We start from the raw sequence: 72089 nt of genomic DNA, 5'->3' as shown, positions 1-72089 counted from the left end.
TTAACTTCATTTCAGAAAGACTCCTTGGTGTCTTCATCGTAGAGGTGAATTTCAGGAAGCAGCTTCTTCCATTTTCTCTCCCTCCCCCTTTTTTTTAAAAAAAAAAACATCTTTGGTTTCCCTTACTCCCAAGGACTGAAGACTGGGAAATGCTGGATGGATGCTGATGTGAGGATACGCCTCTATCCATGCATGCATTTGTTGTTATGACATTAGTTCCATGATCAAGAAATTCTTTGCCTTCCGTAATTAATTTCTTAGATAAAGTGAAGCAGCATTTTCTACTCTCTTGTAATATCAGTAAATTAATTTTCTAAGAAATGCAAATTTCTTAAACACTCTAGAGGTCCTTTTGTTCAATGGAAACTCTTGATGTGGTGCCAGCTTTGCTGTCTTCTGACACTACTTCCCTTACACCAATGGCTTCTTGCAGATATGCAGCTGACATCTTAGAAACTGAGGAACTCTTTTGCACAGTTCTGTGGAATAAGGCTTATATGTGGGCAATGCAATTTAAAATGTGGTTATTTCATGGCTTTGGCCATTGTTCAAGCATTCCTCTTCTTGGGCACTAGAAGGGCTTTATCAATTTTTTCTTCTGTTTGAAGCTTAATAGAACTTAGGCAGATATGATCACTCAGTGCCTGAAGCTGATAGGAAATGTACTCTCTCTTAAAACAGCTTTGATTCTTGCCAAGGAGACAACTATGGCCATTCTTGAGACATGAGATTAGGAACTGGGATGATTAAGAATATAGAGTATTTTCCTCATAGGTACTTTGAGTTTTGTCTTGGTGGCTCCATAAATACATGTCTCTGTGTATTTATTTATGTCTCTATGTATATATATGTACGTTTATATACTTGTGGAACTATATGTGTATATATATTCTATGTACAGTTTCCATTTAGGCAAATGTAATTTATTAATTTCTGTATGAGTGACTAACTTTTGAATGGGGAGAAAGTGTCAGAGATACAGACCCGTTAATTAGGACATAATAGTACTGGATTCTGTTTTAAATTATGCCGAAGAATCATTTTTGTGATCTTGGACAATATAATGATAGGTGCTTACAGTCATAGGTGATTACGTAAAACAGTATAATCTCTGTATTACATGACTATGGGCACTAATCATATACCCCAACTGGGCTTTTACAAGTAGGAAAAATGAGTATGGAACAGGAATCTTGTGAAACGGTGGTTGCCACTACCAAGAGGAGTTTCATCACAAGGAGTACAGAAGTTCATCCAGAGGTGTCAGTCTGTGTGTAACAAGCATCTGATGAGGTGGGAAGAAACAAGCAAAAATTGCTTGTGAATGGGAGCTTTTCCCAGCTTTAACAGGCTTCAGCTGGATCTCGGCTCCACTAAATTTGGCAATTATTTGTAGGTGGACCTACATGCCTTTATTAGATACCTTGCATTTAGAAATGTGGATATTGATCTCAGCACCACAGTGATTGGCACAAGAATCAAAGGAATTAATCAAATATCAAAGTGATGATAGCTGAAAATGTGAGAAGTCCACATTTACAACCAAATCCGTGGCACCTCCCCCAAATCTTGTGCAAAAGTACTCCTGTAAGACTATTTATTCTTCACTGTTGCTTGTGTATTGGAGAAGCCCTGGGCACAGTCAGAGTCCACATAAGAAAGGGACAAGGATGCAATATGGGATATTCATTTTGGTGCTGCATGTATGCACGTATCTGTGTACACTTCTACATGGACACCTGGAATTTCCCAGAGGCATGACAGCAGAATCAAATTTTCTTCGCAAAGTAACTCAGTGCAATGAGTGAAAAGCCACTTGTGAAAAAAGGTGTGTCTTACAAAAGTATATTCTGGAGTGGGTTTTTTTTTGTAAAAAGAAGTATTCAGATAGACTCCAGCAGAATTGTACTGAGTCTTTTATTCTTGTTTGTTTGTTTGTTTTTAAACTGAGATAAGTGTATTTTGGTTAAGATAACAGAAATGTCTACTGTTATTGTACATACATTGTTACCTTATCTGACAGGAAAATAAATATTAAAATCCCATCTCTTACATAGAATCATAGAATGGTTTGGGTTGGAAGGGACCTTAAAGACTATCTAAGTTCCAATCCCCCTGCCATGGGCAGGGACACCCTCCACTAGACCACGTTGCCCAAAGCCCCATCCAACCTGGCCTTGAACACTTCCAGGGATGGGGCATCCACAACCTCTCTGGGCAACCTGTTCCAGTGCCTCACCACCCTCACAGTCAAGAATTTCTTTCTAACATCTAATCTAAATCGACCCTCCTTCAGCTTAAACCCATTACCCCTTGTCCTGTCACTACAATCCCTGATAAACAGTCCCTCACCAGCTTTCCTGTAGGCCCCTTCAGGTACTGGAAGGCCGCAATTAGATCTCCCTGAATCCGCCTTTTCTCCAGGCTGAACAACCCCAACTCCCTCAGCCTGTCCTCATAGGAGAGGTGCTCCAGCCCTCCAAGCAGCTTCATGGCCCTCCTCTGGACTCTCTCCAACAGCTCCATGTCTCTCCTGTACTGGGGACCCCAGAGCTGGATGCAGTACTCCAGGTGGGGTCTCACCAGAGCAGAGTAGAGGGGCAGGATCACCTCCCTCGACCTGCTGGTCACGCTGCTTTTGATGCAGCCCAGGACACGGTTGGCTTTCTGGGCTGCAGGTGCACACTGCCAGCTCATGTTGAGCTTCTCATCAATCAATACCCCCAAGTCCTTCTCTGTAGGGCTGCTTTCAATCCATTCCTCCCGCAGCCTATAGTTGTGCTTGGGATTGCACCGACCCATGTACAGGACCTCGCACTTGGCCTTGTTGAACTTCATGTGGTTCACACGGGCCCACCTCTCAAGCTTGTCAAGGTCCCTCTGGATGGCATCCTTTCCCTCCAGCGTGTCGACTGCACCACACAGCTTGGTGTCGTTGGCAAACTTGCTGAGGGTGCACTCGATCCCACTGTCCATGTCACTGACAAAGATGTTGAGCAGTGCCGGTCCCAGTACCGACCCCTGAGGAACGCCACTCATCCCTGTTCTCCACTTGGACGTTGAGCCGTTGATCACAACACTTTGATTGCGGCCATCCAGCCAATTCCTTATCCACCGCGTGGTCCATCCATCAAATCCATGTCTCTCCAATTTAGACACAAGGATGTCATGTGGAACAGTGTCAAATGCCTTGCACAAGTCCAGGTGGATGATGTCAGTTGCCCTTCCCTTATCCACCAGCGCTGTAACCCCATTGCAGAAGGCCACCAAATTTGTCAGGCACGATTTGCCCTTAGTGAAGCCATGTTGGCTGTCACCAATCACCTCCTTATTTTCCATGTGCCTAAGCATAGTCTCCAGGAGGGTCTGCTCCATAATCTTGCCAGGCACAGAGGTGAGACTGACCGGCCTGTAGTTCCCTGGGTCTTCCTTTTTATTCTTCTTAAAAATGGGGGTTATGTTTCCCCTCTTCCAGTCAGTAGGAACTTCGCCAGATTGCCAGGACTTCTCCAATATGATGGCGAGTGGCCTGGCCACTTCATCCTCCAGTTCCCTCAAGACCCACAGATGCAACTCATCAGGTCCCATGGACTTGTGCACCTTCAGGTTATGTCAACCTGTTGTAGGTAATTGTTGCTAGATTGAGGAGCTATGTAATATCATCAATTATTATAGAATAAACGTGCTATAAATAATTCTCTTGGAGTATACCAGAGCGGCAGATGCTGCTTGTGTTTAGTCACACTGTTTGCAGTGGAGCTCTTGCATGTGTCCCCTTCTCTGAAGGCTTGTTTCATGCTCCTGCATCAAAAAAACCCTGCGTTAACTTCACAGAAGTTGGCCTTAAGGTTACTGGTCTTCATTCATAGCGCAGAAAGTCTCCCCTGGGAACAGGTAGAAATTTCAGATAGCAACACAGCTCACATATTCTCAAACACTAGAAGTGGGACTTTGATGTTCAGCTTTTTTAAAGCTCTCAGAAGTATTTTTTCCTCATTATCACCTCAGTTGGGTGAACTTTATACTTGCCTTTCAGAAAAATGTTCAAGCACATGAAGACTCTATCTTCCCTATTGCTGTTATTTAATAATAACAGATTATTTTCTGTGACTGTTTTTATTTACTATATTTCATTGGTTAGGTATTCCTGGCAAATAAGACTCAAGAGAGAGTGAACCAAATTTCAAGCTAACTTCTGCAATTCTACCATACATTCTTGCCCTTGCTGGATATATGTCTATGTTCCAGCACGGTGGCAGGAAATAGTGTGTTTCATGCAAGTGTCTGGTGTTATTAGTTTTGATTAATTTATTAATTTGATTAATTAATTTGATTCATTTTGATCACCTCATGATGCAGGAAGTCTCCTCCGGGAAGAGGTAGAAATTTCAAACAGCGATGAGGGCCCACATATTCTCAGCCACAATCTGATCAGCTGGAGGTGAGAACAGCCAGTTTCTCACTGAGAAAGAACAACTTCCAGATTATCTCATACGTGATTTCATTCGGGGAAATGAAGGGTCAGGGAAGAGTTGAGATGGTACGAGAGTGTCTTTGTTTTACAACTTTTGTGAAACTTTATCTCAAATGCTCTGCCATCAGTCTTAGACAAGAAACAATTTCTAAAGAAACAGTACTTCTGGAGGAAGTTGCAAACTGATATTTTCTTTAGGCTATACCAGAACAACATGTCTCAAACAGCAAACAAGTTTTCAAGAGCCAAGAAAACAGGGAACTGTGTACTATGTAAGACCTGGTAGTTTAAGGGATTAAACTGTTCACAGGCTAAAAGTGTTGAGAATAACATGAAAGGAGAAATTCTACTTTTTCTTTGCTGTGTTCAGTTTCTGTTTCTAGACTCATCCACCCATTCACTCACCATTTTTGTGTTTGTCCTCTGTCGACAGAGTTTTTTTAACATGTTCTTCACTGTGAGGGTGGTGAGGCACTGGAACAGGTTTCCCAGAGAAGTTATGGATGCCCCCTCCCTGGAAGTGTTCAAGGCCAGGTTGGATGGGGCTTTGGGCAACCTGGTCTAGCGGAGGGTGTCCCTGCCCATGGTAGGGGGCTGGGACTAGATAATCTTTAAGGTCCCTTCCAACCCAACCCATTCTATCATTCTGTATAATTCTGTGATTCTATGTTGCATATGCAAGGAAGTGCAGTTTGTCACACCTGGCCATAAAAAGGACGGCCGCAATGGAGGGTTCCAGCTGTGTATAGGGAAGGCTTTAAAGGGATCATCAATTCATGACAGCTAACCAACTAGAAAAAAAGACTGGGTTTTAATACTCAGAAACTCTTTTTGGTACAAAATCTCCTCATATGCTTCAGTGCTTTATGAATAATTAGACAAAACCTTCATCTAGAAACACCACTACATATCGAATCAGGGACAGATTGTGAAAAGGAAAAGGTAGCTTAGTGAATAGAGTGCATGCCTGCAGCTTAGAGGAACAGGGCTTGCCACTGGTGAAATAACTACTGACTTCCATACTTGGCACAGATTGTGGTGCCTAAGGAAGTCAGGATAACTGAGGAATGTCAGCCTGTCCCTAAGGGCAAGCAGTACTGTAGATGTTAGCAAGCTACCCCACCTATTGTGCCTCACCAACAAACCAAGACAAGGACATTTTATTTCTTTCTCAAATGTTGGGACACCTAATGAGTTACACAAAAAAATTGTAAAATATCGGTAGAGCTGCTAGTATTTTTTTGTGTTTATTTATTTACTTCTTAGATCTTTCAGTGAGGACAGTGGTAGGGGAAAGATTGTAGAAAGCACTGTAAGCTATTTAATATGTGATCTTGTTAAAAGACATAATCATGAATGCTTTCACATCCCTGTAGTGAGTAGAGCTCTTTGGGAGTGTGAAGTTTTAGAAAGATAGGTGATCTTCAGCTTTTACCTGCTCATCTAGCCAAATTTCTGCTAGATGTCCACTTTAAAGCCCTCCTCTCACTTCCTTTCTTCTCAGAATTCTGTTGCTCTCCCAAGGATGCAGCTTGATGGCATTTTCCCCCACTCCAAAAGTGCTGAAGAGGAAAGCATTTTTATTGCCTTAGGAATTCCCTCTCTTTATGTCTGTCTTCAGTACTGGGGACAGAGTATTTGTGCAGCATTCAAAATAGCATATATCTCTCATTGTACTTGATCTAAGTCCCCAATAAGAAGAGACAGCTTCTTTGCGTTGGGCAGAGTGGGATGTGGGATGCCTAGTGTTGTGATCTGCATCAGGAAAATAGGAGAAGATATGGTCCTTCCTCTAAGAGGTGCTAAGATGGTTACCAAGGTCAGATGCTGCTTTCTTCAGGACTCACAAGTAGCCTTTTCTGGAAATATAAAAGCAAACTTTTCTGTGAGTTCACACAGATGATGAAGAATCTGTCCCTAGTTAATTTAAATCCTCTTCCCACATGACAGAACACTGTTCTGTATTTTTGACTTTCACACTTGGTGTGCTTTGAAACGCAGTATCTGTGATCCCAAAGGATCTCAAAGTGCTCTGTAGTCATGGGCAGAGAAGTCTATTTGCCTTTGAAGAACTGCACTGATGCAGTCTGCAGACTAAAGGCCTATTATTCTTTGATCCTCCACCTGCTAGAAAACTTTGCTTACTTTGATAAGGGATCATAGATTTGCCTGATGGGCTTCATGGAGATATAGTTTAAAATGACAACAAAGTGCATTGATAATTAAAGTGCATTGATCTCTTTTGGACTCAGGTGCTGTTTCCTTAATTGAATACTTTTGCTTAATTTTTAATGGACATATTTGGTATATTTAAAATTGCGAAGTCCCAGGTCTATCTCAACTTTCAAGTGCCCCTTCAAGCCAAAATGGCAATAAAAATAGTAGAGGTGTTTACCTGGAAAATTTGTATTTGTGGTTGAGGTTTTTTGCAGGCAATTTGGAAATAAAATGACAATTTTTCATGTGAATTAAGATTTTTGTTTCTCCTTTACAATTTTAGTTTGTTTTGTTAAATGCTTTACTATTTCCCTTTGACTTTTTTTTCTTTTGTAATGGCCCTAATAAGGAAAACATTTTGAAAAGTAGAAAAAATCCTTGGGTGAAATTAAAGCAAAAAAAACAGTAAAAAGAGAAACAAACAATGTTTCCTCCCCCCTCAGCTGTGAGGCTATTTAAAACTAACATGTTATTTGGCAGAGTTGTCTGGCTACTGCCATACAATGACCATCATTTTAAATTTGCTTTCCTTCTTTTTTTTTTTTTAATTCTGAGGGAGCCAACATATATATCTCATAGAATCATAGAATGGTTTGGCACAGAAGGGACCTTTAAAGATCATCTAGTCCAACCCCCCTGCCATGGGCAGGGACATCTTTCACTAGATCAGGTTGCTCAAAGCCCTATCCAACCTGACCTTGAACACTTCTAATGACGGGGCATACACAACTCCTCTGGGCAACTTGTTCCAGTGTCTCACCATCCTAATCATAAAAAATTTCTTCCTTATCTATAACCTAAATCTACCCTCTTGATTTAAAACTCTTTCCCCTTGTCCTGTCACTACAGGCCCTGGTAAAAAAGCACTCTCCATCTTTCTTATAAGTCTCTTTTAAGTATGCAAAGGCTGCAATAAGTTCTCCCCGGAGCCTTCTCTTCTCCAGGCTCAACAATCCCAACGCTCTCAGCCTTTCTTCATAGGAGAGGTGTTCTAGCCCTCTGACCATTTTCATGGCCCTGTTCTGGACCTGCTCTAACCCTAGCACTGGATACAGTACACCAGGTGGCTTCTCATGAGAGAAGAGTAGAAGGAGAGAATCACCTGCCTTGACCTCTTGGCGACGCTTCTTTTCATGCAGCCCAGGATGCGGTTAGCTTTCTGGGCTGCGAACACACATTGCCAGCTCATATCCAATTTTTCATCCACTAGTATCCCCAAGTCTTTCTCTGCAGAGCTGGTCTCAATCAATTCATCCCCCAGTCTGTATTGATATTGGAGATTGCACCATTCCAGGTGCAGGACCTCGCACTTGGCCTTGTTGAACTTCATGAGGTTCACGTGGTCCCACTCTTCAAGCCCATCAAGGTGCCCCTGAAAGGCATGCCTTCCCTCAAGCGAATCATCTATACCACTCGATTTGATGTCATCCACAAACTTGGTGAGGGTTAACTCAGTCCCACTATCTATGTAATTAATGAAGATATTAAATAGTATTTATCTCAGTACAGACCCTTGAGGGACACTGTTTATTACTGGTTTCCACTTGGATGTTGAGCTGTTGACTGTAACTCTTTGGATGTGGCCATCCAGCCAATTCTTTATCCTTCTAACAGTCCATCCATCAAATCCTTATCTCTCCAATTTAAAGGCAAGAATGTTGTGGGAGACTGTATCAAATGCCTTACAGAAGTCCAGGTAGATGTCATCAGTAGCTATTCCCTTGTCCACTGATGCAGTCACTCCATCACAGAAGGCCTGTAGCTTATTATTCCAATATGACTTACATATTTACTGTGGTGTTCATGATCAATGCCTTTTACAAGTGGCATCTAGTGAGTCATTACAACAAATCTGTTTTAGAGAATGTATTATTTTACGTGTTTCACAGAACCAAAACAGGTCAAAAGACAGAACCAAGACCTATTATTGGCAGAATTTGGTCATCTGTAGAATGAATCATTTCGTCCTCAGTATTTCTTATTCATCTCCCATTCTGACAGCCTCAGACCCATGCATCTGGTCTGCAATATGAATATGTGCCTTTTTCATTCTTTACAAAATTGATCTTTCACAATCATCATCTGTGGGCAATTGCTGGAGCCAGGCCTCCTTTACATGTGTTCACACTCCCCTTTTCATTTCACACATCCTCTGAACCACCAGTTTAGTTTATCAGGTTTAGTGCCTTTGCCCTTGCTTTCACAATCTTGAAAGCTGAAGGCCTCACCCGCATCTCAGGTCCACTTTCCTTTTGCTTTCTTCATTATACACTCATATAACTTGCCACTGACTCTTCTGGATAGCAGCTGGATAAAGTGGCAAAATCACAGTGTATAGAAGCGCAGCAGGTTGTATTGATCTGTTACTTCATAATGAGCTGCATGGTCATTTTGCAGTAGTTCAGACTCATGTAAATACTTCTAGAAGGAACCATATCTTATATGGTAAGAGAATTACGGGAGACAGCTGTATTTAGGCTCAGTGCCCAGCACTGTTGTTCTCAGAGTAAACATTTTACTTTTCTCTGCTTCCAGTCCACAACCAAAATAGGAGAGCCTTGTCTAAAATTAACTAAAGAGTCCCTTTCATCTTAAGGACATTTAGATTTGGTATTTCAAGTAAATGCTTCAAAAAGAGTAATTTTGTTTTACAGCAGCAGTCTCTTGGAATGTCTGGGCTGGATGCCCTTGGCCAGATCCACATGAGGTCTTCATAAGTGGGAAACGATCTTTATCTCCATTTATCCTTTTTTTTTTTCTCTTTTTTTTCCTCTAATTTTAAAATACATTGGCTGGAGAATTGCATTTCAAGCTATGTGACATGTCTTCTTGAGGGTTTGTGTGTCTATTAATAGGTAGGACTTGAACATGCGCTCCCACATCACTCCATGTTTGTGGGGACAGAATTGGATGGATATAAAGTAGCAAAATGAAAATTTCAGCACCAGTTCATTTCAGGTTCTAATGTGTACTTTTCAAAACCTCTTTCCAAATGACAACAAGTTCTGTTTCCTTAGAAAACCACAGAGTTTCTTGCCATAAGGACTTCAGAAAGACAGCCTCTGTAAACTCAACTGTACTTGCTTTACAAAATTCATTTCCTTGAGAAAGGAAAAACTGCAATGCTTATTTAAAATACTTGATGGCCTGACTCTTGTACAAGTGAAGGCAATAGCAAGCACTGTCTTGATTCTTATGGAAGACAGATCAGGTTCCTAGATAGCTACACAAATATTTACCAGGCTGGGAGGAGCCTAGTAACACCCTCCAAAATAAAGGTTGCAATATAGCTTTCATTTATAACTTCCTGTTCTCACATGTTAATAACTTTCTCATGCATTAGTCTTTCTGGCAATTCTCCATGTTTGGTTTCTGCCTGGAGGTGATGTGTGTATTTGGAACAAACTCATACTACACTTTTGACTAGGCAAGCAGCCAAAATGGCTGAGATTTGTTGCTTGGTCTAGAGGTAACTGTCCTTGAGGACTAGCACCTTCTCCTGAATGGGAAAAAAAAATAGAATTTCCAAAGCTATTAAGTTATTCCAAGATCACTTCTGAGTCAGTGTTGGCCTTTTTGGAAGTGATTTAATGATGTCACATCACATTATTATTGCTGTTTTATGTCTGAAGAAAGCAGTCCATTTAGAGTCTCAGTTAAGCCTCCTTAGGGGTCAAGAAGTGAATGGGTAATTCATTCTTAGTTTCCTCATTCTTTCATGTGGGTGGAGGAAGGAGACTGGAAGAAGGTACAGATGGCTTCTAGAATACCATCTTTTCTTTACTTACATAAAAAATGTACATTTCCTTTTGCATTTGAGGGAGTTAAACAAAGAGAAACTCTTCCTTCAAGTATGGAAGAGTGTCTTTGAAACAACACAGATCAACCAATGAAAATCTTTTGAGTACTTTAAAAAGCTAAGAAGCTTTCTGTCCAATCCTGAAATGTTCTGAGCTTCTTCAGCAGAAATAAATGACGTCAAAGGTACTTGTCTCTCCTTTGCTCATTACAGACACTAATCTGAAAGCTGTGAGTACAGAGCTTTAAAGGTGTAAGTAGAATATGTTAATTCCCCATTCCCCATTTCTTTTTTCCCCACAATAGGAATCCTGTCTTCAAAAAATTCCTGTCCTGTAGGGTTTTTTTGACATTTCAGAAGCACACTATCACATCTCTGTATACAATAACAATTCTTAAGTGGAATGTATGGTATTTCCTTGCTCCCATAGAAGAACTGAGACAGGATATTGAATCAGACATTCTGAATCTGCAAAGCTCTCTCTTTTTCCTCATCCATATGATCTGATGTCTCCTATATGTGCAGTGTCCTGAGTATTGGCTGACACAGAGACTGGTTTAGGAGAGTATGAAAAAACTGTGATTATTTTGCTAGTTGTTTCTTTCCAATTTCTAACCCATCAAGTAAATAAAAGGGAAAATGGCACAAATAGAACAATCTTATTCAGGAAAAAATAATGTTTGCAGTTTGTACCTATGCCAGATAAATTTGGGTGACAGCAGAGCCTTGCCCTTAGTGGGGGGTGAACAGATACATCTGCACAGGTATGAGCTCTTTCCAAAATGGCAGGATATCTGTCAGCCCTAATCCAAAAGATTTGTAATCCTGCTGTCTGACTGCTATGACAAAGCAAAAATAGCCTGCCATTCAGCATGGATTATTAGCTAGGAATAATTACTGTGCCAACACAAGTATGCAACTTCTGGCTGCTTCAGAGCGTAAGCATACGTCAGCCCAAAGCATACCCCACCAGCATAACCTGAATCTGCCCACTGAGGCAATCACTGAATTTATTTTCTCAGTTTGGCATCAGAGAGAATTTCAACCCATAAATGAACACCTCCACTATGAGTCTTTACCTAGCAAAATTCTGTTCTGGTGTGATCCTGTGGGGTTGAGAGGATCTGATATGTTGTTAACCCAGCCTCTCTTCCAGGAGAGCTAGTGCTGGGCAGGCAACATAAAGAAGTTGACTTGAGACAGCCACCCAACTAATGCATGACAGTGGTGGTCAACAACTCAGTGTCCAGATGGAGATCAGTGACAAGTGGTGTCCCTCAAGAGTCTGTACTGGGACCAGTACTGTTTATTATCTTTAATGACATATACAGTGGAATCAAGTGCACCCTCAACAGATTTGCAGATGACACCAATCTGAGTGGTGCAGTTGACACATCTGAGGGACAGGATGCCATTCAGAGGGACCTGAACAAGCTTGAGAAGTAGACTCATGTGAAGCTCATGAGGTTCAACAAGGCCAAGTGCAAGGTCCTGCACCTGGGTCTAGGCAGCCTCTGGTATCAATACATGCTGGGGGATCAAGGGATTGAGAGCAGCCCTGCTGAGAAGGACTTGGGAGTACTGGTGGATGAAAAGCTGGACATGACCCACCAATGCGTGCCTGCAGCCCAAAAAGCCAACTGTATCCTGGGCTGCAACAAAAGAGGTGTGACCAGCAGGTCGAGGGAGGTGATTCTCCCCCTCTAATATCTGCTCTGGTGAGACCTCACCTGGAGTACTGTCTCCAGCTCTGGAGCCCTTAGCACAGGAAAGACATGGACCTTTTGGAGTGGGTCTGGAGAAGGCCCACTAAAATGGTCAGAGGGCTGGAGCACCTCTTCTGTGAGGAAAGGCTGAGAGAGTTGGGACTGTTCAGCCTGGAGAAGAGAAGGCTCCAGGGACACCTTATTGCAGCCTTTCAACACTTAAAGGGGGCGTATAGGAAAGAGGACGAAAAACTTTTTAGTAGGGCTTGTTGCAACAGGACAAGATTGTAGTGGTTTTAAACTAAAAGAGGGTAGATTTAGATTGTATATAACAAAGACATTTTTTATGATTAGGGTGATGAAACACTGGAACAGGTTGCTCAGAGAGGTGGTAGATGCCCCATCCCTGGAAACATTCAAGGTCAGGTTGGACGAGGCTCTGAGCAACCTGATCTAGTTGAAGATGTCCCTGCTCATTGCAGGGGGCGTTGGACTAGATGACCTTTAAAGGCCCCTTCCAACCCAAATTATTCTATGATTCTATGATTCTATATATTTGAATTTCTCTGGACTTTGCCTGACCAGATGGAATGAGGAATGCAATGAAGCGTAAACATCTGTTTGAGTATCTCCTCTGATGGCTAACCTCCTCCTTTGCCTAACAAGAAAATTATGGGTCCTGCTGTCTTAGAAAGATCTCTTTCAGCACTGGTAGCTTTAGGAGCTGAATGATTCAACTTTCTGGATTGAGCATTTCAGACCTCTACTGTCTCCCTGAGGTGTTTCCTGGATGACAAACAGTGCTAGAGAAAGTGATGAACAGAGAAGCTACTGTGCTAGACTCCATACAAGCCAAACTTTCAGTCCTAGTTTTTGCATTACATTGCAGGATGCTGTTGTGCTAAGGCATGGTACAAAAAGAGTTTGCTAAAAGTACAGTTTCTACCCCACAGAATTTAAGTACAATGTATGAAGAGCAAATGCAGAGACACAGGAAAGTACAGGAAAACAAAATGAAGCAATATTCGTCACCATGACAGGCAATGACTGACTGAATATACGTGAATAAGACCGAACAAGGGAAATGTGGACGCTTTCCTGAATGAGATGGATAATTTAGGAGATGGATGGAATGCATGATATAGGTAAGATTGAGGTATTTGGTGCCTTATTTGTCTCAGCCTTCACAAACAAGATTTCCTAGGCCTTTGCTTAGTGAGACAGCTGAAGGAGAAAAAGACCTACCAGCAGTGGAGGAGGGTCAAATCAGGGATTGCTTCTGAAAATTTGACATGTCCCGATCTATAGGATCAGATAGGCTGCATCCATGGTGCTGAGATAAATGGCTGGTGTCTTTGCACAGCCATTCTTTACCATTATTGAAAGGTCATGCAACTTGAGGAGAACCCTGATAACTGGAGAAAGGCAAATACTGCATCCATTTCAAAATGAGGCCAAAAGGTCAACTAGGGGGACAACAGGCCAGTCAGACTCACTTTGGTTTCTGGAAAAATAGCAGAATAAGTCCTCTGGAAACATGTGTTCAGCCACGTGAATCACTTTTGGTGACTGGGAGCAGTCAAGATGTATTTTCCAAGAATAAATCATGGTTGACCAAACCGATTGCCTTCCATGACAACAGGACTGGGTTTGCAGGTAAGGGAAGACCAGTGAATGTCATTTACCTCCTAGCAAGGCTTTAGACACTGTCTTCCACAATATTTTACTATCCAAGTTAGGATGTTACAGTCTGTCTGGGTAGATAATCAGAAATGGTTGCATGATCAGGCTCAAAGGATAGTGTTTGATGGGTCCTGCCCTACTTGGAGGCCAGTAACAAGTGGACTGCCACAAGACCTGTCCTGTTTAATATCTTTATCAATGACGTGGAAGAGGTGAAAAGTGCATACCTGTCAAGTTTACAGATGATACCAAACTGAGGGAAACAGTAGATGCACTGAAGGGCTTGGCTGCCATCCACAAGGACCGTGACAGGGACAGCACAGGCTAGGATTGATTGAATGGGGAGTAATGCTGTAGAAAGGGCAAATAGTATGCCAGACACGAGCTTGCAGTGTGTCCTGGCAGCAAAGGCAGCCAACAGCACACTGGGCTGTCAGAACATGACTACGACTAGTAGGTCAAGGGAAGTGATTACTCTCTGCTCCACATTGATTAGACCACATTTAGATACTGTGTCTTGTTTTGGGCCCACCAGAATAAGAAGGACATGAGCAAATTGGAGCAAGTTCAGCAAAGACCACCAACATTGAAGACAGAGGCCTGGAGCACTCACCCAGTAAAAAGAGGCTGATGGACCTAGGCTTGTTCAGCCTAAAGAGGAGACAGTTTTGGGGAGGGCTGATAGCAGCTTGTCAGTACATGCAAGGAGAATATCAAGAAGATGGGGCCAGGCTCTTTCTAGCACTGTAAAATGGAAAGACGAGAGATGGCAGGCATAAGTTGAAACAACAGAGATCCAGGCTGGAAGTAAGGAGAAGCATTTACATTGTGACAGTCAAGACACCAAGCAGGCTACCCAGGGAGGCTGTATGCTTTACATCCTCAAAGATTTTCCAGACGAGACTGAGTAAAGCTCTGAGCAACCTGATCAACCTGGTCTGATGACATAGGTAACACTGTCTTGAGCAGGAGGATGGGTTACAGACCTTGTGACGTCCTTTCCAAATGGATGTATTCTATGATCCAATAAATGCATATTTCCTCTCCCATAATTTGTCTTGTTTTGACCATATATAACAACATATATATTTATAACACTATATAAAAAACAGAGCAAAATATGCTTCTCAATGTTGGCTAGCCCTATCTCTAGTAGAGCAGGGTCCAGTTCTCGGGGCCACAAAGAAATATTTTTTCTGCAATTGATTTCACAGAATCATAGAACCATAGAATGGTTAGGGTTGGAAGCAACCTCAAAGATCATCTAGTTCCAACCCCCCTGCCATGGGCAGGGACACCCTCCACTAGACCAGGCTGCCCAAAGCCCCATCCAACCTGGCCTTAAACACTTCCAGGGATGGGGCATCCACAGCTTCTCTGGGCAACCTGGTCCAGTGCCTCACCACTCTAACAGTAAAGAATTTCTTCCTAATATCTAATCTAAATCTACCCTTGTTCAGCTTAGAGCCATCTCCCCTTGTCCTATCACTACATGCCCTTGCAAACAGTTCCTCTCTAGCTTTTCTGTATAAGGTCTGCCCAAAGCCATCCCCAGGTGAAGTTCCATGCACTCCAGCTGGTCACTGACATAGAGGGCAATACCCCCTCCTTGTCTCCCCACTTGTCCTTCCTAAAGAGCCTGTATCCTTCCATTCCAATTCATTTTTTGAACCATGAGACAATACTGTCAGTATCACATTGCTAAACAGAAGTAGTATAAAGTGAGATTGGCCATCATGGGAAAGGTTAAGAAATGCTGTCTCTAACTTCTCCCTGCACTTCAGCTTTTCTTAAAGAATTGTGGAATATGTCTCTAGGGTTTCAGTATTCTGGCCTATAACAGATGAAGAAAATCTTACAATACTCTAACTGCTTGAATCATCTCTCTAATACATGCTACAAGCTCCTCTGAACTAATACTTTTCTGGGTTAAAGCATCTGTGTCTGTAACGCTACATGGGAGTCTCAAATGCTTCATCCTGTACCTAAGCCCTCTAAATGTGCCTTCACCCCATGCAGTTTACTGTTGAGGACACTTAACCACACAGTTGAAAATTAGCTTGAATGTAAAGCATACTATGTGCTTAAAAGTGCCCACTTCTCTCTTCTGACAATACAGGAAGCAAAACAGTGAGATTAGATTAGATGTCTCCAATGTAGATACCCATATTTGATAAAATTAATATCTTTAGTCAAATAAAGGCGCTTCGGGGGAAGTGGAGAAACAGATTGGTCATATCAACATAGGTAGTGTAATATTTTATGGAGAAAAAAAGTAATCTAACCTTGGTTTACAGTTTACCTGTTCAGGAAATTGTTTACAATATTTAGCATTTTTAAATGGGCTGGGTTTTTTTGCCTTGCTTTCAGCCATCAGATCTTGTTAAATCTTTTTGTGCTGGGCAAAAGAGGTAATTATTGAAGTTTCATTGCCCAAGTAGGTACTAACTGCCTGTAATCAAGTACTTCCTCAATGTTTTCTTTGATTAAACTATACAAATTGAGTTCCTGACTCTTTCTGTAAAGTATGTTTTTAATCCTTTAATCACTTCGGTGGCTCTTCTCTGAACCTTCTCCAATTTAGCAATCTGGAGCCAGAACACTATGTATGATTGCATGATCTTTTTTTTTTTTCTAATCTTTTTTTCTTCCTTTTGCATCACAAAACCCACTGACATCCAGCTCTTGGATCTGTTCCCACCAAATGCTGATATCAATCTGTGTGTTTGTAGTGTGTTCTTCTCACGCCTGGGTGAAAGAGTGTTAACATGAGCTCAGAGTTTGGCTGCCTGCCTAGGCTGACATGAACTTTCCCCTGCAATCACCACATCAGGATTTCCTCGTGCAGTGTCAGGGTTGGAGGCAGCCATAGGCTGAATGGAGGAAGATGAAGAAGAGGCAACTGCAGCCATGCGTCTGTCACACCAGCTAGTGATAAAGGAGTGTGTCTGTCACACCAGTAAAATGGAGAGGAAGGGTGATGAGGGAGCTGCCTGCAGTCCTCCTCCTGTATAGAGAAACCTGAACTACATAGTGATGCGTTAATACTGTAAAAGATTCTTGACTTATGTAATTTAAAGTTGGAAAAGATTGTTGGAACACCCAGAATGCCCTCCTTTCTGTCACAGGCTGTTATTTTTCATCCATTTATTCTTGCAATTATCCTAGTGATCCAGAAGTGGCAAAATTCATCCAGGAAAGTAGTCAAACCCAGTTCTAACTGATGTCTAAGTTAGGAACGCAGTCCCTGTGGGTTTCCTCCTCAGTCAATGGAAGTCTGAACTTCCTCCAAAGGGTGACCATCCACAGGGAAGACCTGAATTGCTCCCAGGAGAGACCTAGCACAACAGGCTCCAAATCTGGTCATCTCAGATAATCCATATGGAAAGGCAAATTCAGTTTGGACTTTTGTCTTGATTTGGAGACATGAGGAGTTTTTCTCTTGGGATCCTCACGCAATGGTTATTCATCCTGTCATTCTGTTTCCTTTCTAAAGTATCCTGTCTTTGATTTTCAGCCATGAACTCCAGTTACATCTTTCTTTAGTAGATGAGAGAATCCTTTATAACCAGCATTTTATTCCTGCTAAAGGAGATTTACCACATGCTGGAGAGGAGCAGATTGAAGGAGACTGCAGCCTTCTCTTATTAAGTGATTGTCTGCCAAGTACAGTCTCATCTAGGTGATGGGGAACTCTTTGCAGCTGCTGCCACTTACTATCTTGCAATCATTGGGTACTATAATAGGGTACCATTGCCATCCACTATAAAACTTCTCAGCATTACCTGGGGAACTGGCCTATGACCAGAAACTGGTGAAAATAAGAGTACATGGTCAAGACTGCCTGTTCTATCCTTTCTGCAGTTGTGAAGACTTTGTTTTTGTGCTACATGCATAAATGCTCAAAACCAATATACCTTGGCCTCCCTTTTTGATCCCTCACTTTTTATCATGTTGGCCTTGGATGAAGGTAATTTTGGGGAAGATCTGATGGATTCCTAAAATTTTTATTCCTGTTAATAAACAAGAAGGCTAGCATCAAGGTAACTTGAGGTTCACAGCAGTCATTGTGGAGGTAGGCAGAGACAAGCTGAGTAAAGATGCCTCTTGAGATCTGCCCTGACCATCAGTTTAAATCTACTTTATGAGGTTTGCTCCGGGTCTCAAAGAAAATATAGTGTAACAAAGAATTAGATTGTCGCTTCCTAAATTCCACAGTAATTCTTAAGCTTTTGGACCATCCTATCTCAATGTGCCATTAATCTGTCTGTGGAGTTATGGCTATCACTAACCTAACTTTTCTTTGTTCTCGAGTGCCATCCTATGATGCTTGAAATGCCTGATGGTCTATTTGTGAGTCCTCACAACCAGTGGAAATTAACAGCAGTATCTCACAAGTTCTGATCTCCAGCAGCTCAGGGAACTGTACAGTAAAGAAGTCTGAGCAGACATTTCGTGCATTTCCTAACAAGCTGCTGCCTGAGTGCACAGTCATTAACATCACTCTGGCACTCACCAGCTGCTACTTCGAGCGGCCCCTGAATGAAAGGGTCAGCTGCATGATCAAGTCAGCTGAGTCAGTGATCCTTAATCTACCCTCCCATTGAAATGTAGCTCTGATGCACATCCTCCAACTGAGCGGAGAGCCCACCCTGAACAGGTGCTGGACAGCTCAGCCAGATAAACTCCTCCTGGACGGAGCACAGAGATGTGCCTGTGAATCCAGATTCTCGGAATGTGTCAGAATAAATAGAAGTTTTCATGGGGCTGGGGGATGCGTGTGTATGCAACATATGTCAGTGCTCTATAGACTAGAAACAGACCAGTGGAATTAGAAAGGAATATGGAAAAGTAACTTTTCAAAACATGTCCTGGGTGGCTGAGTTCTGGTCCATCCCTCAATAGCTAGGCTTAGTATTTCATCCTTTCCAATGCAACAGGAACTAAAAGCTGAAGATTGCGATGGAGAATGTGCTAATAATGCTCTCACCCATAAGCAATCTTTTAGTCCAATGTGTACTTTATACCCTCAAGAGTCTGTAATGTGCATCTCTGAAAGTGAGCTGGGCCTACCTTCTGGGTCAAGAGGTACTGTATGTTTAAAGGTATGTTTTTAAACTGCACATCCAAAATGGTAGTACCCTGTTACTGTGCCTCAGAGCTGTTTCTGGGAAGTATCCATGCAGTTGTGAATGTCCCAGCTGGAAAGGGATGATGGTTGGAGGAATCTGTGGATGAGTGGAGAACCTATGGATGATTTATGTTGCAGCTACTGAGAGACTGATAAATTCAGAAGAAAAACAATTTTTGTTTAGGCTGGCTAACTTTGAAATTGTTTTGGTGCCTGTTCAACTGGTAGCACCTATTACATAGTTAGAAAAACAAGTTATTTAAAAATTCAATGCTCTTGTTCTCTACAGCCAGAAAAATCCCAATCCATATGTCTGACTATGTTCTATCAACTAAGACCTCAAATAAATCCAAAGGATAGGTTTTACCATTCCTTAAGCTCCTTAAATAACAAACCACAAAGAGATATTTTTTTTTTTCAAATGTTTTTTGCAGGCATCTACCATAGAGATGTACAAAATCTCATAGTCTCTGCAGGGATGGGTTTTATCCAACAAGACACAAGGACTATTTACACATCATAAAGTGCATGGATTCTGTGACAGCCTTGTGACAGAAAGGCTTAGACCAGAGTTGCAAAGCCTAGTCTGTAGATGGCTTGTGCTCTGCTATATAAACACAGAGCTGTACCTCACCACATCTTCTAGTGTAATATCGCCATCAGATTCTATGATTCTATGAATATCATCATCTTCCCACTCAAGTTTTCACCTCCCATTGTTTTCTCTCTACTTCTTTTGACAACTGGAAGTCGTGCATATGTGCTTTAAGGTAACCTGTTGTACCTTGTGTTTAAATGGAAGAATGAGCACACCATCACTGCCTGTTTCCACAGATGTGAGACATTTCAGGATGTTTTTTCTGAACCCATTAGGAAGACAGAGAGATGCTGTTGTGGCTTTAAGCCATTGTCATGTTTCTTCTTCCTAGGACCTCCTGGAGGCAGTTACGAATTAGTGGCCTTTGTAAGAACAGTCCAGCCAAGCATCATTGCAGCGTAGTACTGAAATGGGCCCGTCACTCCCCCATCCTGCCCCTTACTGAGATTTTCAAAACTGTCCTAGTGAAGGCAGTCTCCTCTTTATTTTCTGTAGCATATACATTAATAGAATCTTCCCTCTAGCAGATACAGATGTTGGAAAATGCCTTATACCACTTTCAAATAACACAAATGAGATGGAACAGGATGGACCAAGAAGCAAGAGGCCTCATCCTTTGCCTTTTGCCCTTCACTAGTTAAGACCAGACTTCTGGTCTCTCTCTGTAATAGCTCAGTAGAAATACACATCCAGGCTGAGTTCCAGTTCAAAGAATAGTTTAAAATGTAGTGAGTACAAAATTTAGCCTGATATATGATCTAGAGAGGAGTCAGTCTTATGCATGGTAATCTGGGAAATAAGTGGAACACGGGTTTCTCAGTAGATAGAAGGAGATGAAGAGGGAAGCAAGATAAAATTTTGGAAAAGAAAGGCCTGGAAAAAAAATGCGAGAAGAAAGTGGAATGGAGTAGAAAGGGGCCAAAGGAAGGGGGAAAAGCAACTAAGGGTCAGGTTGGAGGCGGGGGAGAGGTAGAAGATTAAGGATAAGTGAAGCACACTGACTCTGGCCCAATTTCTTTGTCCTTTTCTTTGACCGTTGGGAAGGCACAACCAGAGCATCAGGATCTAGTGAATTTGCCTTCCTTTCTTCCCCTGTATGCTCCCTAAAATCTATTGATGTGTGCAATTTGCAACTGTGATGAGATGTAAAAGCAGTACGTATGGTAGGAAGTGTTTGCAAGATTAGGCCTCCATAATAGTAAGGTCTTCAGAGCATGGATTAGGTTCTCAGCAGGTATAAACTCAGAGCGCTCCATTGAATCCCCATGCTCTTTAGTCTTGAATTAAGTACCAAGCATGTTAGTGACTGAATAATGACAGGAGAATCTCCTTTTTAACTCCTAGAGGCCCTACCTGGGTCCTTGAGCTCAAACTTTTTGTCTCTTTAGAAGTTTAAACCACGTTTGTTCCATTCCTACATCCACTGGAATTTGCAACGTATCTGCTTTGTAGTCTGGACAAAGCTTGAAGATTTCCCCAAACACAGTGTGAATCAAACCACACAGGAATGTTTGTAAAGAACATCTTGGACCCTTTGAAAACATATTCAGTTCTCAGAAGCACTAATGCATTCCACATTTGGTCATTAAACACTAATTGGTAACATGCTGTGGATGGGTTCACTCTCTGACCAGTCAGTATTTCCTAGGTCACGGCACTGCAAGACCTCAGTGCCCTCATGTGACCTGCCCTTTTGAACTTTTAATCCTTCTACTCGTCAGAGAGCATTAGTAGCTCAGGCCGCTTTGGAAACCACAGGCATATTTTCCCCTGGCTGTTTCAAAGTTTGCTCGGTTTTCCCTCCACCTCCTGCTCCACCCCCCTCCTCGCTGATGATGCAGGATGTCTTTTGGGGGGTCTAACTGAAGGCTTCAAAGTGCCTGGTAGTTTATTATGAAACTATTGTCCTTAGTGAATGTCATGGGACTCATGTTTTATTATATTTATAACCTTTTTTTCCATTAGTCTGCCATTTCCCTGAGAAATTATGACCTTGACTCTATCAGTTTAACCAAGCTGGTTTTATATATAGCAAATGTGTGTGTGTGCAAAAAAGGAGAGAAGCAGGGAAGCCACCAAATAGCTTTCTATTAAAACTGTGCTTGTACTGTCCCCTCCTAGAATCTGGTAAGCACTTTAATGGCTCTGATAAAGGAAGAAATCAGGAAATAAATTATGCAAAAAATTAAAGTCTGAGGTGGTGTCCCCAGTGAACATAGGGCAATAGATCCTGGTTGCTGTCAGGTCTCTCGTTTAAAATAAATTTCTCCTGGTATTTCTTATCAGAAACATGTTTAGGATTTTCCCCTCTTCCTGCATGTTCCCTCACCCTCACCCACTTTGACTTTCCTCACCCTCTATTTTGGACAAATTTAAGCCATTTTGCTTAGCTATATAAATCTCCCATGGTCTAAATCTCAGACTACATATAAACTGTATCTCACCTTTCGGATTGAGGATGGTATCAACTGGATCTCTGTAGGAATGAGGGAAAGAAATAATCCAGACAGGCTGAGTGAAGGTCTCCAGGCTGGGGTGGGTCACAGGGTGCTTTTCAAACAGCAATCCCTGGATCATTTCTAAGGGGTCCCCCAGAAGTAACCAAAAACATCAAGCCTCTTATCAGCAGATGTATATCTGAAATACTGAGGCCTGTACCTCATCTGGAGAATGTGGGGGGCAGTGGCGAGTGCTTTCATTCAAGGAGGGGCCCAGAGCCTTTCTAAGAGAACCAGTGCCAGGACATGTTGCCAGGCATAGGATTATAACTGTCTATACATTTACATTGCTAGACCAGTACTGGGCACTTTAATTTACTAGTATAGCCTTAGCCAGAATAGCTGAGCTCTGTACATGTGATCTTCATGAGCAGGTTGGTCTCTCATTTAAGAAAAGAATATACTTACCTGACATTGGTCTTGCTTGCCTCCCACTAGGAGTGGGTAAGGTCAAATTCATTAAAGTCTGTCTTTGAGAAGGAAAATGCTATAAAAAACCAATGGGGTTCTTTTAAGAAGCATTTAAAAAAAAAAAAAAGTTTGGAGTTGTTTCCATGCTGCAGGATTTAAAACGGTTCCATTTTTCATTCCCTTAGCTAACCTCTTAAACAAACGAAGGGTTCTCACTGTGGATATTGAAAACATTCTCCAACTGCTTGCCTTCCTGGCCCAGGCATGTGGGGCAGAAGGACAAACAAAAAAATGTAGAAAATTTTTAGAATAGCAAACTTTTTCAGAAGACTACATCTTTATAAGAAATTTCACTTTTGAAAGCAAAAAGAAAAAGACAATTTTGAAAGAAAACACTTGCTTTTTAGTTACAATCTGGCTGGTGGCATTTATTAATTGAGATCCCTGAAAATGATCTTTTGCTTTTTCTTTTTACTTTCTTTTTACTACCTCTCCTGCAAAGCACCCATGTATATTGTATATATTATCTTTTCCTCCAGATCACAAGGACAGGATCTATCCTGTCCTTCAGGGATTCTGTCCTCTGCCTTCGCCCCTCCCACATGTCACTGACCGTATGTTAAGCCATTAGAGTCATGTTCTTGACGACATCCCCCATTTTCAATGCTTCATTCCCAATTCCCACGTAAGGGCTGACAGACTTTGGTGACCTTTTGCATCAACACTTGTTTACTAAAATTAGATTTTTTTCCTTCCTGGCATATAACCAGATAGATTATACTCCTCAACCTGTCATCCACGTAGGGCAGGCAGACCCAGAAATTGATGATGCAGACGAATAAACTTCTCCGTGAAGAGTAAAAGGAGCTCAAGGGGAAAAAAAGCAAAAACAAATTATGTTCTAGCAGTTTGTATGCATCTATCTACAGTGTGCATACACATCCACATATGATACTAAGTGATGGTGTCAGCCACAAAAGGTTGGGAGGTTAGATACAGGTCAGATAAGTATCTAGCTATTTAGATGTGTCTTGAAAGTTCATTTGAATTTAAGATTCATGGAAGCCATTGGTAAAAATCCAATAGAATTGAACATTGAACATTGCAAGGCTACTGCACATCTTTAGCTGGCTGGAGACAATAGTCAGAGCATCTGAGTTTTCTCATGGTATTTCCATGATTTCTTGTAGACTGAAAGTGAAAGTTAAAGGGAGGACTAGGAAAGGAAAGGAAAGGAAAGGAAAGGAAAGGAAAGGAAAGGAAAGGAAAGGAAAGGAAAGGAAAGGAAAACCTTCAATGTGACATTTTGAAGAATAAATCTGCTCCGAAAGCAAAAGTTGCTTAATATTTGACCATTATTAAACCCAGTGAAATAAGCTGCAAAAGTCACATTCATCCTAACCTGAGAATTATATTACACCTAGACTTATGTTAAGAATTGTGGTCCCATGATGCTTACTGCTGTATTAGCACACACAAAGTGTTCTCCTGCAAACTTCACAATGATGTGGCTCATTCTGAGATCTAATAAGGTGATAAGTAACTAGCAGAAGACAGTGAGAAGATTAACAGGAAGCTTTGGTAAATTGGCACTAGCTATACACAGAGACTTTTGAGTTTTTTCCTGACCAATGAAAGAGTTAAAGGGACCTAGGCTACTGATCTTTTTTGAATCAAGAAGTTGTTCAGCTTCCATCGGAGCTCACAGTCCGTATAAAGTGCTGGGTCTCTTTTCTTGGTGCACGTGTCTGACGTGAAACTTGATGCTGTACATTGCTGCGCTTAACGAGTGACTGGTGTGTCAGCGCTTCAGCATGTGCACTGCTCTGAACTCCGAAGAGCCATTCCCAAGAGTAGCTGTTCCGCATCACTCTTCCTTTAGGTCACCAATTCTGAGAACTAATTGAAAGTGTGTGTTAACTATATCCCTCCATCGTGGACCGTACAAAGCCTTTGACTGCTAACATAACATGGTCTTTAAGGCCACCTTGCAAATCTTAAAGGAAACGACAAGACTATATTTTTGCTGGCTATTGACCAGTAGAGATGATGGGTTACCTAACATCAGCACCCCTGCTTTGAGAGTCTAGGTCATGCGTGCACCCAAGAGACAGTGTCTGAAGACACGTGCAGAGAGAAAGGGGGGACTGCGCAGTCCTTCCAGCAGGGCTGTGGGTCTGATTCTGCCGTGACGTACAAACAGCACAATACTGCTATCCTTTCCAGCAGGCGATACGTCAGGGCAGAACGTTGCTCATGTAACTGCTTCACTCGGCCAAACAGCCCACATATTTTCCTATGTGAGGCTGGGGAAAGCAGAGTGTAGACCATCAAAGCCCGAAGTTTTCATTCTCTTCATGTGGTTACATTTGCAGTTGTGACACTGCACGTGACGTAAAGGGAGAGGAAAAGGCTGCTTTTTCAGCAAGATGTAAGTGCAGAGATATTATCTGTCCACTGATTTTGATCTTCCTTCACAAATAGTCATGCATAACTAGATCCAAGCGTCCCTCCTTCTCTACCCCTGCTATCAGGTTTCTTAACCCTTCTCAGCAATGGAGTGGGAACATCACTGCCTCATATTTAACTGGGACAAGGAACATTTCATGTTCCTTAAGCTGCAGTTGCTGCAGCATGTTTATAATACCTGGAGACACAATTACAGAGCTTCAAAATCCATACGGCAGCTTATATCACCTTAAAACACAAAAGTAAAACTGGAACCCCTAACTGGGGAAGAAGGAAGGATTTTGATCTTATCCCGTCAAACTAAAAGGAAGAGTAAATCAGTAGGCTAGCTTGTCATTCTCACACTGGAAAAAATGCTGGAACAGTTTTTAAAGGAAGAAATTTCTTTTTTGGCAAAAAATGTTTTTTCCTCTTGCAGTATATTTTTGTTGGAAATGCTGGGCTTCCTTAATTATAAAAACAATCAGATCATTGACACCAAAATAGTTCAGTCAGATAAAAGACTGAAACAATTTTTTGGGGTTAGCTGGCCAATGTTCTTCACATCTCTTCACCTCCTTGTTCTTTTATATGTGCTCCTTAGGCATATTATGTGTCCCATGATGGACCTTCTTGCATACTTAGTCACAAAGACTGTCTCCACAGCATCCTTCCCACTCTTTAACAAGAAGATCATGGTTCATTAGAGCACAGGCCATTGGCCAGGAAGGTTAACTTGTTAGGGGAAGCATTCCAGGTTCCACAAGAAACAATAAAACTCTCAGTCAGAATATTTTAGTTTTTAATTCTTTGTTGAAAATGTGAGCTCTCCTTAGAAAATACTGGTATGTTTTATTTTCTTTGAAAGTGCCTTGCATACTCCTTCTACTACCTTGCCCCTTTCTGCAGGTGAGAGACTGACTGTTCTCTGGATTTCTGCATGCTGTTATTGTTTGGTTTTTGTTTCTTTCTCATTTTCACAGAAAATTTCCAGAGAGTGATAGCACAGGGGCAACACTGATGATTCATTTCCTTACCATCTCTGGTAAGAAAGTGTTTTGGCTGTGACAGGTATTTTCCCTTTTGCTTTCCCTTGAGGGTCCCTTACATGTATCACTGGAAGGTGTGAGTTTTATACCAGTTCAGTTTTATTGCTTGTCCATGAACAATGAAATCAACTGGATCCTCTTTGTTGGATTCAATAGGCTTTTGGGGGCCCCCTTCACAAAGCTAGTCATTATATTAAGCAGAATAACTCATGAGCAAAGGTGTCTTTTCATTCTACTAAATCAGCAGTTTCTACATTCCCCTTTTGCATTCCCCTTTTGTTACATCAAAATGTAAATGCAAGCAACTCCTAACTTGCTATCTCTACCTGTACCCACTCCCTCCTCCACCTGGAGACTTTGCTGTTTTCTGGAGTTCTGCATTGATAGCTCTAGCTCCAGTCATGGGCCGCCCTCAGTCCTAACACAAGGGTGGTCCCTTGCATAGAAACATGCATAGACATATGCACTGATCTCAGTTACCTTTGGAGAACCAAACATCATTAATTCACTATGTTTCATCTTTAAAAAAGAAAAAAAATTATAATGAATATTGATTGCCTTTCAATAACACACAGATTCCTCCATGCTTTTCACTTCAACTTTGTATCTTGAGTTAATGCTGTGTTTTCAAAAAGTCTTAATATGTCACACGTATAATATTTATTTTTAATCCTGGCATTATTCTCCTTTTTCTTGTTCATCTGTGAAGGGCAGACTGACTGCGTACAGTGCCTATAGCGGATCTAAACCAAAGACACCTGGGAACTATAACTGGTCTAGAACCCATATTGAGAGGTCATCATTTTGTCATCTACCTCCAGAGATCCTTGGCAACGCTGGGTCGGAACAATCTTGCAGTAACAAAACAGAGTTACAATAAAGGTCAGAAGTTTTGAATTTTCTGAGCTGAACTTTTTTCTTCTGTGTGAACATGTAAGGTGAGGAAGAGAGAGGCTGCTATGACTGCGATCCAGTTTAGTCATTGGCTGAGGAGGAGAGAAATCCTCAGAAATGTAATGAAAAAAAGCAGTAATTCTCAATGTCTGAAGTGTTTTGCAAGCATTTAATTTAGTTTTTCCTGTTTTGGCTGCCTATCCCAAGACTGGATAAACTTTGTTTTCAGTTCTTCAGGTGGGATGGTTGCTAGGTAGGGACTCGAAAGACCTGAGTTCAGGAGTGGCTTCACTGCAGGTTTCCTGTGAGGTTTTGCACAAGATGCTTAGGCCCAGTCCTCTGTGATATTTAATTTTCTATCATCTCCTGCTGAAAGAAGCAGGAACTGAACACTAAACACCTTTCCCTTGGTTTTGCTGCTTAGAAAATGGGTATAATTTTTTAGCACTACATCTTAGAGAAATACAAATATCAATGATCAGCTTTTTAAATTGTCAGAAAAAAATCCATTATTATGTGATTGGTTATCAATAAAAGTACTGCCCATTTTCACTGCATGTGCCCAGGATGACCGCACCTCTGACCTTCACATATGGGGAGGTGTTTTTCAGTGTCCAGTGAAGGAAGGTGAATGATGGCTCTGGCAGAGCAGATGGAAATGTGAGTGTTGCATGGGGAAACTGAGGCAGTGTAAACTTATGGGATGAAGTGACAGTACCATGAAGGTATTTTCCACTGAGTTGTTTCTTAGATGCATTTTGATTACAAGATTACCTTGTGATGTTGTGAAGGTTCAGAAAGAAACTTTTTTTTTACTCTTTCCTCTAAATCTCTGTATTTTCAACATAAAACAAACTATTGTGCTAAGAAGTAGTTATTTTCTTTTCACTGAATCTTACCTGGTTTTGATAAACAAAAAATGTAGAACATGGTATCTTTTTATTTACAATGTCTTTTTTTTTTAATTTAAAATACAATATTTTAAACTCACATTGACCTTTATTGCTTTTAAAAATATCTTTTCACTAAAGTTTTCAGTGATGGACTTTTGTGGGGAAAAATGCTGTTGTCAGCAAAACAACAGTATTTTGGGGACAAAAATAATGTTAAAATATTTACTTGAGCTAGGGCGTTTGGGGTTTTTTTGGTTTTTTTTTTTTTTTTTCTGCTATTGCCTTCAATATTATTCATAAAATGTAAACTCAAATGGTCTTGAGTACACATGCAAATGAACTTATCAGCAGCCTGAGCTCTGGTATATCCAGGTATCCAGCTATGACATTTCAAACGATGATCTGTGTACTAATCAGTGCTGAGGAATATATGATCTCTTTCCCAAACAGCTGGTGGTCTTAAAATGCAAAGCAAAACCGAATTGGAGATGTGTAAAAAGGATCACAAATCAAGAATAAAGTGAAGTCTGCATGGAGACCCTCTCCCATGTATTATATGAGAACAAGGGAGCACAAAGCTCTGTTCAGGCTAAGAGCAGCTGTATCACCTTAGAACAAGTAAACATGGTTACAATAGCAGGTCTGAGGCTGGGCTTTTATGCAATGATGAAAAAAGCACGCAACTTCCCATCCTTCGGTTTCCCCCACTGCAGGTGGGAAATGATGCATTACGTTTCCCTTGATGAAGTATTTTGAGATAGACGTAGAGTAGGCCTTAAGAGCCTGCTATTGTCAGGAAAAAGAGACGAGGATCCCTGCCAGAGCTCCCATTTGTGGTCATCAGTGAACAAAGGTGTCCTCCTAGGCAAACGAACTGGCTGAGAAACATTCATACTCTCAGTTTTCTCTGTGTGCAGTAGAATTTGAGCTAAGCGTGGGGAGCTACGGTGGTTACGAAACGCTTTCCTTGAAAATGTCTTTTGATCTCTGGCCTCCAAATTGCATCAACCTTCTCCCCTTCCGAGAAGTTTCATGGTTCTTAGAAACAGCCAGCGCTCAGTGGGGCTGCTTCTGAACTTGTGCTCTAACAGAGGCATAAGCAGGAGAAACTATACATGCTCTAGCTAAAGGTCAGAAGTTTTCTGGGTTTTTGTTTTACGTGTGGGAGATCTGTATTGGTGATTTTTATTTCCTTCACTCTGCCCCATTTTTGTCTAGTCAGCTTGAGAAACAGATGTTGGCTTTCATCCAACAGCGTGTAACACAATAAATATGAGTTCTGTATTTTAATGCCTGGCGTGGTGTCCTCTGGAAATAGACTTGAACAATGACAACAATACTTGGCATTTGGAGGAATCAGCTGGACTATCTAGGGATCACAAGGTCCAAATAAGAGAGCTGCAAGCCCAGGAAAGGTTTTTTTCCAGCACAGAGCTGACTTGTTCCAGTCTTATTTTTGCTGATATATCTGAAATCCTTTGTCAGGAATCCCTCTATCTGTTCCTCACAGTTATTAGACAAAACCAGGGAACGCTGTGGAGGGAGACCTCACAGATCAATCATTCTTATCCAGTTTTCTTGGAAGCAGGATATTTCTGTGTGCCAAATGCAAATTTATACCTTACAGTCTTGCAGAACAATAAAAAAAAGAGAAGTTTTCCTTTAACTGAATTTACAGTGAGTTATACATTTGGAGTTCAGATCACTCAGAAATGAGCTTGGCAGATGCTGGCTGTGATAATGATGCTGAACTAGGGGAAATGATCTGGCCATACACCTAAGAAGTGAATCATGCTGCATCACAGACTTATTTTTAATATAGAGAAGTAGTGTACCTCAAGCTTTTATATATCCCTCCAACCTCTCACGTGGAGTTTTTGGACACATTTCCCCCACCCACAAGTAGCTGGCTGTGGACTTGACTGACATAACATAGGATGTAGCACCTGGCTATGCTACTATTTGTTGGATGCATTTCATGCTTATCTGGAAATAATACTGCAAATGACTCACTACTTCTATTTTTCCTTTAAAAAATTAGACATAATAAAAGTTCTCAGGAAGGAATCTTTATAGTATCCTTATCCTGTGTTGACATCCAGACTCCCTAGTGCTTTATATGTAATTTCAATGACTAGTAACTTTGGAAATTTGGCACTTTCATCTCTAATTCATTGCTTCCTAAGCCGCATTAATTTAGGCTTCAGCATATGTACAGAAGCAGCCCAGGTACCTAGCTGCTACTTAAGCAAAGCTGAAATCCAAATAGGAAGTGGCATACCACCAAGGCATTTGACTGGCCACGATGTAGTTGGCTTAAACCCATCTTTGTCTATGGCAACATCCTGCTGGGTATATGCAGAAGCAGGACTTCAGCCATCTGTAGAAACGTACAGGTAAAATAGGAGGCATCCTCAGAGATTAGACCCATCAGCTAAGCTGGGCTTTTCAGGCACTCAGTTTTAGGCCTAGACTTAACTTGCATTGATGTCCCACACATAGCATGCAGATCTTCCTTTTAATTTGCTCCCTTAGACATAATGGTAAGCATTCTTTAATGTACATTGCATTTTTGCATGAGGCAAATGTCAGCTATCTCTGGCCTGGTTTCCATAGGTGCTGGTCATCACATATGAGAGTTCTTCACTGCTGAAAATTGAGACTTGTTCAGTGACGTTGTGGCATATGGGCTGGGGAAGGATTTTCAGAGGTTAAAGATAATTTACTCAAAGGCAATTAACTGCCATTAGTACTTCTGAAATTCCCCTTATTCCCCTTCTTACACAAATACATCTATTAATCGTTAACCCCTAAACTTTCATGTAGCAAGTATGTTTCAGATCTGATACGCTTTCTGGAAGCAACTGCAAGTTCAAGCAGTCTAGAGAACGACTGCTGACGAATCTCTGTAGGCTTGCTTTCTTATCCACTAGAAATTTATTTTCATACTGCTTCTACTGATCTGCTAGTGATCGCTCTTAGAGGCAGGATAGGAAGTCTTCTGGCCTGACACAGTCTGGCCACTGGTACATTCCTGTTCTTAGCAGTATATACTAATTCTGTCTCTCAATTACGCAATTAATCAGTTACAGAGGATATGGAGATTTAATTACACTAAAAAGAGGAAGATGATGTCACCGATTATTTTAAGATGGAAACATCTGAAAAAAGCATAAGTAGTGAGAATTTCTTCTCCATAAGCAACATGCTTAGGACTTGAAGAGCTAGACTATGAGTTACTATTAATGTAGAATGAATTCATTTTCCAGATGTTACATCAGCACTGAACCCAAAGAATGTTATCTCAGCTGGAGTAATACAGAATTTTCCTTACTGAAATAACTTAAGCTTATGAGTATTGTAGCCTGTTTATTAAAAAAAAAAAAAAAAAGCAATTAGTTACCTGGGTTACATACTTTTCAACTAGGAAAAGAAAAAACAGCTGATTAACATGAGAAAAATAATATTTTAGGTAAGCCTAAATGACTGATGTGAGCATGTCATTAAAAAAAATTACAGGCATGAAAATGACAGAATGAATCATATCTAATTTTTGTTCCAAAGTTAATATTTGATTTAACAATCTAAGGGTTGTTATATACCTTTATATGTCTACTGCTTACTTACATAGCTGTGCATGCTATAGTGGTATATCCATGCAAGTGAAAGGACGTGTTTTTAAATTTGAGAAACCATCTTACCGTGTGTGCTTTTGACCTCGGGAATATAAAACGGTTAAGTTGATTATAAGTACATAACAATAAGATTGTACTTCCCCAAAGCAATTTAGTCACTTATCCCTGAACAAAGTTTATGACAGCTGGGAGATCTTTATCTTACCAAGTTAAGATGAAAATTAACTGGACACGACCGATCAAAATTAATTTTCTCAATATGCTCAGACAAAACTTGCTTTTGACAAATTCCCTGATAACTCTCAACTTCCTAAGGACTTAACTGCATGTCAGAAAGCTTTTCAGGTGGCAATTCTGCTCTGTGGGGACACGTCTGATGCCTGTCATAACGCTCCTCTCATTTTCTTTGAGCATACCCTCTGTCACCCCTTGGACACACTGAAGAGGTGCTGGGGAGGTAAATAGTCATGAATGTGTCCCATTGCTCCAATTAATAGGTTCACCTTTGTTTTATGTATTTTTATAGATGTTAAATCAACATCATAATTTTTCCTATAAGCTGTCATTTTAAATTCTATTTTGTAGATCAAAGGAGAGAGAACTGAAGTTGTCTGGTCTTGGATATTGTCAACTAGAAGAAGAGAGAGAAGCACATCCCTGCAACAGAAGCTCCTGTTTGTTTCTTAAACTAACTACAAGAGCACAAAAATCCCAGGATATTTTATTTTATCTGCTTTAATGGGCAGTCCTTTAGCATGTCTGTTCTCATACTTCAATGTAAAGTTATTAGTCTGACTTATAGCTGGTTGCATTTCTGTCATCTTAAGATACTGATTTAATGCCCAGCAGTAAGTAATATCTAAACATCTTAACAGGTTACCATTATTCAGCTGAGGTTCATTCCTGCTGATATAGATTTAGAAGAGCTATCCCCTAATGAGTGTTTGTCTTAAGTCAAATGCAATTATAGCCACAGATATGGAGAATTTTTTTTTTCCACTTGGAGCCATATTTATGTATGCAAAATGTATATGCAATGCTGCAAAATGTTAACAATGTGTTTGAACCAAATGAAATGGAATAAGAATCTGGACTTCGTTATCTATGAGGAACCCTCTTTTTCTTGGGAAGCAGAGTTTTCAGCAAGCTTGTAAACAGAGAAGGAACATCACATGGTTTGCATTATAATTTCTCCTACCAGATTTCTCTTTCAAAATGAAGTACTCACTCTAAGATTTTATGTGTTTGATTTAATGTGGTGGAGAAATAAGAATAAAATATTGAAACCTTTGCACTCGTGATTAGGCCAAATTGAGTCTGATCAAATAGAGCTTTAGGAATTCCAGTTATGCTTCAAATCTCCCATGGAAGATGAAGGGGAAAGAAATGAACCCACTATAGTCATCAAGACTTTCAAAAAAGTTTGAGGAAGAAAGAAGAATGATCCTGTGGTTAAGACACTTGATTTAGGTCTTGGCTCAATTTCTTCCTTGGTTTGAATGATATGATTTGATTGAATTTAATCTCTCCGTGCCTCAGTTTCCCATCAGTAAAATAAGCAGTGATTAAATACTTCATTTCCCACTCTCTGTTTAAGTTACAAATCTTTCCCAGCAGGAATCCATCTAGAACGTGTGCACACAAAGGAAGCTCATAACACTTACTTGGTTTCTGAAAATTGGTAATATTCCTGTAGGAGCATGGAGACTGCTGACAACAGGTGGGCTTCTCTCTAATCCCTCATTCATCTCTTTTACATGGAGACTAAAGGCTAAATTCAGAAAAATATGGGTGCCAAAATCCCAAACTGAAACACAATACAATCTTCTCCAGGGGCTTCTTGAAGGGGTACCTAAAGTCTACAAGTAGGTGAGTTATTAGCAGTCTGTTGAAGAAAAAGGATATAGGAACTAATGAGAGATGGAAACAAGCCTCTGGTATTTAACGTCCGATCTCTAATAAATCTAAGTCTATAAAGCACCAGGCTGTGCTTAATGTTTTACTCTGGCTGACGTCTGTGCCTCCTCTTTGAATATGTTGGGTATTTTGAATATGCTGTACAGATTACTTGTTGTCTGATGTTCTGCTGCACCTTAGCAGCAACTTAGCACCAAAGTTGGATATTGCAGTATGTAGACTTGGCACAACTTTTCTATGCAAAAGGAAAAGAATTTTTTCAGTGAGGGCAGACTTGTCAAGTCCTGAAAGCTGCTAATGACTTCGCTGCTTGAAGAGCAATGAAACCAAAGCATGTCATCATCCAGGCCACTGGTTCATGCCGGAAATGACTAAAATATAACATCAAAACTAAAACTGTGTAACTAATATGCTTGCATTGGGAGTAAAACTCAAGCTGAGTAATGTGCGGTGGGATACCATCCTGTTAACTGCAAAAGCCCCATCCTTGAAGAATCATTGGAACCACCACTGGAGAAGACTTTTAACAAGTCTTTCCATCTGCTGGAAAGAAGTTAACAGGGGGCTAAGTGTGAGACAGAATAATAATCTCTCTGACTTGCTGTCTTCCTAGCGCATTAGAAGGGATGGATTTTTAATGATCAGGTTGAGATGGTTAGGGTGGACACATGCACATAGCAAGAGGTGCATTGGCTGATCCCCTTTTCTCTTGCAGAAGGTGTTTCAAGATCTCACTTTTCCTTCACAAATCATCTTAACCAGCATTTTTAGGGCAAAGTTCTAAGGGAAAGCAAAGGTCTAAATGTACTTTCCAAGTGGTGTAGAGATGATTTTGTCTTTAAAGATATCTAATTTCTGTAGCAAGGGAGGAGATTATTTTACACCATATGGTAGCTGTCCTGTGATGTCATAGTGATTAATGACAGGATCAGTTGGATGCTCCAGTGGCATAACAAATGACCTGGGTTTCCTGAAATGGCAATGGTTACATGCTCGTACTAGGACCCTGCAATTAACTGAGCTCTAGTCTCAGCTCACCCTGGGTTTAAGTACTATAAAATGAATGTAAAGACTACTACCAACTTCAGGAGGATGTGGGTCAAGCATTCTGTGACTTTTGGCAGATCCCTTAGACTGTGGATATCTGTTTCCCATCTGTAAAACTGATATTATAATTAGCTGTTCAGAGGCTTAATGTAAAATTAACTAGTTGAAGGTCTGTGAAACCATTGTAGAAGAAAAATATTAAGCGGAAATAACATATTTTATGGAAATTATCTGTGTATTTTTAACACTGTATCATAGACTGAAGAACCTCCAGCTTTATTGATAGCTCGATGACTGTCACTCTAGCTGTTATTTTAGGTCATGTGTATGAGGGTGTAATTACTTCATACCGGTGAGAGTAACTCATCCAAAACTCTCCTACACTATTAATATTCTGATTGCAATGGCAGCCTGGATGTAAGAAAAAAATTGCCTTTCTACAGACATTTTTCTTCAGGTTAGATGATCCAAAGAGTACAGATGCAAACACTGTGCACTGTATAAACTAACCAACGTGTTCTTCCCTGTTCACTCACTGTTTTCATGACAGGTTTGGAAGAGAAATGAACACACAAGTTTCAAATAACTTATAGAAGTGAAGAAGGAACATTCACACAGATCACGTTCTAGTGATGACACCCTGGATGACGTCTGGAGGATACCAGGTGCCAAATACAGTGATGGGAGAAAGTGGAGGTAAAGACAGCCCGTTGGCTGACTTCATTTTGTTTCTTGCCACTCATGCAAAGCCACTGATCCCTGCTTGCTCATGACAATGTCATTTTTCATCATTTGGAAGTGACTGTTGATGGCTACTCTTATGGACAGGATAGTGTATAAAGCAGATCACAGCACGGATTTTGTAATGACAGTTCTGGAGGTGTTTTTACAGTGAGTAAAATTGCACGTGGTATGAATGCTCTCCTGTTTGTTTTTTTTTTTTTTTCTGAACTTTTTATGTGACTATCCAAAGACATTCTCAGCTGAGTTTGCTTCATTAGGCTAATTTACAACTTTTTTTTTAGTGAACTCTAAATTGTTAGCTCATTTTTTGAGGAGGATGGACATTCCTTCCTACTTTTAATTCATCCCATGCAGCTATTGAGCAACAAGGGCAGTGTTAATTTATGAGTGGACATTGGAACCTGAAATAACAAGTGTAAAGAGAGAAGAGACTTTCAAAGCATGAAATTAAAACCTTTGGGCTACAACTTAACTTACTACTTGTTTTTCTCATTTTGATGCCATCAATACTTTTGTTCTACTCTTGACGTGATCTGTTTCACAGGACATGATTTGAGGCCTTTTTGCTCTTTGTTTTCATGTGATATATGGGGCATTTCTTATTAGTTTGTATATAATCCATGCTTTGTCTGTTCTTACTCAGACGTGTGCTATTAATTGTCTTTATGAGAGCTATAAACATTTCTCAGATATTTAGCTGTGGTTCCCCTTTAACTTGCGCAAGAATCAGATCTGAGTAAATAGAAAATGTAAATTTCTGAGGAAGCTTAATAGCCAGCAATCTTCTGCCTCTGCACTAAACAGGCTCTGGGCGCTGGCATGCTCATTGACTAGCAGTCATCGAAGCTGATCGCTTTTCCTGGTAGTTTTGACCTGGGCCGGCCAACGATCTGCCAGACAGTGCCGGGCCTCAGTGTGTGTGACAGGACAGGGCAGGATGGGACTGGACAAGGGCTGTTCACACGATGGACCAAGCCATACTGTTCACATTCTCTGAAGGGGAAGAGCGGTGAGCCATATGAATCAAAGTTTCTCCGCCTGCCACACAGGACAGAGAAGTAGTGCAGGATATTTTGTTCTTTTAATAAGTAGTAAGAGTAAATACAAAGAGTAAAGAAGGAAACAGGAGGACAAGGTGTAAGAGATAGTGAGAAGGAATTCACTCTGGGAAATAACTCCTAACCTACTTTTATTAACTTTGGTGAAAGAGGAAAATCTGAAGAGAATTACAAATTTCTTCACGATCTCTTGTTCTTAAATGTACTTGAAGTTGTCAAGGTCTAGAAAGGATGCTTAGGGGTTAGAAAGAACTGCCAGGAGATCTTATTTCTGCTACCATTCGAAAAATAAGACCCTGACAACTTGTTTCTCTTGTAAGTACATATAGTGGCAGCATTTTACCCTATTCTTTTTTGTCTTCCACATAGATTGTCCTTTTGAAGTACAGACATTTTGCTGGCACTGGACTCCACAGCAGCAACTGCTCTGAGCTATTGCAAAATCATGAAATGATGATCTGAAAACGTTCCTGTTATTTAAAATATTTCTCAAGTGCCAAGCATCTCAGAGGGTGAGTATGAGACAAAACCATGATCAAAAAAGTGTGAAGGGATGTTACTGCTTGAAAATTTGCTTTCTCGGCTTTCTGTAGTATAACCAGGTTCCACTACTCCCAAGTCAAAAATGCTGTAGCTACATAAGAAAGCTCAAAGGTGCTATAAACTCATTCTGCTGGTTCAGATCTATTAAAAATGTTCTCTCTGCACCAAATTTAACATTTGCTGGAAGAGGCATCATCTATCCCTACAACGGGCATAAAACCATAAAACCAGTATAAATCCTGCAGTTTTCCCTGCAGTGAGTTCAACAATCATGAACCCACTCCAATCGAGATCAGAATTGATGTTTGAGCTATAAGGGACAACAAACGTGTTATTCGCAATCAGAGAACTATGGCGTGAGTGGCAACTGGGTTTGTCAATGCTTTTCAAACAATAGTTAGGACTTCCATTTCTACAAGAGGAAATCCAGGGATTCAGATGATCACATGACAAGCATGAATATTAAATACCAAATTGAAAAATCTGACTAGAAAGTGATTAAGCATGTTGCCTGTCTCCATTTCTCAATGTTCACCTCCAGGCACAAACAGCATTGCTTTTCAAAAGTCTAGATGCTTTTCACAAGATGCTCAATCTACAAATCACACAGTTCTGAGGGGTCTAAGGTCGAACTCTCCAGGTTGTTAGTCACTGGAGTTTAAAATCATATACAAGCTACTGATACAAAACAAGACAAACTAGTATGACCAATGTCTTGCTATAGCCCTGTTTTGTCTTATAAATTGTAGACAGCACACATAAGAGAACTCAAGAAATAAAGGAAATTTTACATATTGGACGGAGCCATGCCAAAGGATACAATTTTGTTCTTAACTAAGAAATCTTTATGGCCTTGACTTACTGCTCTTTGTGTCAAGCTAAACTCTGATCTCTGTTATACCATGTTCAACAGAGATCCCTCCAAGTTCTCTAAACACAGTGTACCTTGCTCAATCGATGCACTATCAACCTGTTAAAAAAAGTGCAAATGGAATCTGATTGAATTCTTGGAATTGGTAATAGAAAACAGAAAATATTGATGTCTAGTTAAAAACCATGAAGTATTGGTATATGAACGGCAGGATATTTTTTCCAAAAAGGTGTTTTGATATTTCAGTAGGAAAAGGTTTCAACAATAATGACTGATACAGTCAGAAAGAGCAGGAAGTTGTGGATAAATCTTTTGTCCTTTTTTGGACCGCTCACTTTGCCAGGTTTGCACAGATCTGACAGCCTTCAAAAGCTCTAGAACTCTACAAAAGTCTCCTAACGTAAAGGAATGAGACAAAGGAGATGGGCTAGCTCCAATGAGTCTCAACACACTATCAATGCAGAACATGATCAGGCTTGCCCCTTAGTCTCATATCCCCCACCATTCATAGAGGAAACCTGCTCATGTGCTTCAGTGCTCTCTTGGCACAAGCTCTTGGTTTGTCTTGGTGGTTGCGAGGGGGTCCAGGCTTGCTCAATGCTGTTGCACAAAGGCAAGCTCTTGTTCATGCAATCTGATAGAGTCAGATTGGCACAGGGCTAAATATGCTATGATTTGCTCTGTTGAACAGGTATACTGAGCAGACCTCTTCCCAAACACAGGTGAGATGCTCTGACCCTGAATTACAGCCAGGAACGTGGCTGGAAACATGGAGGTCATAGGGGTTTGTGTGCTTAACCCAGCTTTCAGGTCCTTTCTTCCCTTTGCAACAGTAATTAGTATCGCACGCGCTCTCCTTCTTCATTAGTATCAGAGCATAAAGGCAGAGGGAAATTAACCTGCCACAGGCATGGCCAAGAGAGGACACAAATTTGGTGAGGAGATCCCTGCCCTTAGTTTCAGGTAGGCACGGTTTGAGCCATGATCCTGATGACTAACACAAACTGTTAGCTATTTATCACTTTCAGTGTAAAGTTGAGGGAATTGTGTGTGAGAAGGCAGTGAGAAATTCCCACAGAAAACTTGGATTCAGTTTTTGTTGCTGCTTGTCACTTCCTGGTTGTATTGAAAGCACCATTTATTGTTATCCTGCCTGGGTGTCCATGAAAATGATTTGAGTCAGGGCCAGCAGTAAGCTGCTTTTTCTTGCCAGAGTCTTAAACTATGAAGGGCTCCACTGCAGAAATAATATTGTTAACTTTAAGCACTCAGAAGTTTTTAATCAAGGACCCTAAAATTGTGAGACAGGCTTAAAATCCAGAGATTATATTTCTAAATGATGGCTTATAATACTAAATAATTGTCTATTTTGTCTTCTGTTTTGTGAGACTGAAGAATACATTTGATTGACATTTTATAGCTTTTCCCTGCAACCATGCACCCTAGAATGTTGAGACTCCTGTACATTTAAATTCCAGAATTTGAGACTTAAAGAGGAAATTTTAAAAAATGAACTTTTCATAAGGGTTTCTTGCACCATAGAGATTAAAAAAGGTTTTTTTCAGCTCCTCTATCATTGTTAAGGAATTATGTTGGAAGCACTTCTTAAAATTGCATAATTTAAAAACTAATTTATTTTGTTAAATGCAAGTATCCTGAAAAATCTTACTTGTAAGGAGTAACATAGAGAGTAACACTTCCATAAGAGTGAGAAAGGAAAAGACAATGATGTTGCTGCTGAAACAATCTGAAGAAAATAGCCAGTTACTAACCACAAGAGCTCTTCTCTATGAGCAGATTGTTTTTCTTTAACCTTTTAGAGATTTCTTTTATCAGTTTGGGCAAGATAGAAAATGTTCTTGTAAGGGTGCCAGAACTCACCATAGCAATTCTAGATGTACCAAATAAAATGTTTTATGTCAGGCAAATACAGGCTGAAACACTGGATCCAAATTATTTGTGGATTAAGGAAAAAGTTAGACACATTTGCTTACTCCCAGCTGGTTGCAACCTCTGTTATCAAGCAGAGCAGAGACCAAATGCGACCAGCATCAAGCTTGAAGAAACTCAATATCTGAGCCTGACTTTCCTCTAAGTCTCAGGACCCTTTTGCTTAGACATATTTCAAACGATTAAATCATTCTCATCAAAGACCTAAGAGCACCCTTTGACTTACAGAAGAATATTCTTCAATAACACTGTAGTGAGGCAAGCTCCCACAAACATTTCCAAAACCTTAGAACTGGTGAAACGGCCCATACTTCATGCAAGTTTTTTCCTACACTTCTATCTCTGTTGTAAAATACATTTCATAGAAAGAAACTGTATTTATAGTTTCGGGTACAAAGAGAAGGTGACTCATACCTAAAATAATGGCTCCCTCCTCAGCGTAGTGTTTTCTTGTGGTTATTAGGGTAGCCTCAGAAAGGCAGACTGAGAAAAAGCAACCAAAGATGAAGGCAAATGAATTGACTAATGAAACCAGCATCATGGTCAGTTTTCTGGTCTACAAAACACTTTCTGACCTCCTGGTCTCGTTAGAGATGATTGTTTAAAGGTCCATCAAGGCATGCATGGAGAGCACTCAGAATAAATACCCCTGCTTGTTTTGTAAAGGCATATCCTTGTTGCTGTAAACCCAGCAATGAATTATAGAGCACACCCGTGATTTGTAAGTGTGGGTGCAGGTTACTTAAGCAGAAGCAAAGCACAGCGAATGGCCCTGATGCTCTGTCTAGTATGAGGAACTCATTTTTATAAGCTCACATGTTCAGATTTAAAGTGATTAACTTATCCGCAGAAATCTAAAACTTGTTAGCCCGTGTTTGATGGGGAAAAGGGAGTCATTCTTAAAATATGGCAAAATACGTATCGAGTGTGTGAGTCGCGTGTGTGCACACATATGTGTGTCAGCTACTGCCCTCTGCTGCACAAAACCAGATCTTCCCAGCAGCTGAACAACCATCAACCTTAGATAAACTACAACGTGCTCGTGCTTCTGAAGCTGGAGAAATTACTTCCCTCCTGCCAGCGAGATATTCACAGAGTCAGTGTACTTTGCTGTGAGCCTACCATGAAACTTCGATCGGGCTATAGTCTTCCTGCAGTGGTCTAGAGCAGTTCTTCTGCTCTGGAGCCTGGTGAGTGTGCAGATCTCCTCAGCTTGAGCCACAACTGGTCTGTACTTAAGCCATCTTCACTATCACCTCAGCAGTAGGCAGAGACTCTGAATCTGAATCTACATATGAATCTTGGAAACTGTGGTGGTAACTGCTGTCTCAAAATCTTTAGAAAGTTAGCATCAACGGAAAGTTTAAGCTTATGAGGTTCCTCACTTTCTACCCGCAAGCCAAGAAGGAGAATTTCCTTCTGCCACCACTGGGGAAGTTGTGCCGGCCCCTGTGCTCAGCCTTTGCCAGACCATGGGTTTGGTCTTTCGTCAGTCACTTCCCCACGCAGCAGGGAACAGCAAGACATGAACCTCATCACCTCCTTAGAGACAGAGGGAGAAGGAACGTCCTGTCTCGCTGGAGGTCGCTGCAAGGGAAATGGCTGTCATCCTTGAAGAGCTGCCTGAAGGGCTCAATATTTCTGTGTCCGAGGAGGGTTTTGTGAAGAATGACTGAGTGAACTGAGAATTCTGCAAGTTAAGAACAAAACATATCTTCTATTAAATTTCTGTGTTTGGCAATATTTGAGGACAGAAAGCATAGACAGACAGCATAGGACAGATTCTGCAGAGAACTGAGGGGTTTGGATACAGGAAAAGATTTTTTAACCTAACCTTTGTTCAGTTCAGATTCAGGATCTCTGCCTACAGATAAGGTGGTGGTGAAGATGGGTTAAGTACAGGTAAGTTTTGGCTTAGGCTGTGAAGAGCCATGCAGTCTCCAGACTCCAGGCCAGCAGAAGATCTTGTGGTCTGCTCCTGCTGCTCATTCACACATCTGCAAGAGATTACAGCCCTTGCAGACCTGCCAGCCAATCTGCTCCTCCGAATGCACCCTAACCTAACTCAGCTGCAGATGAGTTCAGCTAGCTGAAGCTGTTTAAAACAGATTTTGCTGGCCTGGTTCATTCTGATTCAGGTAACTTAAATAAGGAAATTTGTTGTGAGTAGCAAGCTGGAGCTGTCAAAAGAGCAGTGAAAAGTATCAAGGGTGCTAGGCTGAAGAGTGTGAAATCACAAAGTGCAATCACAAAAGGACATATATTCAAGACCCAAAGACTGTTATGATTAAAAAAGCTCCTAATCTTGTCTTTTCTGAAAGATTTAAATTTGCATGTATATTTGTGGAAGTGTGCACATACGGTAAGAATATGTACACAAGCCATGTGCCTGGACAAATGAGGGATTATGGAAAATTAATAAGAAAATGAAATTACCGACAACCACACCTTGTCAAAACTTCCACATTGGAAGACTTTTTCTCTTAGGAAATTGTTATTTAAGACTTTGCAAATAGAATTATCACATATTTATCTTGCACGTACTTTTATTCCTTCCACCTGTTCTCCCTTCAAATTATTTATAACTGCGGCATCTGGAATTCTGAATTGATTTGAGCTGTCTTAATGTGGTCTGGTGATATGAATAAGATGTAATGGTACAATGCCATGTTTTCTTGTACGTTTTCCAGTATGTGGTTAAAACAGACTGGGACAGTCAAATACAGAAAAACCAGGAAAGTATCATGGCTGTGTGCGCATACTGAATTACTGATGACACAGGCAGTATGAAACTCTACTTAAAAGCCACGGTTAACCAGGACCTTGCAAGTGACAGATCATTGCTTTTAAAGGACTGAACATCTTTGGCTAATAATATTTCTGTCATTTTAAATTCACCAATTACTCTGCCAATCATTCACATCTCCCCTTCATTATTCTTCCAATCTTATCAGTGTTTTTACTATATCCATGAGAGTAGCCAGTCCTGGCTACAGCCTCTAAAGGCACGCTCAGGACCTACCCCGATCATCTGAGAAAAAATTAACACCTCTTTTTCATGGTTGGAAGCCGGGTCTGGAATGACCACTGCATAAATATGATTGCTAAACATGTGACTAGGCAGGGCGACTTTTGATTGCACAGAGCCTTCTCTGGCCAGCACTCCAAAACCCACTGCACCTTTTTCTTGCACATCTGGCTGCTGAGAAAGCCTGTGTACAAATTGTGCTCTTTTGCTGCTGTTCCACTTTTCGGCAGGGACAGTCATGTTACACTTGCTCAGTGACCAAAGGGAAGACATTTTTGCATGAGCATCCTAAGCAGAAAGCGGCTGCTTTGTGCCAATATGAGTTTAAGGCACGTATAAAATATGAAGGAAGCTTGTCAACTCAGATTAACTTTGCAGACACCTCTTCTTCATCCCATGTTGCGAAGGAAGGAAAAGAGTCTGGAAAAAAGAGCATTTCTGTGAATACGTGGCCTTGGCTGTGTGCGATCAACATTATTGTTCATTGACTACCAAAAATGAAAAAACAGAGCAAGAAAAGTTGCTTCATTACAGTTCAAGTTACGAAGTGCAGTTCAAGGGGAGGTAGGTCCTTACAGATACTCCCTTCAAACATACAGATGCAAAAAATAGACTCTAAAAATAACAAAGTGAGATTATATAAACAATTTCAACACCCAGCTCATACACACTATTAAAAGAATATGTTCTCAATGGCAGCAGCTCAAATAAATCACTTCTGAGGTTGTAGTAGTAGTTTAGAGCCTGAATCTCTCCTCTGATTTAAGAGAAGCTAGAGTGAGAGTGGTTTTTTTCAAGTAATTGTGGACTTTGTGCTAATGTAGGGGTTTATAAGTTTCTGGCAGAAGTAAATTGTGGGGATGAACACTATCTCTTTGTGGAAAATTGCCCAGCAGACTGGAGCGTCTAACAATCTAATATAGAGTTAATAAAACCTGTATAGAAAAACAGGAGGGATGATACTGGGGTTGCTGTGGTATTATTTTTAAAGGCTGTGTGAGGGTCTGTGAAATATCTTGTGTAAATAAGTTCTTAGTCATTTTTAGAGCAGTTATAGGATGTACTAAGTACATTGACACTTTGTAATTATGGAGATATTTAAGGGAACTTTTTAAATTCTGGTGAGATGTGCAAAAACTTGGTTTTCATTTTCTCTTTAGCAGCATTTGGCATCTTACCTGTGTCTTTAGGAACTCTTTTCCCTTTGTGCCACTGAGTCTCTGATTTATCACAAACACTGACATATCATTACTTCATGGGAAAATAACTGTATTGTGTCTGCTGGAAAGTCAAGTGCTGGTTACTGTTTTATCTTTAAAATGAAAAAGAATTTGATAAATAATTAGGGCAAAAATATTTTTATTATAGCAACATGTGCTGTTGGCTATTTTGCGTATTTATTAGTCTATATTTCTACATATCTCCTTTTTTGTGCTTTGAGAATGTCCATCAGAAGCATCCTTCACTGAGCTGTGTTCATAAAAGTCACCTCTCACCTTATTGCTTACGTATCTTTGAACCTACCATATTTCTACTCTATATAATACTCCTTCCCAGTAAAAATAAACCTCTTAGAATTCTGCCCTACATTCATGTTTGATATTTTGGGGTTTTCAATGAGATTGAACTTCATTCAACATTGCATTGCACATCGCGTAACTATTTCCCTCTGTGGAAATCAAAATAAAGTTAGAATAAAATGTTACCATGTTGATTCTGTAGCATTACAGGACTGCATCAAAATAGTTCTAAGTGACCACACACAGCGCAGTGAAGCAGGAGAGGTAGCCAAATACTTGTAGCGGTTCAGTATTTCCTAGTAATATGCTGGGACACTAGCTTCTATTGTCTACGAAGGAATTGTGTCACCTATTGAATAAAATGATGGCTTGCATTTGTTTATTGCTTGTCATGTAGAATTAGAGGGTGCATTAATCTGCCTGTTGATGTAATTTTGGTGTTCTTTTGCGTACCACTGAAATGCAGCCACCTCTGGGGAGATGCGTGGCAGCTGTGAATAGCTTAGGGCATTGCAACAGTGTGGGAACCAAGTGAAGAACTGTGATTTAGTGGCAACCTGGATTTTTTAACAGTTACTGCTCAATAAGTTCTTTGAAATGGTGACTTTACTGCCAGTTTCAGCAGCTGCTGGCCTCATACTCCCATAAGGAGAAAATTAGAAATACCTAATTCCTTCTTGATGTTTTGTTGTTGCTGCTGCTTCAATAAAACAGCTGGTTATTTTTGTTTGGTTGGGGTTTTTTTATGGAATTAAAGACATAATAACAATAAAATATTTAGGAAACTTTTCTTAACTACTAAGCTGACCCACACTTCATAGATATTTATCCTGTTTGCTGCCTACAACACTCTTATGCAGTTAGTCTGCTGCTTCTCTTTTGCTGCAAGTTTCATCTCTCACTGTTTCCACAAAACCAGATTCTGTATGTTTCTCACACTAAATCCTTTCTTACTTCTTCAGTTTACTGTGGTTGATGTCAACAGTCACAAACTGCTCAATCTGCTAATCAACCTGAGCAGCTGGAAATTGATATATCGTGATAAAAGTCAATGGAAAACATTATTTTCACACACACACACAAAAAAGAAGTTTCAGGCAAAACCATCATGATCTGACCCCTTGTAGTAAAAACATTTTCAACAAGCACAATGTGTCATGTTATATACCGTAATAACAGTTAAATGTAGCCATTTGATCTATCTATTGTAAAAGAGAGGTATTCAAAGGGCTAGACCTGCCAAGAACTAGATTTTGGATGTTCTGCCATGGGGTGGAGTCCAGAGAATTGCAGGAGGTGCCTGTGCTCACCTATTCAACACCCAGGAAAGCTGGTGACAGGGAAAAGGATTCAGAAAAGCTAGGATGCCAAGGGGAGAGCCCCCTGAATGAATATTTGATGGGTTTTTTAATATCCATTGAGTTTTTGAATATTTATTGGAAAGGTGCAGTGCCCTTTTCCACAGGACTCTACGGTCGATCGATTTGGACTCCCTTCAGAGAGCACCACAACTTCCAAGCTGTAAGTCCACCTTCCCTCATTCAGAAAAGTGAGTTTAATCAAGGTCTAACTCTTCACCAGAATACACTTGAGTGCAGTCTCATTCTCTTCAGAGACCCATTATTATTAGAGAAAAATGCAAAAAGTTCTACATTAAAAAAAAAAAAAAACAGACAGAAAATAGCAGTCCAAGACTTCAATCTCTATGCAGAATTAATTAATAACCTGCGGCACATTAAAATATTCAGAAAAGTAAATTCCTACCACATCTATAAGGAAAGGAACTATAATTTTCTGAGTTTTATGGGTGAAGAAATCAAGACATATTTTAGTTTATATGTCTCACTTAGCAAAAATTTTAAATGTCATGAGTAGCACTAAATCCTAGAAATACTTCCTAAATTTCAACTCTGCTGCTTTGGGATAATGGTCTGTGCTAATAATTTTTAATAATTTTGTTTGAAGAAACATTTTCTGTGCATTTACTGATTCTCAGCATAATAGTATTAAAGAGAAATTGTCTGCAATTAAAACAAAGTTAAAAAATAAAAGGTTTCTTATCAATTTTAAAATCAATTATAATACTCAGTATGAAACTAAAATAAGATGAGACTAAGATGATGCCTTTCACTTTTCATTGGTTCTAGTTGCTGATCAGAATAGTTCAATCTAAGCTCCAGACAATTAGATTTGAAGTCAGTTCATCCTCCTGTAAGGGAAGAAATCACAGTGGCCAATTTAGAAGCCAGAATGTTGCTGCAAGTAATCATTGTCTGATGCAAATCAAATAATAGTTACTGCTTAAACATGCTGCTTTAAATCTATATAGAGGATACACTTCTTAAGCAGCATTGTTTTCACACAGTCTCAACACGTATGTTGCACGAGCACCAGAAAAGCAGAAATAACAAGACTATGAAGAAAACTATGTAGCAGTAGATTATTGTCACTTAAGGCTTTGGTCATTTTTACAGCCTTATTACTCTGACAAATTCCTAGCATAGTTATGGTTTTCAAAAAAAATAAAGAAAAAAAAAAAAAAAGAGGAGAGGAGAGCTTTTGGATATGTTAGTTCAGTTTGGCTGTAAAATGCCAATTAATGTTAATTTTACAGTCAGTGCCAGCATCATACGGCTGTCCCAAAATTGCTGTCCTCCTTCTAGGGAGACAGCCTTCTGCAGCAATGAAGCTTCGCAAGGGAACTGAACCTAGTCTGCAGCTTCATGGTCTCCTTCAGCTACTGTGGGGTCTGTAGTAGAAAGCTATGCTTCTGGGCAAAACACAGCATCCTAAAATTAAGAGTTCAGAGGAAACTGCTTATCTAATGGATCGCACCGTGCCTTTCGCCTCAGTGTAGGAAAAAGTACATTTGGTTACTGTATTTCCCAGGAGTAGTTAAATCAAAGGATGGGAGACGAGAACCAAAAATGACTACTCAGCATTTTTATTCTGTTTAATGGAGGACGTAACTTTGCCAATTCTGTTTGTGTATTTTGAAACAAAGGCGATCAAATAATAAACTTTTATTTCTTACACCTTCATTTTATTCTCCACAAAGCTGCTTTTGCACTGAGTTTTCAAAATATTCAAGTTCTATGAATGATTCCCATGGCTAGTTTCCTGATTAAATAGGGTATAATTGTTCCAGAGATTTACTTTGGGGAGAGTAGGTCATTACTGGAGTAGCAAAAGGGAGATAGCAGATTTATAAGAGGAACAATCTAAGTAGGCTGCCTACGCAGACTTTTCAATTCCTCCACAGCCTTTGGCATATAATATATATCCATTGGAAGAAATCCTGCTCCCACTGAACTCAGTGGGAGTTTACCAATAATTTCCATGGGGCTAACAATTTACCTACCGAATTTTGGAATGGATGTAAGGCATCACTCCTCAGGACACTGAGGAACCTCTAACTAGTAGAGTTAGGAAGGGAATGTTCCCTGTGGGCAAGTCATTTAGAGTATGGTAGAACTCCAGGCTCCATGCCCCAGTGTGGAGCCACGCAGAGAGACTGACTCCTGTCCTACTAGGATTACAGCATCTTACAACAGTGCTCCAACTCAACAGTCTCAGAGTACTAGTTCATGTCTTCCCAGTCTCTGAAAGTTTATCAAAGACTATTCTGGGCATGCTATGTCATCATTCCTTCAAAGACTGTTCACTCCAGAATTTCTTGCACCTTATCCTCATTTATCTAGGACTAGTCCCTTCTAAAGACAGGATATTAGCTAGGTGTACCACTAGTTTGGCTTTGTAAGATCATTCTCATAAATGTTTCATCAGTGTCATGTATGAAATGCAGGAAGCATTTCTGTCTCCGACACAAAGACAATGCAGCTACGGTCACAGAAAGTCACTGTCACAGCTGGGATTCTGTATTTCACTGATCTATACTAGATTTGCACATTTTTATCTAACCAACTGTCATCTCTGCACATTCCCCAGTTCTCCAGCATTTCCCTTCTGCTAAGTAGGTTGGAGGGTTTGGTTTGGTTTTTTTCCTTTTTGAATTGCATCATGTCCAGGATGGATTTCACCTACGTGTTCCCAGCGCATACATCTGATGACTCTAGGTCCTTCTCTGTTCCTTCCCCATCCTTCCTGGTGCTTGCAGCACCTCCTAATTTAGTAGTATCTTCAGATTTAACAAATGTGGTGTGTACTCCTTCTTCAAGATCATTAATAAGACTGTTGAATAATGCTGGGCCAAATTCTCATCCCTACAACACTTCCCCACAGCATGATGCATTGCTGTTTAAACTGTATCGCAGTGAGTGCTCCCTTGCTTTATACATCCCAGTGCTGAGGATGTGCCATAGTGTAAAATAATAGATAACAGCAGACTAGAACATTCTGATATCTTGGGCTTACTTAAGTTGTATTTCAGAGGTTTCCTTGTACCTTTGAAGCTTGAATTGCAGGTGTACAATATCTTAGTCGACAGGGGAGTCATATTAACGGGTTTGGCAGACCTTGGAAAGTACAGATTGAGCCCATTGTTTGACTTCAGGAGAATGCCTAATGTTTTATTAGCACTGCTGCTTCTTTTCAAGAGAAGTCAGTGGTCATTTGGGAGGTCTGATGAGAAATGTTTCATCAATGGAGGACCGGTGTTTCTGAGGAGGAACATTAAAATCATTTTGTACCCCAAAAAGTGATTTTTTTATAAGTATATCTCAAGTTATTCTAACTTGTACCTCCAGTCATAAAAGGCATGAGGTATGAGGAGATTGTCAGGATAATGACATCCCTTTCCTCCCTAGGCACCCCACTAATGTGTAAAGCTAAATAGCTGTTCCAAATAGTTGACTTTACCTGGGATTTCTCAGTAAGGTCAACCTCTTGTCAGATAGCTATTTTCTGATGGCAGCCTAACAGAGAAACTTAATGACCTCTATTTACTCCAAGTAGAAACCCATCAAAGGGACAATTAGCTAATTTTAAACATAAATTGGCTCCCTGGTGAGAAGCAAGCTTATAAATAATCCATTTCATTTGTTCACTGAACTAGACTGTCATGCAAGTGAAATTGCTGACTCCAAAGCAGACAAGCGATTTGAAATGTTTACATGAATGACTTCAAATTGGCAAACTTTTCTTGCCTTAAGTGCCCTGAGAGAAGGACTTAGGGGAAGAACCTACGGAAGCGGCTTCTTTTGCCACCGCTGATGTGCAGGCAGGTTGCAGGTGGGTTCAGCCCTGCTGAATCTACACCGTCCACTGGAGCAAAGCAGCCCAAGCTCTCTCCAGTGATTCCCTTAGCAGGCAGTCAATGGTGCAGACACAGCAACTAAGCTTTCCAGCTTGCATGCAAGTAACTTGGATGTTAGTACCACACATGGAGGGAAAAGCAGGTTCATGCTCCCAATTAGACTGTGTAGAATTGCAGTGTTTGCAAGAAAGCTGCACTGATTGCCTCTTGGTTTTCTTCGAGTGTTCCCATCACCATGGTACATGAGCACCTTTAGTCTTCACTACAATTATTTTTCCAGTATAAAACTGTTTCCTGAAAGAATGGAAATGCTGGTTTCTGACAGTGTCACCGTGCCTCAGTTTCCTAAGTAAGTGAGGTGTTTGGTGGGACTTACGTTTCCAGAAGAGCAAAGCAAGAAACAAAAGTCCATTTCTCAGGAGGCTGCCTTATGACACAAATTGGGGGCTTTCATTTTCTTTCCAAACCAACATCCCTGAGAAGCAGCATGTGCACTCAGTATGTCTTTCCAGTACTCATCGCGACGGTATTTCCACAATACTAACTTTGTTTAAGGGGTGAATGCAGAAGAATAGCCTGAAGGTATTTAAAAGACGTCAAATAGGGCAACAGAGAAAAGGAGAGACATTGCAGGCCAGTTTCCAGTCCCATGAGATATGAGGACTGTGAAAGTGTCTGATGAGACCCCAGTGCATTCTCAAGCAGAGAACAGGATGGAGCCTTCCTAGGTCAGATGGGGGGCTCAGGAGGGAAACTTTATAGCTGTCTTCACTCTGTTTGAATAGAGCTCTCCAGTTTGCTGTGCGAAATGTTATCAGACCAGAGATTAATTGCTTCTAAAGGCAGCCAAGTAACTGCTAGAGGCAATAAAAAAGGGAAGAAAGAAAAGATCCTTTAAGTAGAGTTTAATGACCTTCTCCTGCACGTTGTTTTACTTTGCCAGATTAATATATAGTCACTTGTATAAATGCAAGTGTGTGCGTGTGCTTGTGACTGTGTATGACTCTGCGTGTGTGGTGAGATTGTACTTGCACACCCGGTTTGCTCTCTTCTCTAATGCTGATTATCTTTGCTCAGAGGAACATGCCGTGATTAAATCAACTAATCTCATCTAAACTAATCTGAAAACAAGAGATACAACTGTTCCCACAGCTGGGAAACAAGAAGCCTCTATCCTGAGGTAGATTATCTGTGTTCAGTGGACTTTTGGGACCCTCATCATTCTTTGAAACAGGTGGCAGAAAAGTTCAAATTGTGACACTTTGCTTTGGTCTTTCACGCCTGCTAAGTGATAGGAAGGTCTGTTCATGCTGAAGATTTCTCACAGAAATGTAACCTTGATGAGATTTTATGGGGCCATATCTGACACATCAATGCATTTAGACATGATTTAGTAAACTTACGACTCAATCTATTTCAAAGTACTGAAGTATCATATCTTTTTCAGCTGTGAACACTGAAATCTTTCCAATAATCACATTGGAGGAGAAGGCACTAGGAAAACTCAACATGCAATTTTTTCCCCAGAGAGATCAAACATCTTACTTTCACCACAGCTTAATTGTCTACTGTCTCATTAAGTACTTATCTTTTTTTTTTTTTTTTTAATCCACAAAAGTGCATTCTGGGGAGAGGAATATCTGTCCTAAAATTGCTGGGATATTTCTAGTATGTACAGGTTAGCTTTTTCTTTCTTTCAATCTTTGTAAAATCTGAGTTGATAAATGCCATAACTGAAATTAATACTCATTCTTCAGAAGTTACAGATGTGGCAGAAGAAACCAATAAACACAATTAGTTCAGTCCTTACCCAAGTTACACCAACAAATACCAGACCTGCAGTTAATGGATTTACCTCCACTTAAAAACCATTTACAGACACAATCAAGCACAAGAAACAGTCACTGATTTTTTTTTTTCTTCCACTCAATCTCAGCATTGAGAAAAAAACAAGTCTGCTACAAAAGAGGCTAAGAATAGACCATAAAGTATGTTTGGTAGAAGAGGACTCATGCTCCCAGCATTTTGCGGAGAACCACAGCTGTGGGTCAGCACACATTCCCATAAAATGGTTATCAGATGCAAGTATGCAGTTTCCCAGCAGTACTCTGTGGTTCAGAGTTAGCAGCTAGCAATTCTCACCACACAACTGAAGTCATTTCCCTGGGTTTGCCCCAGTTTTTTAAACAAAATGAAACACACCACAAATTCTGGAAAGCTGAGAAGATAAGTCATGAAGCCAATGCTCAATTTGGGAAAACTAAAGAGGGAGAAATAATTTAAGGTATGCAAAAAAGGCATATAGCCACATTCTGTCTTTTAGTGTATCTTCATTCTGACAAAAGGAAAAGTTGTTTTCAGTTATTTTTTCACAGGCAGACCACACACCACCTTATTCCCAGCTTGCAAATTTTATCTCTTATTCCCACTCTGCAGGAAGGAATAACTGAGATATTCACATCAATGCCACAGGCTAGGGTCAAAGCAAGGATCATTGATGAGATGTTCCCAGAGTTTAGAATTGTCCCTGGTTTCAGTGGAAAGAAAACCCATCTCCTGTTTCCCTTTACTGGCTGATTTGATCATGCCTTTGAAGGATAACACTTCAAGAGTGCTGAGTGAAGATGACTGCCAGCTATATCATGTGGTTGTCTTGGACCCCTCCCAGGAGGTTGAATCTGAACTGAAATCAAATGCAAGTCCTTTCAAACTCGCTTTGATAAAATAATCATAAAATCATTTTGGTTGGAAAAGACCTTTAAGATCATCAAGTTCAACCATTAACCTAACACTACCATGTGTGTAAGCACCAGATCTACGCATCTTTTAAATACCTCCAGAGATGGTGACTCAACCAATTTCCTGGGCAGCCTGTTCCAATGACCGACAACCCTTTCGGTGAAAACATTTTTCCTAATATCCAATCTAAAACTCCCCTGGCGCAACTTGAGGCCATTTTGTCTCATCCTATCACTTGTTACTTGAGAGAAGAGACCAACACCCACCTTGCTACAACCTCCTTTCAGGTAGTTGTAGAATGTGGTCTCTAGATGGGAAACCAACCAGCTGAATCAACTAGTTCCGCTTATAATGATGGGAAAAAATGATAAAGGTTTTTAAAGATTCTGGTTGCAGTATGAATGAAGATACCCATTGCTTTCTTGCAAAGAGGCCACACTGCTTTGGGCATTCATTGGCACAGCCATCCCCAGTAAATGTCCATGCAGGGAATGTTAAAATTACAATTTCTGCTGTGTTACCTTCCAAAGGAGCTGCTTAGTCTATTTGTAGAATAGTGAATTAACTGTGAGTTACAGAGGCAAGAAAAGTAGGAAAATTAAATTTTGGCACCAGAAATGGCTAGTTCCTCCAGCTAGTCTTCCCTGACTGTATCTCTGGTCAACAAAGAGAGAACAGCATCTCTGGAAACCAGTTCAGGGCACCTAAATCAGACATCTGCTCAGAGCCACCTTCTAGAAGAGTCTCTGCTTTTATCCATTGACTATAGAGGGAAAAAAAACAGTTCTGTCTGGTGAAGTCAATACCTTCTGACTAGTAGTGCCACCTGAGACAAAGTCCCATGAAAAGTTTAGAGGATGAGATCACTCACAGCTCCATCTGTTCTTCCGTGTACCTTCTGTGCTTCACCCATCGGTGCACACAGATTCCACTTAGCGCTGGACCGTGAGGTCCCTGATGTTTACTGCGCTGGAGTGTTTGGATTCATTTACCAGATTTACCCTCCAGACCATTACAGAATATGGATGCTCTAGATTTCATTTTATTTCTTGATTGATATATTATTATTAAAATCTCATGGCATAGATCAAGATATAAAAAAATTACAATCTTTGAATTTGAAGATCATACAGGAAGGTTGTGAGACCTGATAAGAAAAAAAAGTAATTATTTTTATGATCTGACAAAGTATTTCCATATGCTAGAATATTTAAAAATGAGAGAATGTATTCTTTAAAAATGAGAGAAAATGAGAAACAGGGGGTTAGGAAGTAAAAATCTCACACTCTAATCCCAACCTTGAACCTGCTTTGTCACCAAAGGCACTCTTCATGTACTACCCTCATTTCCTAAAGAGATTCAGTAATAAACTATTATTATCTAGCTCCTAGGTAACATTTTTATCCATCAATCTCAACCTACATTACTAATGAAGCAGCATTATTTTTTGTTTTCCAGATTTGGGGCAGGGGCTGTGCAGAAAGAAGCAAAAGGACTTGTCCAACCTTCCCAGAAGATCAGGTTGGAACAGGACACCCTTCTCCTACATCTCAGGTTACTCCTATACCTGCTAACCCCCACTTTGCAAATTTCTCTCTTAACCATGGTGGGTTCTGAACTAAATTAATTAAAGTTTGAGGAGCCTACTGGTCCTGAGTTGAAAGAAATTATGTACACTAAGTGCATGGTAAATATTTTATGCATTGTCTCCATAAGACGCTAAAGATTGCTATATCATTGCTCAAAATACAAGTAAGAATTTACTTGACAGAAAAGAGAAAATGCTGTTTCATGTTTATTTTGTATAGCTGGTCAGCAAATGGATTTTCCAACCGAGGGGAAAAAGAAACAAGAGCATCTTACAGAATTCTTTTACAGAACAATATGTAAAAATGTATTTATTTGACATTAATGAAAACCTTTTATTCTGATAAACTGAAAATATTATCTCATAGGCAGACTTTTAATATGTCCTTTTAAAATAAGAAAATCCTCTTCTTCAGTATGCTTTTCTACTGATTTTAAAGGAAAAGTGAGTTTCCCAACTATTTTTTTCTCCACTCTTCCCATTTTAGATGCTTCTTGCTGTCCACCAAGGAGATGAAATAAACATATTGTGCCACTTGAGTCACTTGCAAATGAGGCCTTCACGCAATTCTGCAATCATGTTGTTGATTGAGAGGATTTACCCTCTGTCCTTATACTTGGGCACAGGGAGAGGAAACAAGTTCAAAACAAAACTAAAAAAGGTGTGTGAGAGCAATGCTGTTCATGGGGAGGATGTCTGAAGCGCTTGCATTCAGCTCTATCCTTCCCATGGAAGTCAATGGCTAAAAGCTGTCCAATGATCACGTTTTCTGAAGTATCTTGCTCATTTCCACCAGGAAATTTTGTCCCAGTGTAATCTGATAGTTTATAAAATTTATCAGAGATTTCTGGACAAATGGCAATCTGTTTAAAAGGCTGTGGTCCATCTGACTCAGCTGCTTTATAACTGTAAATAGCTACTTCTGCAACATGCAGACCAACTATCTTATGGGTAAGCATGAAAGCAGCCCCTTCACTGAGCTCTAGACTTGATGTTACACCATGCCAAAGTGTGCTGTATAGTGTTGTCAATCCACTTCCCTTCAGAAGTGACTTCATGTGCAGCAGAAGACCCACGACATTAATTCCTTGAGAACTTTAGTGCATCTGAAATACCAAGCTCAGACACATATCCCTGTCCAGCAGGTCTCAGAGTCCTGGGCAGATACAAAGCAGATTTACAGCTCTGTAGGCTTGCAGTGAGAATAGTTAGGCTGCTTCAAAGCTCTCTGGAGAACTTTACTTAAATATAACTTTTCTAATATTTCTGAAAATCCTGCAAACCATTATAGTAGTGGAAGAAAAGCTAACTAAAATATCTAGTGATGAAAACTTTTTCTACTGTTGCTGTTTCAAAAAGCATGAGAAAATTAATTTAGGTACAAAAAAAAACTACTGCTATCATAAATGTAAATGTTTACTCTGTAGTATGTGCTTTTAACTGCTCTAAACACTTCAGATCTGCCCTTTTACAACAGTTCATATATTATTGTTTCTATCTCTTCCGTATTTCTACAATAAGTAACCTAACCTTTTCTTATCAATGTATTGTAATGATTTACTTAGTTCTAGTTAATAAGATACTTTTGTTTATATTTGTATTTCAGGATTTTTTACTAATTTAGTTGCTATTTAACAGTAACAGTTATAAGTGGATCCAAGTACATTAATGCGGTTTTATCATAGAACCATAGAATCATTTGGGTTGGAAAAGACCTTTAAGATCATCAAGTCCAACTGTTAACCTAGCACTGCCAAGTCCAACCACTAAACCATGGCCTTGATATTGATGTCAGTGTAGCACTGATTCAAAAGTTATCAGAAGTAAGCTAAATGGAGGCTTTATGGAGCAGACTACTCAGTGGAGTGGCATTCTGACATCAGCAATGAATTTCCTTCCAGATCTGCTGAAGCAAAACTGCTACAATGGGAACCTCCAAGGTTTTTAGATGGAAATTCAGACATTTTCACAAAAATGATAATGGGTAAATCCCATCTGCCTAATCGTTCAGTTGGTATTCCTGTACATGTACATCATCTGGTTATCGAGTTTGCGTGTAGTCTATATTTCATTTTCAGTGTGTTATGCCAAATCACAGGTGGAAGAAGGCAAAATGCAACAAATATATTTAAACAAATATATTTAAACAAATCTCACATTTTCCTGTGACCTGACTTCTGACATTCAAATATTTGACTTTGACAACTCTGCCTTGCCTTTCCATTGGCATTTCCCACTTTTATCTTCTTGGACAAGGTATTAGGATGCTGAATCAGAAGAGACAGCTGTCAACACTGTAAGCAGCAAGGGGCAGAAGTGTAAGTTCCCATTTGCCACAAAGTGGAGATCTGTAGTACTGAGCTACTCAGACTGAGTTGTTTTCCCATGGGGTGCTCTGGCTAAGTGTCTGTAGTACGCTACCACTCTTTCATGTAATGGCTGCAAAAAAGCTCGTGGGCAAAAGTCAAGTGGTAAAAGAAAACTGAATTAAAAGCAGTCATTCAAGGTGGAAAGGAGCTAATATAGCCTGGATTTCAACAGCCCTTTCTGATAGCTAGTAAAATATGTTTGCCTTTCCCTCGATGGAGACACCAAGAGAATGACACTTTTTTATGCAACTGCTTACTTTTCTGAAGCTGGTTGGTACTTAACATTGCTTGAGATTTGTACTTCTTCATCAGATTTTCTTGAAATCAGACAAAGACAAGACCTCAACCGTTATTAGGAAAGGTCAGACGGACAGATAGACACACACATGCACAGAGAGTGTGATCAAACAAGCCTCATTTCCTTACAAGCCCGAGGTAAAAATAACATTTTGGAATTTCCACTGCCAGCATTTTGAGCACTTCTCATTACAGGATCAGGAATGAACCTTGGCACTGCTGACTAGAGTCATTTATTGTAGACAGTGGAATTATTGTTTACCCTCCAACGAAATGTTTCCTCCTTCTTCTGGGCCTCACATGAGAAGTGGGCAAATTGCTTAAGAGCAGAAATCTAAATCCCTCCATGGCTCCCAGAATCCCTCAATCTTCTGAGGAGTACTAAAGGAGTCATAGGTGAGGAATAATTGATTTGACATGCTTAATCTATTCCTTGTGCATGGATATGTGTGAGCATGTTGCAGTTTCCTCACATCAACCCATTGATTGTGGAAAGTTCACCTACCACAAGTCCAGAGAGAAAAATCTTGTCTGGGCTTGATAACAGCACGGAAACCTTCTGCAGGATGATCTACAATGAATTGACTGGTGGAGAAGGTGAATACAGAGCAATTAGTTTCTCTCCTAGTAAAGGAACTGAAGGTTCACAGTATAATGCACAGAGCAGCAGCACTGCTGCTAAAATAAACAAAGGGATAACCTTTTTCACACATATGGTACCTTCAAGATTGCAACATGTGTAACCATATAAAAATAAAAGACAATCATGATGTTTCCTTGGAACAGAAGGATATCACAGAAGGAAGTTAAGCACAGCAACTAGTTGCATCTTACTTCTTACTCCATATGACTTTCTTCTCCACCCCTGAGATCCACCATCCCCACGACATTTGTTCTTCTTCCCTGTAGCAGAGAGCCTCCAAGATGAAATGAAGGACTCTGACTCAGCAGCTGCTTTGGGAAGGAGGGATTTACACAAGGGCAGGATCACCTCTCTCTGGCCTGAGCCCTTTCTTGCATTGTATTCCTGCCTCTTATTTCTGAAAAATAGTTCTCTGTCCCCTTCCTGCTGGCTACACAACTTCACCATAGCCAGGGAAGGTGGCAACTACAGAGACACACAAGTTGCTCGTAAATAGCATCCAGCTATTTGACAGCAGGATGCAGTGGTTTCAACGACATCAGAAACAACGTGCTAAACTTCTCCAGCTGAATTCAAGCTGGAAGTTGTAGCCCATGCCTTGCAGTGGGGAAATATGAATTTATCACAGGCAAAGTGTGTGCTCATGGCAGAAAGCAGAGAGGAAAAACTCCCTTGCATACATCATCCCGGGGAAATATTTTTGCCAGAAAAGTACTATTGAGACACATCTGAAAGGTGTGTTTCTACAATTCAGCTGAACAATGGGTGAATTGTAATAGCAACTGTTCAGATGAAGGCCTAAAAAAATATAAATCAGCAACTTTAAAGATGGCCCAAATTAGTGCATACTCTGATGAAACGGAAGTCATCCAAGAATACTTATAAAACCTCAGGCAAGGAGATGCCTCATGTCTCCTTAGAAAAAGTGATGAGCTTTTCTTCATATATCACTGACCTAACAATGAACTCAAATCTTGTGGAAAGCCGTTTGTACCTCATTGATGAATTCCCCTGTGTTCGACAACCCTGTAAGAAAACCAGCTGATGAAGCAGATGCAAGAGGCATGATTATTTCAAGCACCACACATCAGAAAACTAACTTTATGCTTGTTTCAAGTTGTTCTTCTAATAGAAAAATGAGGTCTTTAAAAGCTTGAAGTGATGCCTCTTGAAACTTTGCCAAAAGGATTTTGTGACAGTTAAAGAAAAAAACAACCAAGAAACCAAAAAAACAACCGTATTGAAAACTAATAGCGTGGACTTTTATTCACAAAATTGTCTCACCTTGGCTAGTGGAAAAGATGACAGAAAATCTCTCTAAGTTAAATTAGGCTGGCCATTTCTGAGGCCAGATAAATTTACCACAGCCTTGTGACAACCAGTAATTATGGCTTTTAATCATTTTTCACAAAAAATTGAGAAGAATCAATAAAAGAAAGTTTGCAGCAAGAAGAATTAGGAGAATTTGCAGAAAACTTGTGTTGTCAGTGATTGAAAATCTGTCTATGAAAAATAAAAAGAAAAGAAAAACAAAAAAAGAAAAAAGAAAAAAGAAAAAAGAAAAAGAAAAAGAAAGAAAAAGAAAAAGAAAAAGAAAAAGAAAAAGAAAAAGAAAAAGAAAAAGAAAAAGAAAAAGAAAAAGAAAAAGAAAAAGAAAAAAGAAAAAAGAAAAAGAAAAAGAAAAAGAAAAAGAAAAAGAAAAAGAAGAAAAAAAGAAAAAGAAAAAGAAAAAGAAAAAGAAAAAGAAAAAGAAAAAGAAAAAGAAAAAGAAAAAGAAAAAGAAAAAGAAAAAGAAAAAGAAAAAGAAAAAGAAAAAGAAAAAGAAAAAGAAAAAGAAAAAGAAAAAGAAAAAGAAAAAGAAAAAGAAAAAGAAGAAAAAGAAAAGGAAGAAGAAGAAAAAAGGAAGTTCCCCAAGCACATGCAGGCTGAATTCAAAAGGGAAGATCATGCCAACACTTCAGAAAATTAAACCGATGAAACTTTTCTCTGTCTCCAAATGCCAACTCTGAACATGAAACAGCTGCCAAAGGTAATGCTTGTCTCAATGACAAAATCTGGCATATGATTTGAAGCAAGAGAATGGACTCCATTTTGATAAGTATGGTTGAAATTTTGGGTTGCTTTGTTATTTTCTAAAATTATATTAAAATATATAACTATTTATTCATCAAGCAATTATTTTAAATATGCTAATACTGTCTCATACTACCATTAGTTCTTTAACGATTTTTTGTGGTGAACTACTTGATGATGTTAATTATCCACAGATGTATATGAGTGGTTATGTTCAAGAAATTCTATCTTTAGAGAAGTACAGATTGCTTGGGATGTAGATTATTTGTGTCAATAATATGTAATATAGCTACAAATTTCATTCACCACATTTTAGAAGCCAAAAGCCTAGTTTGTTCTCTAGCCAAAACCTGGAAAATAGGTCCCCTTGCAATTGTTTATGGTTAAGATGCAAATTCCAGGTAAGAAAGTGGCCTGAAGGTCCACTGCTGGGACTGGGAAGGACAATAACAGCTCCACCACATTTGTCCTCTTCATTATATCCTGATAACTCTTCCCTAAGGTTAAATCTCTAAATGGAGATCTCTATTTGTATCTTTCATATGCTTTATTTCACCACCTGAAAGCAATGTGCCATCATGTACTGGGTTTCAGATCCCAGGCCAATTCCATCATCTCCCTGGCTGCTCTTCCCACTGGTATTCCATTCTTTTTAGACATAGACCCTTTTAAACAATTGATCTCCTGGATTGTAGCCTTGTGTCAGCTTCACATCAAATTGACTCTTTTCTTGATATACATTGGAATGTATACTAATATCACATAATTTTAATCGTATTCAATTTAGTCATGAGTTTGCTTACTCAGTTCTTTTGCCCCTCTCTCAAGAGTCTCTGGAAGGTTGCAGCAAACACCATTATAGCAGTATCTTAGTTGTAGTTTAATGTATCTTCACTTCGTTTTAACTCTCAGTGCTTCTGTGGTCCTCTGTTCAGTTTGTGATATAATTTGTATTTCAGCATCACCTCCCTTTAGGATAACAATTCTAGAAGATTAAGGTATTACAAATTGCTGCTAAAAATGATATAAACAGCTGACCACTGAAAAGAAATGTTGTGAATTGGACTGGTAGGGATAACAGGTCATCCATTAACATCAAAGGGCATTGTCTTTTGAGGCCTCTTCCTTAGGTAATAAACTAATCTGTCATATTAAAATTTCTTGTGGGGGCACTTAGTATTTGCCAGTTACAGACGACATAAGGACTCTTCTGCTTCTGACCACCGTATGTTCTTATGGCCTGTCTGTCATAATTATTGAAGGAAAACTGTTCATTAGTCACCGCTGTTAAATATTTTCTGTATAATATTGACATGCTCAGAGGAAAGAAAAAGAGCTGCTAAACAAAACCACTGACAAGATTGCAGATCTTGTATTCCTTGAGCAAGAAGCGAATTTACTTAATGTACAGTAGGACACAAAATAATGATCTGAGCTCTACAGCAGCTTTTGTTCAAGAGTTCAGATGGTGGGTGAGGTGTCTGAAGTTAAAAGGAATGAAATGCCACAGAGGCATTACTTCAGACAGTGTCTTTTTAGCCTACTGAGCAAGAAAAAAACCTGAAAGAATAAGGCAAACATTTCCCAAAGTCCTTGGGTTTTGTATGATCAGCCTGACACAATCAATTGCAAATTCTTCGGAAACAGTCCTGTATGTATTCATGCACTAAAATCAGTGAAGTCTTATACACAGCTTCTTGGTGTAATTACTCAGGGTTTTGAGATTACCCGCAGTCACTTGCATTGATAGGGTATTTCATTCCACATAAATTCCCAGGGATGTCTTTTCTTTTCCAGTCTTTAATAAACCCATATGCAGACAAAATTCCTTATTGAACTGAGGAAAAATTTTTGACCTTAGAAACCAGTCAGAATCAAAATAGTCTGTACCTAGAGGTGAGCTACAAGAAATCTCATAATCCCCCTCTGAGAACACAGTATGAGAATATACGAATCAGGTTAGAGCAGCTCAATGGCTGAGATGGATAGTAGTGTCTTTGTGTTTAATAAAAATTCCTCTATTTCTTTTTCTTCTCATAATTTTTTCCAATCACTTTTGGAAACCATGAAAGCTTCCAGCATCCACAATGTCCAGGGGGCAAAGAGTTCTTCACGTCTGGGTGAAGAAAAATCATCTTTTGGTCTATGAACCTCCTGCTTGGTAGGTTGATGTACTAGTTCTGTATTAGAGTGAACAATAATTTCCTATTCACCTTCTCCATGTCATTCATGCTTTCACAGATCCCCTTCCACTCATCTTTTTCCAGGCTGAAAAGTCCCGGTCTATTTATTTGTTCCTCGTATGGAAGATATTTCATGCCTCTGCTTACCCTTGTCCTTCTTGAAAACTTTCCTAGTTCTACAACATCCTTTTTGAAGGTGTGGGGGAGAGAGGGAAGGAAAGCTTCCTAAGTTGAGGACCATAAACAAAATGCAGGTGTACATGGATTTTACAGTAGTATGATGCTTTCTGTTTTGTTCCCTATTCCTTTCCTAATACATCCTGATATTTAGTTTCCCTTTCTGAGGAACTGACAGTTTCACCAGGGTATTTATTATAACTGCAAGATTCTGTCTCTTGGTGTTAGTAGTGAGTTCAAATCCCATCACCCTATTTACAGATTTTTTTATGCTCATCTTTGCTGTGTTTTTTCTTAAAGTCGCAAAAAACTGTGAAAAAGACGTCTTTAGCTGTTACATTGCAGAGAAATCAGCCAGTCAGCACGACCTGACATGTCACATCATCTCCTTCCTTTGCGCTGGTCTAGCTTGTGCCGTGTTCGGAGCATATCTCCGGGACTCTCTTGACAGTTTGCCTGGGATTCAAGTCTGTTGGCAGTGGGAACGAAGGACCCCGTTTTGCTCTGCATTCCACCAAAGCCGGGGAAAGAGGTGACCAGCTGTTCCCTCCCACCAGGCAACAACAGCTTTTATGAGGGTGAAAAAAGAATATAAAAATCTCTGGATCTTATTATTGCTCCGCATTTTATGTTCAATAGTGAAAAAAAAGAGGCAGGTGACTGACCAGGAGTGTTTGAAGTCCAGCTGGGGCTGTTTGGAAGAGGATGTGTCGCCTGTAGTTGTGAGGTACCGAGGTGAAGTGGCGATTTAGAAGGTGGCTTCGTAATAAGTCAGTTTTTTATAACTTGAGTAGTTTAGCCTTTATCAAATGCATATCACCTGTTGTCCCTTATCAAACACACCTCTGATGTTTTTGATTCACTTAGTTCATTCATTCTTACCATACAAAACAGCATTGGTGGGCCTGGTCTCATAAAAGCAGATCTCGAAGGCCCTTGGGGCACAGGAAACCAGCAAATGCATGTTTTAGGGGAAGGGAAAAAAAAAAAAAAGAAAGAAAGAAAGAAAGGAAAAAAGCCATATGACCTAGCACAGGAAACAAATCTAATGAAGGAATGTCCTCAGCTTTCACAGGAAATTATTTTCATTTTGTGCCATTTTCTGCCTCCATAAAAAGTAACAGAGTTGGCCTCCTGTGCTCCTACCTAACCTTTCGGCATCAAGGACTGGAGAGGAGAAGTGTTGCCTCGACCAACAAGATGCTAATCCATTAAGAGGGTAACAGAGAACAGACTCTTTTCATCATGGGCAGCTTAACTGTCACACCACAGCCAATATTTTCTGAAATAGAGCTTAGCAGGGAATAGGGAATATTTGCTGTTTTGTAACCAAACTGAGATATTTAAAAGGTGCTTCATTTTTTAAAAAAGCACTGACCACTTGCTGTCTGGCAAACAGATCCCAACTGGGGTATTCAGGATCACTGACTGTTCCTTAAATCCTGATAGTTTGTACTAAACAGTGTAAAGCAAGACTGTAATAAATTACAGGCAGTTGTTAGTAGGGAAGGTGGTTTAACCTGACGCTTTTTGTCATACACATGTGCTGATTCTGTTTGGTTTTGATTTAGAGCAGAAGCTGAAATAATGTTTTTATTTTCATCTCCTGTAGTCCACACCTTAGTTTGCGTTAGCCTTGCAAAGGAGCCCAATGTCTTCCTGCATGACAGACCATGTATTCACATCTTTTATTGCTCATATGATATCTAAGGAAGAAATTGTATTGTGTATGGCCTGACTCAAAGAAAGATAATCCCACAGTGTCCTTAGGTTGCACTGTTAATGCTGGACCAGTTGACGATGCAAACTCTCATGTTTGTTTTCTAATGGTAGAAAAGCTCAGGAAGGTAGAAATAACAGCAATAAAATTACTAGATGTCAAAATGCTATTTCTTAAAGTAAGTGCTTCTGGAGACAATTTTGCAAAATGCTTTGGGTCAGGAGGTGAGTGCCCATGCCCGTCCCCCTTCATTAGTTAGACATGTTAAAACTACAGAAAACAAGCCTCAAAAATGCGGTTCAAAGGAAGCCTTACAGGGAATCGATCATCAGCCTTTAAGAAATAACTTTATCTGCACCATATTCAATTTCTTTCTGCAACTTTCTGCAACTCTCAGGTTAACACCAGTGCAATGAATCTTTGTAAATTAATGAGTTTAATGAGTGAACAAGAATCAATCGGTCTCCCTTGTTTCAAAACTGCTAATAAGAACTTAAACCAAGTATAAACCTCTGAGTCACAGCCTCTTACTAATAACATGCTTTTTTCTTTGAAGAGAATAATTAAATCATCACCACATTCCTTTTTCTCTGTATAACTTCCTGTATGATATGAATTTAGATCAAAACATACCCTTTCTTCCCTAAGGGTTCTTTGTTATAGTGCTTTGGAAAATGATTTCATGAATGACTTTTGTCCTTGAAGGCATACAAATCAGGCAAGTGCTGATTGCCTGAACTTCAAAAGGACTTGATAAGCCAGACACACCCTAATATTTTATAACTGTTAGCACACAGATCTATGAAAAGCTTATTATAAAGTAGAAGCTGTAAATATCTAGACACCAACGCAAGGAGTACAACAGGCTTCACAGTGGAGGGGTATATCAACAAAACAACCATAACTGAAAAATACGGAACATCCGGAATATATTTAGTAACGTAATATCCGACTCTAAAATACATATGAAATTGAGGCTGGGTCAAAGATGTAGGGGAATAAGATTTTGCCTTAAAAATGAAACTCTAAGACGACTCTAAGAAGAGAGTCTAAAAAGTCTAAAAAGACTCTAAGAAGAGCAAAAATCTAAGTGAAAAGAAAGCTACATGAGACTTTCTGTATGACTGCAGACTCTGGGTCATAAAGGAAAAATGTATTGTAGCTGGTTAATATTACCATTCTCCGGATCAGGTAAAGGCTATTGAATGCAGAGTGTGGAGAAAGATCAGAGACAACCCAAGTCTCATAAAATGGTGATAATGGGTGACCTTTGTAACCTGCATATAAACTGGTCAAATGTCACAATGGGAAAAGGTTAACAGAAGCAATTTCTTGATACCTTAAACGACTGCATCTTGGAATAGCTATTAACCTACTGTATTTCCATCTGCCGGTGTGTTTTTAGTTCAAACAGGTAGTGTATTATGACTAACAGCTGCATATCCCATATAGTTATGGGAGTTCATGGAGTACAATGAGGTCAGAGCACTGGGGGAATGAATAAAGTGCAGAACCACATGTAAAGTGACCTGGTTTCTATTCCCCATCCTGCCAAAGATTTGCTGAATGATCTTGAATTCAGGTTCCTTGGCTTCTTCAGGCTTTCATCTTGCCATCTGTAGAGAAGGCGCATTGTCCACTCATTGAAGGCTCTGGGAAGCTAAACTCACTGGTATGTAGAGAGCTTTGAGGTCCTCTAATGGAAATGGTGAGTGGAAGTGTAAAACATCACTATGCATGTTGAGCAGCTATTGTTTATGGTCTGTGAGTGCCTCAAAAGGATGTCATCTTTCAGCAGATGGTCTAAATCAACAACATTGTCTCCAATTAGACTAAAAATACCATGACCGAGACCAAATACATGAAGTCCACTCAGTCATTGACATCATGGCAGATTAATCTTCTTTAACAAGGGAAAAGCATACTCTTATTTCAAGTGGTGATGGAAAGAGTCTGAGAAGGTTCAGCATAGTGGCAGGAGCTTCAGCAAGCTATTTTCATGCTTGCCATGGTGCACAGATGGAGAGAGCGCTGAACATCCTAGCTCCCTGTGGGAAGGAATCTGCAAACTATGAGCATTTAGTTCCTCGTAATGCATGACTCCAACTATCAGCTGGTCAACAGGTTTTCTTCTGCCACATAGAAGAGGGACCTCTTTGTTCAACATTATAGCTTTGCTTTGGTTGTCAAGCCATGAAGTTAAGCCCACAGCCATATTTGTCTTTATGCTAAACATAAACTGTCCAAAAAAGGTTACTCTCACACTCTCCCTCTACTTTCAGCAAGCTAACTCCCACCTCTGAATCCTGTTTCTGTAACATTTCCAAAACCATGAGCTATATCCTCAGACCTCAGCTTGTTATTTCTATCTTCGTTTGCTGATCACTTTATACCCCAACTTTAAAATGTGGCTGTTAGATGTTGATTTAGCACTTGAAATATCTGTGAGTGCAAAGTTGCAACCTCCCACAAAATAGATTGCACATACATTTATTGTATGTGTACGCTGTTTGACTCTTTCATCCCGTACAATTAATGCCACCTACAGCTGTGCGTTTCGAAGAGCCTTTATTTTTGAAATGTGTGCACTAAAAGCCCATTTAGTAAATTTGTCTTCCTATAGCTTGAGCCAAATTACCAAAAGAGAGCCCTGATTCATCTGCGACCACGGACAATAAATTCTCTTGCTGGATTCAGTTTGGTGCAACCAGAACCTATTTTGGGGAGAAGAAACATTGTCTCTTTCTGGGCTACTGCCCTGGGAAAGGGGGAATTTTGCAGACTGGTATGCATTTCTCTGAAGAGTGCCTTTTCTTTTTAATTATGTTTAAAAATGGAAGGAAGTACGAACAAAGCTTTCAAATATGAATATGTAGAAATAGGATTTCAAATCTATTTTGAGTCTGGTCCTACAAAGAATAAATGGATGCATAGCTTTGTAGAGACTCATGCCTTACACTCAGCCTCTGCACACTGTAAGCTCAAGAAGGATCAGACCTTTCACTTGGAAATAGATGTGTTCTCATGTTGTAGAAGACCAAGGGATCTTTAGCTCATTGTCTTTCCACCTAGTGCTTCATTTTTTTATAGGAGGCTAAAAATAATTGCTCCAGCTGGAAAATGTTAGCCCTTAAATGGGCAAGACAAAGATTAATTAAAGGAAGAAGTATATGCGCAACAGTATATATGTTTCTACATATGCAGGTACAATTACAAATGCATTTAAAAACTGGACCCTTAATTATGTAACTGTTAAAATGTAAATTCAGCTCCCCGCTTGCTTCAGTGCAATCCCAGAGCCCACGTGCTTAATTTAGGAACATTCTTGGCCAAGAGCTGCTACAAGCTAAAAAGACAATGAATGGATCATACATTGGAAAATACCTGCACAGTGACTGTGACTGCACCAGAACAGCACTGCTTTTCTCCTCTAATGTGCCTTGCTAACGTAGCAGTGGGTCCATATTCACCAGGTGTGAGGTACAGAAATCTCCGTCCAAGCTCCTCACAGGTTGATACCTCCACAGAACATGGTCCAGCGCTCTTCTGGGACATGATTTCAAGCCCAGAAAGCAGGACAGCCTTCAGGCTGATTAGCCTAGACACTGTGCCCTGCTACTTATACTGATTCCCTCCCTGCTGCCCTCGCACCCTCAGGCTGCAGAGCTGAGACCCAGGAGGTTGTATCACCCCTCTGCTTTCTCCTGCAGAGCTCTCAGCCAAAGAGAAAAATCTTGTCTCATGGCTCTTTTTAAGATGTGCGAGTGGCCTCTGTAGAAGTTGGAGGAGTTTGCAGGTTCTAAAGTGGGTCTATATAATATGCTGCACTTTGAGACAGAATAAGCAAATTTACTAGAGAATATACAGTACCTATAAAGCCATTTTACAGTCATTTTTCAGAGTATGACTGCTCTTTAAAATATTTAGAGATATTTTTTAATATTTTATTGGATATCCTGGTTTACAAGTAAGTGCCTAACAACCCCACAATGTAATGCTTGACATTTTCCTGCCAATATCTCTAGCTTTTAGTGTTTCAAACTGTGTTTCAGCAATAATATCAACAGAGTTTATTCAGCTCAGTTTGCATCCTCTGGAAATTATGTGAAAAGGCAGAATGAAGATTCCAGCAGAGCAATCTATGCATTAGTATTGGCCAAAAAAGCAGGAATCCTGCCATTTAAAAGAAAAAAAAAAAAAAAAAAGCACCTTTTTGTGGAAGGAAAAAAATATCAGTCATGCATTGGAATGGAAATTCAAGACTATGAAATTTTACATGCAAACTGGCTCTCTTCCCTTTGTAGATACTTTGTATTATTAATTATTCACTGGGGAAAAGTCTGAAATTTAAGGATTGCACTTCTCATATATATCCTAATTGTCAGATGAGAAGGGTTGCACTTTTTTCTTCATCTCTGTCTCAGTGTCTCAGGGCTGTAATCAAATAACTTCTAAAAAAAAAAGGAAACGGTGTCTTTGTTTTATAGTATGTAATAGCCAGTGGGGAAGTAAATTCACCTGGGAAACTGAAGAAAGTGAGGCCACGTTAGCAACTTTTAAAAAGTTGCTACTTCTCAGCTATTTGTTTCTGCTGAGAGCCACAGCCTCAGTAACTACTTGTGTGTTTTGCTGTTTCCGTGGTTCAGGAAAGATGACAATGGATTTTACTTTGGAATGGAAACTCCAAGGATTTGTATAAATTGCAACATCTTAGAAGAGGGGCTGAACCTTGTTAAAATGTGCTAATGAGATTGTGAGTAATCATAACCTGTAGTTCAAATCCCTGGATCGGAAAGACAGTTACTGTGAAAATGGTTACTCCCCCATGAGAATCTTAGCCTTGCTTTCTCATCTTTCATGAGAAATTCCTCTCCTGTTGGACAGGTGTTCAAAACGCTAAGGCAGTTAGTGTGACACAGGTGATTCCTCACCCAAGGCAGCATGTTGAGTTCAAGCCACAGTGTAGTCAGTTGTAAATATTCTTACAAATCAGGCCAGTGTCAAGAGGAAATACCGCAAACAGCACTTAATATAGGGCTGGTGACTTGTGCTTTGCTATAGAGATCCAGGTTTTAACTGTTGGACTTGATGATCTTAAAAGTCTTTTCCAACCAAAATGATTCTATGATTTTAAGTTTACTTCCCCCACATGAAGGAGAAAAAAGAACCTGGGCTCCTTCTACACACACCCCAGATAAGGATTTGACCCTTGAGACACTTGGTTAGAAGAGAAAGTCTTTTTTGGTAGCTTCATAAACTAGACCTGCTCTCTATTAACACACCCTTACCTCTTCCCCTGATTTCCCCACCATCGCACGGAAAAAATACTTATTAGTAAGAGTGCAATTAAAATATCAAATTATTATTAAGTCCTCTAATTAACAAATAGTTTTCAGGGAACCAAAACATTCTGTTATTTTTCCCAGTCCAGAATATATTTGGTGGTTGCTGTTTGGTGCTGCGTTTCAGCCCAGTTTCTAGAGGACAATAGGAGTTTCTTGGGCAGTTGTGGAGGCAAACCACTCTGTTTATTCTGAGAGCTCCATCTTGCAGCACCTGTGGGCCCATAAGATTTATAGGCAGTGAAAGAAGTCTATGTGCTGCTGCTTTGGCATCAGTTGCTGGTGGTGACATTATCCTAACATATGCCAATAATCCTGACCTTTGCCTTTCACACTGTCTTCATACAGTAGGACCTTAGCAATGAAGAGTGGGCTTTAATTACACTGTGGTATGCCCGATTCTAGACTACAGGCATCAGAGGTTTGGCATAAAAAGAAGAAAAATACATTGGAGTCCCTCAGGCTGGGGTTTGAATGGAGGAGAAGTTGTGCTGTGGTGAAGCAGACAGGCTTCTGCTGCTGACAGCAGATGTAGACACACTGGTGGCTTGTGAGAGGCTGAGAGCAAGGGAGCATGAGAAACCTGTGCTCCTCAAATGTTAGCAAGTGGTGGTGAAACAGAATAAGAGCACCAGGTAAGCCTCCAGGCAGAGCATTAGTGTCAAACAATGGAAATGTTGTTAAAAGAGAGTGAAAAAGAAGTCAGAGAACGGCTCATTGTCGTTCATCTCCAGACAACCCTTTGTGGTAAAGACTCTGCCCAAGCAATAATACTAGCGATGCACTCCAGATTTTCAGAACAGCAGCCAGATTTGAGAACTTCAAATCAACAAGCATCACTGTCAGATCACTGAATGGTCCTTTTTAAAGCCCTGGTTTAGTCTCAGTTGCCCCTTTTCAAATCCACATGGTTTGCATCAGGGCTAGTCAAGACATAGTATATTTCAGTAAAATCCTCAAAGAGCAGACTGAGGTAAGTCAGGTGGAAAGGTGAAAGGGGAAGTCAGAGATAATGAAGGGTTTCTAATGAATATCAACTAGGTAGTCTAGAGATCTTCATGTTTAACAAAATGATGGGGAAGACACACTTTCTAAGCATCAACCGCCTTTCTTAAAGTGGCTTGAGAATGTTTTCCAAGTGCATTAAAGAAAAAAGGTATTTGCATTCATGATGCCCTTCAACACACACACTTTGGAGAAGTGAGTGTTTGGGGTCATAAATGACTACTGACTGTGACTAAACTTTCTCAGCTCATACAGCAGTAGCAATTCTTTCCCAGAACAATGAGGTCCTGAAGTACAGCCTCGTAAAGAAGCACAGATAAAAAATATTCTTGTTTTCTCTTGAAGGTGAAAGAAAAAGCAGAGATGTTTATAACTACCTGTCCTTGTCTCCTCAGCTTACTCCAGTTTCACGCTTAGGAATGGATGTTAAGTCTGCTAACATGAAGGGAAGTTTCCTAAGTGGGTGTGGGTGGAGAAGAAACGAACCAGTTGCACTGCAAACACTCTGTAGGCGCTCTCCTCCGAGTATTCCCACAAGATCAACACACACTGTGAATACCAAACTCTGTACTTTTAAAAATGCAAAATCAGAAGAGTTGAGCCTGAAGCCAAACTTTGGATCTGGAAACCTCTGTAATTTTGGGAAAATTGAATCAGTATCTGAACACTGTGGCTCAGACCTCTTCCTAAAATACAACAGTTGACCTCCATCTGCCCTCAGCGTGTCCTCTTCTCAGATGACTGCAGCTCCTTAGCTTGCTGTGGCCGACTGCTTCAGAGCAAGGCTACGCCAGAGAGCTGTGAGATGATGAAAAGTAGAAGCAGCAGGAGTCTTTTCTAATGTGTTATTCTGCATATGCTTTTTTATTAGAGCCTGAAAAAGTTTTAAGTGAATGTCTCAGTGTTATTACATCACTATGTCTTATCTCTTGAATAAAACCACAATAATAATAACCACAAGTTTCAGTGATGTTTATTGGCATTTGCACAAAAATTGTCATGTTAAAGCTTTACTTTTATGATGTATCAAAATCTGTTGCTAGTCACTGCCTACTGTAATGATTAAATAAACAAATATTCCACCATAGTTTACACCTTTTCCAAATTATTGCAGTGATTTTCAGTTTCATCCACCTTGCAACATTACATGCTCTGTTAAAAGCCACTGGATCTTCACTTACTATGGATAGGAAGCCCCAGAACAACATGGTTACCACAAGCTAAAAATGTTTATATTTCAAGGAGCCAAGACAGTGGCAGAGTTACTGTATTTCTGTGGCATTTGATTTGCCTTAGAGAGTTGGGAATTGTCTTTTATTCTATTTGTGTTAGAAGTATTTTGTGACTGGTGCTTTGAACAGGTTCATGGAGCCAATGTTCTTCAGATCCTTCTAAGTAACCTTCTGGCTTTGTTGCCTGTGATGCTTGGACACTGTGTTCAGAGACTCCAAAGACTGATTTCAGCCCTGCATTCTGGCTGAAAGGGTAATTTATTACTCTAGCAAGAGTAATCTGCTACTGCTCTTGCTAAGTTCATCTGAAGCATCCTAAAAGTCTTCAGGAAGAGCATACAGCATGGGGTTTCAATTGTTTTACAATAGCAATCTTCTTGAACCTAGCCACCTCAGTTGCATATGCATTTGGAGGTGTGCCTTCAGTGGAAGTGGAATATGTCCACACCATGAGATCTGCAGCTATTGGATACCGTGTAATCTGAAAGCATAAGGCATATTGCAGCTCCATGGTGCTGCAGTTGAGATCTAGATAAGCTATCTCCTCCAAGAGGCCTCAAAAGCAGCAAGGGTTTCTGCTTGAACTTGCAGACTTGCAACTGCAGTCTTGCAACTCTCAAATAAGGAAAAAAAAGTGACCTCTTCCAAAGAAGGATGCTACTCATAGCAGGAATGGTCTTTTAGATTCAAACAGCTTGAGTGGCCAAAAAGATTTGTAAACTATGGACAAATAAATCTTCTTAAAAAGAGAAATAATTAGCATCTTTGTTTTTTTTTTAAAAAAGGAGAAGTAAAAAGGAGGTAGTCAAAGATTTAGTTACCCAAATAGGACAAATGCAAGGAACAATATCTTACCTAATCACTTCACTCTTGGTATAGCTCTCTGAAAGAATGGAGTGACCCACATACTGACCTTAGATAGTATCTTTGTGTGTGATATCTCTGACTGAAATAATTTGTGACTGGGTTTAATTGTTTTCACTGAAAAAGAAGCACTTAAAAAAAAAATCAAAAGTCAAAAATTCCAATTTTTTTTTTGTTTATCTTGCAAACCAAAAAAAAAAGCTAATTATTTCTATAGCTCACTGTAAACTTTTCAAGATATTTGGGAAGTGGAGATGTATTATTAAAGCTTATCTTACAAAGAGGAAAGAAGAGCACAGATGGATACAAAGCTCCAGATTTTCAATGAAACTTAGGCATCTGTAGCCTACTGATTTCTAAATGTCTTACCCAAAGTCAAAAAGCTTTGGTAACAGAATAAGGACCTGAACAAAATTAGTCCCATACTCAGTAGAACATCCTTCATCTTAACTGCTATAGTGGTAAAATTTAATGGCATTTTGAAAAATAAAGTAAAAAATATTAATCCTTAGTTATGTTACTACAAAG

General features: G+C 39.9%; 1 long non-coding RNA gene across 1 annotated transcript; it reads left to right on the top strand.

Moving 5' to 3' along the window:
* The first annotated feature begins 34956 nt into the window (after positions 1-34956).
* On the top strand, positions 34957-56138 carry LOC129203167 (uncharacterized). Its single transcript, XR_008575933.1, has 4 exons — positions 34957-35096; positions 36572-36714; positions 53527-53622; positions 54144-56138. It is a non-coding gene; the product is annotated as an uncharacterized LOC129203167 (long non-coding RNA).
* The last annotated feature ends 15951 nt before the right edge of the window (positions 56139-72089 follow it).

The sequence above is a fragment of the Grus americana genome, chromosome 2 (assembly GCF_028858705.1).
Source record: "Grus americana isolate bGruAme1 chromosome 2, bGruAme1.mat, whole genome shotgun sequence".
NCBI lineage: Eukaryota > Metazoa > Chordata > Aves > Gruiformes > Gruidae > Grus > Grus americana.
This window is presented reverse-complemented; position numbering and strand designations above follow the sequence as displayed.